This window comes from Chionomys nivalis, chromosome 3 (assembly GCF_950005125.1).
Source record: "Chionomys nivalis chromosome 3, mChiNiv1.1, whole genome shotgun sequence".
NCBI classification, from domain to species: Eukaryota; Metazoa; Chordata; class Mammalia; order Rodentia; family Cricetidae; genus Chionomys; species Chionomys nivalis.
In genome coordinates this window covers 107,514,496-107,586,584 of record NC_080088.1, presented here as the reverse complement: position 1 = coordinate 107,586,584, position 72,089 = coordinate 107,514,496, and positions in this window count along the sequence as shown.

Below are 72,089 nucleotides of genomic sequence, written 5' to 3'. Positions count from 1 at the left end.
ATTTGGGTCATGATTTTTTGTTGCAGCAATAGAAATCCTAACTAAGACAGATGTTATCATCTTCAGGAATCACCAATAAAGCACAGGTACTCTTTTGGGAATGGCATAAGCATATGCTTTCACTTTGGCTACATTTGCATGTAAGGAAGACAGTGCCAGGGAGAGCAGTGTAGATTGACAAGGTTCACTAGTCTGCATTTTTAAGACCAACAGAGAGGACTGAGCAAGCTCTGACATTCATTTGGGTCTGAAAGCAGTGGCGCGTTGTAGATAGAATGTTCTTAGAAAAATGAACACCGGGTAGAACTGAGAGGAATAAAGTAGGAGCTAAAGAAGGGCTGACACAAACTGAACTCCTGCAGCATTTTATCCTGGCCAGACAGAATCACATCCATTTCTTCCTTCAGAGAACATTTACTAAGAATGTGTTGTTTGGGAGACAGACACTGTGAGAAGAGTGGAATCTAGAGACATAGATGAAACGTGATTCCCCCAACCAACCCAGGCATTTTCCTAAGCCACTGCTGTGTCTTTTTGGTGGTCATTATTGTTAAATAACTAATGATATTTAACCCTCATCTTTAAGAGAAATCTGTGAGTAACATTCACTTTTGGCACAAATGAGAAGATGAATAAAGAAAATACTGGTCTCAAATTATCCTCACAAATTTTCTAGATGCATTGAAAGAAGGAGGGGAAGCACAAGTGCATTTGTGGTTAGGGCTGAATGAACTTAGCAGACATGGGGCAGCCAGGCATCGGATGGCCAGGAACACTCAACTCTGGTTGAGAGACGTTCAAAAGAAAAACATGTGTGTTGAAAGCTTAGCCTAATGTTCAAAATTATTTTCACAAAACTAAGGGATGTGAATAAAAGATGTTTATAGAAAAGAGGAGGGTGGACAGAGGGAGAGAGAGGTCCTTTGCATTTATGTTTGAAGTTCTCTAAGAACATATAATTAATAAAAAGTGGACTCCACCATCAGTCTTAGATATCAGGAGGTCTGTTTCTTTGACTGCACTCATCTTAACTGACCTATAGCCAGCACCAATCCTACAGATAAGAATGATGTTGAGTTATACCTTAAACCTGTTCCAGAGACTCCCAAAACATGCTGTAACACTCTTAGCTGAGGCCCTTGGCAATTTTTGTCTACAGTTAACTGATTTATGATTTTCTTATCTTCTAAGACTATAAAGGTTGAAGTCACCCTTACCAGGGTATAGATGTGTTATTGACAACAGCTTGAGCCTTGAACCACATGGTCATTTGTATTTGGCTCAGGATGAGCTGTTGGCTTGTTTCCTTCATAGAGGCATTGTGTTCTATCATCATTGCCTCATGCCAAATCTGTGCTTGACACTTCTCCCTCTATTTCACCCTTGTGAATCAATCTATGGGTTAGACACTAACATTATTCATATTTCACAAATCAAATCAATGACTGAACTAAGTAATCTTATGTAGCTCTGGAGGTCAGAGGTCTAAAATTAGTTATTGGGTTCAAATTAGGCTGTCTATAGCCATGTTTTTCTTCAGACTATTTGGGAGTCTTTTGTGAGGTCATCATGGCTGCCCACATTTCTTAGCTCAGAGCCTATTCATTCCCCTACCTCCAAATTCAACAAAATCAGGTTAAATTTCACTCATGCCTCTGTTTCTCTAAATCAGCTCCTTCTGCTTCTGTGATTCTCTTAGAAGAACTCTTTGACTGTATTGAGCCCGTCTAAAAAGTCATGGGCATATAACCTTCTCAACTTCTCATGAGTAACCTTAATTCAGACAACAGGGAAATTCATAAGTTCACAGTTATACAGCACATGGAGATTGGAATCTGAAACCTTTGCAGAGGTGTGTGTGTGTGTGTGTGTGTTCCTCATATTGGAAGCAGAGAGTAAACCTTAAGAGCTTTTGCAATGTCAAGGGGAAAGCATGCAGGAGAGGTCACAGTTAAAATTATAAAAATGTGCAAACGAGCCCACCTGAACTTCCAGGCTGATCACTTTGGAGGGGACAGCCAATTGCATCCTGGACTCAGGAAGCAGGCTTGCACTTTCCTAAGAATGGGTTGCTGCATCATCAATTGTCAGTTGAAGGATGGGGGATTCTTGAGTCTGGAAGGTGAGAGTGCCTGAATGTCCTGTAAGTGTGACCTGTTTTTGCTTCTGCAGAAGCACTGATTAAATGGAAATAATAGTTCCCTAAAACAAAGCCCAAAGAGTGGGAACCTTCAGCTCTTGTACACAGTTACCCTGAAGGTCAGTCTAGTTCATCTTCTGGTGAAATAAGTGCTGGCGAACCTCCCTCAGAATGTCTTTGTGTCATTTTATCACAACGAAATTGTCAGGAGTGGACATCCTGTACAAACATAAAAAAGAGCACCTCATGAAGCTTAGAAAAAGGTTTGTTGATGACTAAAAACTCCTAACTCATTGCTCGTGCAGGAATTGATGAGAAACAAATGCTTGCTGATGTCTTCCAGTACCTTAGAACTATTCTTCTGGGTTAGAGAACTGAACTTTGCGGATGACAGCTGAGCAGTCTGTACAGCTGCACTTCCTAGGAACAAAGAGGGAATTCATAGACTTAGATTTTATTCCATTTTGCACATTACAAATAACATTTTCATCCTCTGTCTTGCCTGCCTGTGGCGTCCTGGGTCAGTTCACACCACATTTATTGATCAACTCTGTAAATGCTGTAAATGAGTCTTTAACAGTCTCATGGGATTGGATAAGAAGTTGTTCTCCTCTATCCTAAAAGGGCCCTGTGGTTGAGTGACTGACTTGATGGATGTTCCAGAGTCGTTGGCTAGAGTCAGAGCTGTGGAGCTTGCACTAGGGGTATAAGCAGTGGTGGTACAGTTTTCACGCAGTGATGCATGGTCCAATAAAATTCTTTATCCACTGTGTCCAAGATTGAATCAGAGGATAAATTTATAAATCCAACTTTCTGCCGGTAGTCAGCTCCTCATTTCTGTTAAATGTTTTTTACTTGGTCCCTTAAAAAAATCACTCTTTGGGGCAAGCAAGATGTCTTAGCAGGTAAGGGTGCTTGCTTCAAGCCTGATGATATGTATCTGACTCTCGGCTCCCACATAGCAAAAGAAAAACATGATTCCTGCAAGTTGTCCTTTGGCCTCCACACAAAATGGCTTGCACACACACACGCACACACACACACACACACATGCTCATGCACACACACACACACTTATAATTTTTTTAATTTAAAGAACTCTTTTGGAAAACACAAATCCTAAAGGTCTTCTTGTTGACTGATTTCCCATGTAAATCCTGAAGACCTAAGCTTGTTGTCCCAACATATGAGCCAATGGTTCAGTGATTCTGAGCTGTACAAAGCTACATGGCACCATATGGCAGGCTTTAACAAGGCAAATAGGTCTTAATCCCTTTTGGGGCAATCATTTGATGAATCAGGAGTGCCTGGATTCTTTCCTAAGACAACATGTGTTGGTGCCATTTCTGTAATCTGCAAGAGGCAGGGGAAATGTTTAAAAGGAAAGAGCTTGCAAGATGAGATCTGTGTCTGTCTAAGCTGGAGTAACAGAACCCAAAGTCACTCCCAAGTGAAATGACTTAAAATGAGCTAAACATAGAAAATATTATTTTTTCCAACTCTGAGGGCAAACAGTGCAGTGTATCAGTCTCTAAAGTAGGGAAAGAAAATTAATTGGTGCTTCTTAGATTAATTGCCTGTGGTTTACTTCCTAGAGCACAGCCCAGGGCACAGCCCAGGAAGGAAAATCTGATCAGAATATAATAGCTTCCAGAGTTGAGAGTACACAGATAAAAATCTAAGCAGATTAAGGTAGTGAGTGTTCTTGAGGCAGAGTAGAGAAAATTTAATCGGTTCGTGGGTAGAGAATTTAGGAGATATACACAGGGTCCTCTCCCTCTGTAGCTGAATGCTGAAGTTATCACTTGAAACTGTAAGGAGAACCCCCAAAGTGGGAAATCCTCCATGTTGCAATAAGGGGTAGCTCTATGTCCATTAACCCGAGTGGAGAAACTATTTAATTCTCAGGACACCATATTGAAATTTAAAATAAGCTCATCTACAAAACTCCCTCAAAGGCTCTCACTGGTGAAGGGGATAGTTGTACATGTATTAAACAGGTAAAAAATTTTAATTAATAATAAAAATAACAGTATGTTATTAGTGGAGCTATTCGCCTGTGACAATTGCTTGAGTCTTTACTAAAAAAACTTAAATATGTGTGTTGGAAGAATAAAATAAATTCACAGTCATGCTTGACAACATTGTTTTTCAGTTTTCATTTTTATTTTGACCAATGAATAACATTTGTACAAATTTATGGGGTTACCATGTGATTTTTGTGACATGCATACCCCATGCAATGATTAATCGAATCAGAGGTCAAAAATCAATGTAAATGTCATCATTGGGGGCATCAAGAATATCTCAGATGATAAAATGAATGAACAAAGGCATTGAAACAATGTTAATACATGTGTATTTAAGAGGTAATATGAAGTTATTGACATGTTCAAGATATTTTACAAGACATGGTGTATTGTTTTAGAGATGAACGTAATAGCTGATAAAAAAAGGTCAGTGGTTATGCTTATCTACTAGATATATATTACAGAATTAATGATTAATAACCTTGAATGCAGAACAATACAAAGTATCCAAAATGAAGAACAAAGAAGAAAAGAAGGCTGGAAAAAAATGAAGTAGAGAAGAAAATTTACAACTTTAGTTTCATTATCAACTTCATGGTGGAAGGTTCCAGAAACAATCTAAAATGTTGTGTGTATGTATGTATATGCACACACACACATATATACATAGATGCACATATATATGCATGTATATGGAGTATGTATATATACATACATAAATATGTATGTATGTACACACATACACACACAAACACACACACCCTTCTGGAGAGATATCTTTAGAACTGCAAGTGGACTGAAAATAGCTTTGTTGAGTTAGAAACCCTGCAAAAACAGCTCAAACACAATACCTTGATATTTTGCAAGACCTTATTCTAACACATTGGTGAGGAGGGGGAGTAGCAATGGGGTGAGTATCTAGCATGGAGCAGTTTCTGAGACATCTTTAAGCACTGTTTCCTAACCTTGACTGGTGTATGGGAGCCTTTGCTCATATTCTTCGAAACCTCTCCTGTCACTTGCCCACTGATGTCTGTAGCGGACAGCACACATTTTATGACACGAAAGAAATCCTCTCACTCTGCCCCAGTCCTCAGACTTGAACTTGTCATGACTATTCCTTTTCCTAGAGTCAAATGATAGCCACATGATCCATTTAGCAAATGAGATGTGGGGAAAGTTCTAGAAATCACTGAGATACTTTTATTTCTGGGTAATATGAGCTTTGAGAGACATGTCTCTAAGACATCTAGCTAGAAAAGTACCTTAGAAGTGTGGTAGGAGCTAACAGACACCAGATAACAAGCTCAGTATCACAGGTCAGGAGCTCTGAAGTTCTGGTCCTTTCTTCCCTGGCAGCTGGAGGTACAACAACCAGCGCAAATAGTAAAATAACTATCTAAGCCAGTATGTTGATGAGCAACCATATACTTCAGAAGAAATGAGGGTCATTGTTGTCCTTCATCCTGGGAAAGTAACAGTGGCAAAACCAGAAATTTGGAGAATGCTGCCAAAATGTACAAGAGCATACAAGATGCCATTATCACATTTGGATGCAGAACTCATTTTGATGGTGGCTTTGGCATAATTTATGTTTCCTTGAATTGTACAAAGAAGCCCAGACACAGATTTTTGCCATAAGAAAAGGAACTTAAGAAAGCAGAGAACTGTAAAAGCTTTAAAAAAAATGTATGTTCCAAAGATGGTTGAAATATAAAGACAGGAAGTGACATCAACTAACTACTCAACCAATTAGGAGCTGTCCATGGTTTTGCTCTATGAGTCAATCAGATACTATTAGTGAGTATTCCACAGTTGCTACATGAAAGAGAAACAGAAACTAATCTCAGTAGAGAAACAACAGAAATCTTGATGATTCCTATTGATCAAGAATAGACATATATGAACCAAGAGTAGACGACTTATATAAGATGAGAGAAATCAAAAACAAAAGAATTTAGGGTTCAAATACCAAGGCTTGGATGCGGGACAAGACAACCTGCAATAAAGAATCCACGATTAAGGTCCAGATGAGGAGAGTGGTTATGCTGAGTTGTTGCTTGGGGACAGGCACACAGCACACCCAGAACCTTCCATAAAACAGTCTTCAAACTGCAAATATGCCCACCTAAGCTTAGTGTCTGGTGCTGCTTATCCATGATTTGACAGCCGATGCCCTTCAAGACAACCCAGTGACTCGAATGGAGAAAAGAGGATGCTCCTTGCTTTGGAGATGTGACTTTCACCTCCTCACTTGGTCAAAAATTCTTTTCAGCATCATCAATTTAGTTTTCAACAGAGATTTTATTATTTGACAGTTTCATGCATTTGCACCATGAATTGTAGTTCTCTTCACCCCTAGTCCCTCTCATCTCCTCTTCCTACTAAACCAGCTTTCTTCTTCTCAGTAACTTCCTTCCCTCGTTCATGTCTTCTCTCTATGTGGGACCCGTGGAGTATAATTAGAGTTTCTTACCCAAGTAAGGAGGGAAATTCTTTGCTCAGACAGGAACAAATATCAATACCTAGTGAAGGAAATCCCTACCCCCAACAATTATTAACTGCCAAAAATGCTTTATGGGGCACTCCCCTAACCATAATGAAGTATTTATAAGACCAATCATGTACAGGTTTGTGCAATGACCATGGAGACAGTGTCTTCATGAATGCAACAGCCATGTAACTTCTAGAAGACATCCTTCATCTCCCCCCCCTTTCCCATGCATTATCCTTTGCATTGGTTCTTGCATGATCTCTCCCTTTCTATGATGCTCCTTGATTCTTGGAGGAAATGTGACTTTTGCTTTTGCATTTGGGGCTGAATACCCCATGGTCACTTATTCTCAGCACTTGGTCCAGTTATGAAAATGTAGACTGCTCTGTGAGTTTCTGCCATCCCTGCACAGGGACCTTGCTGTTCTCCTCTGTATTTTCCCCATTTTGGTACATTTGCTGTGGCTGTGAGCACCAATTTGCCTTTTATGGTAGTATAATAGCATAGCTATTATTTCACTGAGATTATTAAAGAGAGATATGTTATAAACACACTGGGAGAAGGGGAAAAGATGATTAAAAACTTTCCTCAAATAGTATAAAGAGGTAAGTGATGTGTGACTTTTCTTTTCCTTTGACTTTAGAAATAACTATTAGTCCCAAATATAGAATATTTTAAGTCAGTTCATTCTTAAGCATGTGTGCATAATGACAGTGATGGAAACAATCACTGCCTGAGGGTTGAATATCTGAGCTTTCAAGATACAAGCTCATAGGAAGGTATGGGACAATATCTATTCTGTTGTGGGAACAGAGAGAATGAGAAACTAGAGTTCATGTCATATAAAGTCATTAGCACCCGAGGACACAGCACAGTCTAAGAACACATGGCTTGAAGTTGATGGTTGACATGCTCTTCCCATTGGGAAACTTGTTAGAGTTTTGTTTTGTTTTGTTTTGCTTTTTTTCTTTTTTTAAAAAAAAGGAGCAACAGGATCTCTTTATGTGCACCATATGTGTGCCTGGTACTTGTGGATATCAGAAAAGGGCACTGAATCTCCCAGAACTGAAGTTACCAATGATTGTAACCCAACTTGTGGGTTCTGGGAGTCAAACATGGGACCTCTGGTAGAGCAGCAAGTGCTCTTAACCACTGAACCAACTCCTTAGCCCTGCCTACTTTAATATTATGACTCTTCACTTTGGATCTCCAACACCCGAATGCATAATGATTTTTTTTTTTTTTTTTTTTTTTTTTTTTTTTTTTTGGTTTCTCAAGACAGGGTTTCTCTGTAGCTTTGGTGCCTGTCCCGGAAGTAGTTCTTGTAGACCAGGCTGGCCTCGAACTCCCAGACATCCGCCTGCCTCTGCCTCCCGAATGCTGGGATTAAAGGCGTGCGCCACCACCGCCCGGCATTTATTTATTATGTATACAATATTCTGTTTGTGTGTCTGCCTGCAGGCCAGAAGAGGGCACCAGATCTCATTACAGATGGTTGTGAGCCACCATGTGGTTGCTGGGAATTGAACTCAGGACCTTTGGAAGAGCAGGCAATGCTCTTAACCTGCATAATGATTTTGAAAAAATTAATTATCTCCACTAAATTAATGCCAATCTCTTTTAAACAGTACACAATTGTTATAACCTGAATCAAAGACAGAAAACACAGTAAGCTGTTCTTCTCTTAAATCCCTCAGTTGGCAGGTGAAATCTCACGCCTATGAAATGCTTTGAAATCCCTCCTGAGTTGGCAGGCGAAAACTCGTAATTATGAAATGCTTTAATAAACCTTGTCACCCTCTGCCTTCTTTTGTCAGCCAATTAGGAAAATATTTTGGTATCCACATCAATTGTGAAGTTTAAGTGGATTTGCTAGCATTGTGATGAAAAAAAAAAGTGCTTCTGATTTTTCTTGTGCCTCCCTTTCCCTTATCTGTTGTAACTTCCTGATTTTAGTCAGGGCCTCCTGAGGAGATTGGGGCTTTAGCTAGGACGCTTCTCAACTTTCCTTTAGCACTGTTTTGACTGAAAAGGCAGGGATTCTCTGAGGTGAGTAATTTTCTTCACTCAGCAGCTACATGGGTATTTGGGACTGGCTTCTCTCTCTCTCCCCTCTTGGGACTCCAATCTGGAGAAAAGACAAGCTTCTGGGATATCACCATGTTTCTCAGAATAAGTGATTATCAGAAACTTTTCAGGCCTTGGTAAATGGAGACATCTCATCCTCCACTTTTTATGTCCCAGGATGAGGATTGGCACAGGACACTGTACCCTAGCTGACAATTGTAGAAGTTTTACACTACTTCATATCACTCATTAATGGAGCATGGCCATAGTGCATGTAATGTGTGTTTTTTTTTTTAGGTGTTTTTCAAGTAGCTATCATGAGTCCCCGTACCATTGTTCTTTCTCACAGTTATCAGAGTGACTGACAATCTACTGGTAGACCTTGACAGGAGGATTATATTTTTCTATTTGTACAAACACAGACAGTTAGTGTAACTCAGGAATTCCATTTCAGATGCTCTTAAGTAGGCAGCAGATTGCTAAATACACTGCAATCATGATCAATTCTAAAACTTTCTCACATTTTTAGTAATTGATTCAATCATTAGAGGAACATTATGAGCACTGTATCATCCAAGCAGGATGGAACTAGAATGGTCCTTTCTTCCCCAATAGCACAGGCCAGCATCCGTTGGCCTTGTCTACATTGGCTTCCTAATGTGCAGTCATTCAAAGGGTGACAAACAGTCTTATTGGTTAGTTTGGGAATGATTTGGATGCTATCTTAGATACTTTTTCTGTGACTCAGAGAAGAGAAGGCTGATCTTAGCTCACACTTTGAGAGTCCAGTTGGACACAGTGGGGAAGGCATGGTGGCAGGATCATGAGGCAGCTTGTCACGTGGCATCCACAGTCAGGAAGCAGAGAGAAATGAATTCAGGTGCTCCACTCACTTCCTCCTTTTTATTTAGGACCCCAGCCTAGGAAATGGTGTGGGCCACATTTAGGGTGGATCTTCCCACCTCAGTTACCCTAATACAGAAATTCTCTCTTTGGCACAGCCAGAGATTTGACTCCCAAGTGATTTTTAGGTCCTGTCAAGTTGACATCACAGATGCACTTACGAAATTTCCAAAATATTTAAGAAGATCTAAAGGAAAATTTAACAGTAGAAATGTAATAAATTGATTTCACTCACTGAAATATTTTTCTTCATATGAATGGGGTATGCATTAATTACTATTGATAATAACTCAAGTAATGTTAACATTTTGAGGTTGCAGAGCACTGAGATTTGTTGTTATCGACACTTAGATAGTTTTTACATAACTCTAAATTGGAAGGGTAGATGGATAACAATAAGAAATATTTAGGGTTTTTTTTTTTAAATTTTGTTCAGCTAAGTGATAAAATTTAGACCTCTATGATCCCAAGAGTTTACTGGCGACTGACTTGAATCATCTTTGGATGGATGGATCAGTGATGCCCATCCCGATAAAACTTCAGTCCAAGTGACTGGCTGTGGTTAAAGAGTGTGAAGGACAAGTGGGAAAATGCTTGCCTGGCACCAGTGACATCCTGGGACCAGTCACTTTTCTCCTCCCTCCTCTCTTACTCTCCTCTCCTTCCTTTTCCCATCCCCTCCCTCCTTTCCACTCCCATTTCTCTCCCTGTCTCTCTCTCCCTCCCTTGCCTTTGTCTTTATCTCCCGTCTTCTATCTCCTCTTTCCTCAATCTCTTTCCCTCTCCATGTTTCTATCCTCCTCAATCTTCCATTCTCTCCCTTCTGCTTTCTCTTCTCTTTTTCTCTCTGATTCTCTATTTCCATTTCTGAAAATTAGAAAACAGTTTCTAAACAGTAGATCTCAGTGTGTGCATTCTACAAAGCTTAGAGATTTTGGCTCTCTCTACTTCTACCTGGGATCCATTCAGTTTAAACAAATTGAAACAAGCAGAACTTTGGTTGGTGTCCTTTTTAAAGAGAAGGACATGCCTCCCTACTAGCCTTTCCACATTGGGCTTCAGGACTTTTGAGTGTTGGGTATTTTTGTGGATTACTCCTCAGAGGGATTGCTGGTGTTTCTTTAGTAACTTTAGACGGGGGGTTCTGTGCCTCCTGTACAGCTGGGCTATATGTCCAGGATTGAGCCAATTGAGTGGGAGGACCAGGGATGATAACTAAAGACCATAAAGAAGACCAATGCAACAGTTGGGACCAGGAGGTCTTGGACAAGCTGATGACTTATGCTGAGCAAGTTAGTTGAAGAGTACAGCATCCTACATACTATTAGCAGGGTGACAATCGCCAAGGTCAGCAGAGAGCTAAATCAGACAATGTTAGCAAGAAATCCTGACCCTAGGCCTGCTACACTGGCCCCTGAGCAGACAGTTCTGTTGACAATGCAGCCTTGTTAGCACTCTTGGCAATGCTAAGGAATGGGCATTTCATCTCCCGTTGTTGTGCCAGCTTAACAACATGATAAACATCTGTTGCTTATCATGGCACTGTTGATGCAGCTGAAATTGATAGGTTTCTATTAATTCCATTCAAAATCCTAAAATTTGGCTTCTCCAGAAGAAGAGGAAACCTGCATGAGAATGTTGCTCTCAGATTTAACAAAAAGAAGACAAGTTGCCTGAACAACATAACAACAATGATTTTTGAGAGGGGAGCGAGATCTCAGTGGGAAGAGAGGAGCTTAAGTTCAGAGTGATAAGTCTGGTTTAAGGGAAGCAAAGCACAACCTTTAGCAGAGCTCAACAGGACAAGAAAGCAGTCACAAATTTGTTAAGAAGAAACGAAGGGATTGGAGAGTTTGCTCAGTGGTTATGAGCACACACTACTCTTGCAAAAGACCTGAGCTCACTTCCCTGTACCAACACTGGGCTATGACTTTGAACTTCTGATTCCTATGCCCCTCAGTTACTGGGATTGCAAGCATAAGCCCCCATGCCCAGCTAAAATGACTGCTTTGCAATCCAAGGTTGAATGCTCAGTCTGATCAAACTGACCTGTCCTTGGGGAGAGGTCTTATGTCCTACTTGTTCTTCGTAAATGATATCAGTCATGAAAAATGCCCTGGTCTTGTAGGATAAAATAGAACTGATTGTACCAGGTCATTGCCTGACATGCAGCCTCCTCATCCTGGACACATTCTCTTCCAGGACATGCCATTTTACAGAGTCACTATTAAACCTGACATCCAATTACAGTTGCTATTAGTTACAAACACAATTTTCTGATAATTAACTGCCAAATTGCCACTAACCAGTCTAGTTAAATAACATAAATTCCATCTTGTTATGCATAACCATGACCTATGAAGGACAATGAGGGTATTTTAAATAAGTATTTATATTTTTTCCTGTGGGGCAAGCAACAAGCTCTTCCAGTAGATGATAACTTTTGGACTGATAAGGAAGAAGCTGTTGATTTATCATACTTACCTAAAAGGTTAATTTAAGTTCATTTTTTTCTTATTACAAACTATTAAGGATCCCATTTAAGCTTCTATAAAATTATGACTGCTTTATGAAAGTTTGAGTGGTTTGAATAGTCTCAAATACAGAGATGCTAGGGGGATGTTTTTGTTCGCTTGTTTCGTTTGATATTTTGACAAGTTACTTTTAGAGCAGACATATATTTATTTGGACAGATCTGAGGGTGTGATCCTGAAGGTTTCATCAGGATGATAATCTGATAATAAGCAAGGTTTTAGATATATCTATGGCTGGTGCGCTAGTTTTACACCAGCTGACACAAACTAGAGTCATCTGAGAGGAGGGAGCCTCAGTTAAGAAAATGCCTCCAAAAGATTGCCTATAGATAAGCCTGTGGATCATTTTCTTAACTAGTGATTGATGTGGGTGATACCAGCATATTGTGGATGGGGACACCCCTGGTCTGGTAGTTCTGGGTTCTCTAGGAGAACAGACTGAATAAGCCATAAGAAGAAAGCCATTAAACAGCACCTCACCATTGCCTCTGCATCAGCTCCTGCCTCTAGCTTCCTGTTCTGCTTTGGTTCCTGTTTTGACTTCTCTCAACACGTAGGGATAAGTCCCGCCCCTTAGGGGGCCTGTTCGCCTCGGGCTAATGTTTACCTATAAATCTGGCCAGCTGGCTTGCAGCACTTGCTTCTGCTTTCCTGGGCTCCGTGGAACGGTGGTTCTGTAAGTCTATTTCCCCATTAAAGCTATATATATTTTTACAATCTGTCTGCATTTGTTTACACCGTTACATCAACAGACTGTGATCAAGAATATATATGTCAAATAAACCCTTTCCGCCCCCAAATTTCTTTTGGTCATGGTGTTTCATCAATAATGACTCTAAGAGATCTGGGAATCTGCTTCAGATGTCTCGTTTTCTTTTTTTCTTTTTTTTTCTTTTCTTTTCTTTTTTTTTTTTTTGGTTTTTTGAGACAGGGTTTCTCTGTGGTTTTGGAGCCTGTCCTGAAACTAGGTCTTGTAGACCAGGCTGGTCTCAAACTCACAGAGATCCGCCTGCCTCTGCCTCCTGAGTGCTGGGATTAAAGGCGTGCGCCACCTACCGCCCGCCCTGCTCGTCATTTTCTGATAAAAGTACACTGTGTTTTGTTTTAGGTTAAGGGAGCACATTTTTAAGATCTTTAAAAAGCATATGTATGTCTGTATGTCCGTGTGTGCTCATTAGTGCAGTGACTGCAGAAGTGAGCAGAGGGCGTCAGATCCCCTGTAACTGAAGCCAGAGGTGGCTGTGAGTATTTGGAATGGAACCCATGACCCTTGAGAGTGTTTTTCTTTTTTCTTTTTTGGTTTTTTGTTTGTTTTTTTGAGACAGGGTTTCTCTGTGGCTTTGGAGCCTGTCCTGGAACTAGCTCTTGTAGACCAGGCTGGTCTCGAACTCACAGAGATTCACCTGCCTCTGCCTCCCAAGTGCTGGGATTAAAGGTGTGCGCCACCACCGCCCGGCTCCTTGAGAGTGTTTTTAACCACAGAGCCATTATTCCACTCCATAAACAGAAGGTATTTTAAAAGTAAAAACTGAGCCAGGTATGATGGTACATGCCATGGATTCCAGCACTCGGGAGGCAGAGGCAGCTGGATCTCGGTGCGTTAAAGGACAATCTGGTCTACAAAGGGAGTTCCAGGACAGTAAGAGCTATTAAACAAAGAGACCCTGTCTTAAACCACACACACACATACAAAAGAAAAACAAAGAAGAAGTAAAATGCCAGCCATTGGGAAGGATGCAAAGAATCTGCCTTCCAGAGTACACCCAGGAGACGTGCACACATGCTCTGATCTACTTACTAATGCTGGCTTTTACCTCTATAGACACAGACTATTATCTGTTAAGGAGCTTTATCTGCTTCATTGGTCTCATGTACTTGATTAAAGTCCACATTGGAATGAATACATAGGGGTAGATGGGAATGGTCAAATTGAGGTTTTTGACAAGGTTCATTCAAAGACATTTCCTCAGATGATTTCCTGGAAGCCAGAGGAATATCCTCAGCATAAAAATATTTAGGCAATAACATTACCTGGATTCAATAAGAAACAGGGAGACATGTGGCTCTCCTTCCCACTCAGGCAGGAGCAAATCACTTGCAAAGAATAATTCTTCTTGAGAAAGACGTGGAACATTTAATCATGGGACGCCCACAGGTAGTTCTGACCTGCTCAGTGACTCATGTGGTTCATCAGAAAAATGCACTCGGGGAGTAAGGGAGGGGTGGGGTTTGGCCCTCAGACCTGTCATGCACTGAAAATGGCTACATAGTCTTCCTGCTCCTTTCCACAGAAGTGACATCTAGGCTGCCTTTCTCCTTTGTCCATACAAAAACACAGCTCTCAGATCAGAGGGAAAAATAAGAGTTTATTCTGGAGCCAAAGATGAGTAACTATGACTTGGGATCACAGACTCGGGTTGCCTCAAATTCCGTGTTTTGATCTAGTAACAGTTTGGTGAAGTTTTTTTTATAGGGAACAGAACCAAGGAAAGTCATAAACTAAGGTGTTTTTCAAATACATTGGTGGAAACATTTAGTTTGGCTATCTCCAGTAAATCAGGAACTTCTCAGCCCTAGGCTTGGCCTTCTGGTTGGTAGACACTGGGCTTTGTTAATACATTCTGAAAGGTCCATTCAGTTAGTCACAGGGTATTCAGTCAGACTCGGAGGTGCATGAAGAATTTGGGGGCATAAAAATGCCAGCAGGCTCTGGACAGTCAGCATTCCAACCTCTGCTAATCAGCAACGTTCTATTCGGAGAATTAGTCTTTCAGAGGCTCAGTGGGAAGTGCAGCTTCTATCTGGGAGCTTAAGTGAAGGTCTTTGAAAAAATTTTATTGTATGTATTTTATTTTATTTGCCTGCATGTACATACATGTGCCAGGTGTGTGCTTGGTACCCACAAAGCCAGAAGACAGTATGTGATCCCCTGGAACTGGAGTTAAAGGTTGCTGTGAGCTTTCATGTGATGCTGAGAACTGAACCTGGGTCCTCAGCAAGAGCAGGAAGTGTACTTAACTACCGAGCCTTCCCTCCAGTCTCTGAATGTAGGTCACGTCTAATGATTAATTTTTCCACATAAAATGCTCACAGGTAAGTTTGTTGAAGGCATAAACCACACCTAGACCAACTCCATGAAGACTTTGGTTATTCAATATGGGGTCATGATTGTCAAACCCTAGCATCCACTGCTGTAGTTCCAAAGCCCTATCTTGGATGTTCTTTGCCATTAATAGAAAAGAATTAGAAGGTCAATGTTTAGGGCTAAGGAGATTTAGCACTTGCTATATTGCAGAGACTACCATTCCAAAGCCTGTTATCTGCTTGCTTGATGACATTTAACAGTTTTGCCTCTTGCAGTGGCATTTCCCTGTGAGTGTGAAAAGCAGTGGGCGGGTTATTAGTATCCAGAGAACAATTGGACAAGTGGACTGGAAATGCCAATCTCAGGAAAAGGTCAGTCATTAAACTAGCCTGAAAATCTGTGCAGGACCTAGAGGAGAGGGGCATGTGGAGCTCACACTTCCTACTCTAATTAGACAAACTATTTGTTGTGCTTTTTTTTTTATCAGCGGCATTAGGGTGAATGACACTTTAGGCATTTGTTTTGAATTTTGTTAGTTTAACATGGTAAAATAAATGGCCCACAATGAAGAATATATACATATACATATATATGTATATATATATATATATGTATATATATATAAGTTTATAACATGCAAGCAATACAGTATCTATTATAGCATTATTCCACTTGATTTAGGAAACAGTCAAAATTTGATTACCTTCAATTGTGTAGCTGGGTTTCTGATCAAAACGTGAGGGGCACAGCAAAGAACAAACCCCATAGACTCTGACATTGTCTAGATAATGGGTTCTTTTCCTCCATCAATTAAAGAATTAAAAGGGAGAAAAACAGCCCAGAGTCAAACGAAGCAAAGTTTATTGGAAACATCATAGATCGCTCTGGCAGAGCAGGCAGACTTGGTGCTGGGCAACCCCAAGAGGGTCTGGATTTTACCAGGGCTCAAATGACCCCGTTCTTTTCTTCTCTTGGTCCTCAAACGTTCATACACCTTTTATGGAATGGGGATTGGATCTCTGTTTCTGTACACGCCCACCTGCCCTTGTGTGTGGAAACAGTAGCAGATGCAGTGGAGTCCTAAGCCTTGAAGCAAGGGTGCAGAAACAGTTGTGTTGTTTGGAGAAGAGTGGACCCCAAACCTTCCTTCCCTTTGTGTTACAACTTGAAAGGGAAATGCACTGCAGGTGAGGGGAATCGCCTACTTTTTGGGGAAATGAAAACTTACATCTGGAGCCAGAAATATCAGACAGAGGGTCATTATGTTCCCTTTTTCACGTCCTAGGAGCTCATGGGCACAACGCCACCAGGCCTGAATGATCAAGCATGAAGTCATCCTTGAAATGGTATGAAACTGTTTTGTGCCTCTTTGGTGGTTATAGCTTTAATTTCACATGATTATTTTGAGCACCATATCTTATATTCATTAAAGCAAATTTAGGAGCCATAACATATAAACTCACGGTATCCATTAACATCCAGAGAGGAAGCTTGCTTGCTCTGTTCTACATGGTTTCACATTCTTTATTGACAACATGTCTGAGCCCCCGAAAGTGTTATCTGGCTTCCATGCTGGAGACCAGCAGATAAAAAAAAAAAAAGGAGGAGTTTTAGGAAGGTTACACGGGTTACTAGAGAAATACACATGGCTGTGTCACATGGGGACTTGGTCTTGGTCTATATCTCACTAATGAGAACTAATTCAGTAAGTCATCTGCTATGATAGAAGCTGGGGTCTAGCTGGCTGCATGCCTGGATGAAAAAGAATAGGAAGAAAGCAGTCTGGTCTGTTTGGCATTTTTGCTATGTGTTGGTTCTTTGAATTTAAAGTTTGTATGTGTCTAGTTAGGTTGTGTTATCAACACTGCACTTGGGGCTGCAGGGTTGAAGCTCGTCATGCTGACTCCACGTTACTGTCATGTTTCTTGACGAACCCATTACCAGTGCACTTCAGCTCCCTGTTCTAATAAAATACACAAGAATTCAGCCCTTACAGTTCATGCCCCTATGAAGGCATCTGGCTTTAATGCATAGGGAAAGCAAAAAAGGTGGGGAAGGATGGAAAAAAATTGTGTGCCAGGCATGATGGTGCATGCCTGCAACTCAGGAGGTTGAGGCAGGAGGACCATCATGAGTTTGAGGTGAGCCTGCTTTACATAGTGAGGGACTTTCTGAAAAACAAATAATGCAAAAAAGTATTAAACTTACTGTCTGGTTGTCTAGAGTTACCCAGTTCCCCTGATCCTGGAGTCCTCAGTGCTCTGGATCCCTCCCTGCAGTCTATCCTGAATCCGTATCATATATAATGTTCCTCCTGAAGTACCACAGGTCACAGGAAAAGGACCCACATACGTTCTCTGGGAGCACTTTGCCTTCTAAAAATCACGTTTCTGAAATGGATTATATGCCTAGCGGTGTTAACAGGCCTAATCCACGGGTCTGCATGTGTTACCCCACATCATGATTGATGGTTCCTAGAAAACATTAGTAATGTTTGCATTCTGTATATACTGTCAACCCAGCAGGGAAACTGGAGGGAGCTCATGTTGCTTTGCTTACCCAGTGAATGAAAGATCTTTTGCACTCTCTAAATTGAAATAATTACTATATATCTTGCCCCCTTTTGTGTCTATCTTATTACTGTTGTCATCTTCACTATATAGAAAACAATGCATTCTCTACAATATGAAAATGTTATAATTTTCAAGACTCAGATTTAATGATCAGAGTAGTGCATGAGTTTTTGAGAATACTGAAATCATTCTGAACAAAATCTTGCTCCTCCACACTCTTTACCTCCATTCTCTCTCCATTATTTTCCTTTTCTCTTAGTTCATTTATGCCTTAGTGTTCTTTGAGTGGGAAGGGGAGAAGAAAGAAATAACGAAAAGGAGGAAATACTCAATTAGCTGTAGTCGGTTCACTTTCAGATAGTATAAACCAGGCTTCTGTTTTAACTTTTCTATCTAGTTCTTGGAATTCATAATCCCAATTTATTTAACCCATCTGCCTTGCCTCTCTTTCATAGCTTTCATTTCTTTGCTAAGAATCACCCTTTATAATACAGCGGGAAATTAGACTTCAGTTTTTTTCTTCAATTTTTTATTTTAAGTTATGTAGGGGTGAAGCTTTGTGTAATGTGAGTGCAGTGTCTTCAGAGGCCAGAAGAGGGCACCAGATCCCCTGGTGCTGGTGCCTGATGTGGGTACTAGAAACCAAACTCAGGTCTGATGGAAGAGCACTACACATCCTTAATGGCTGAGCCAAGCATCCTCAGACATTAATTTTACAGTTATCAGGTCAGGGTCCTCTAGAGGAACAGAACAGATAAACGGAGTATATATTAGAGGGCCATACATTAGAGTGGCTTACCAGATAAGAACTGGATAGCTTAACACTGGCTCTTGATCCTAGAGATACTAAGAATCCAACAGTCAGTCTGTCTAGAAAGCTGGATTGTTTGGTAGTCCCAACATGGCACTGGAGACCTGGAGAATTCATCAGGAGCCATTGACCTTTGGCTACATTGGAAGGCTGAAGAACCTGAATCCTATGTCAGCAAACACATAGTAGCCATAGCGACCAAGTCAGTGAATTCAGAAACATGGTATGTAAATTTGACAAGACACAAAGGCAAAAGACAAAGCTTTTCGTCCAAGATTTTTTTTTAATCAATTTGTTTTGTGTGTGTATGAATATTCCTGGGTAAATGCATGTGTTCCATGTACATGCAGTGCCCATGGAGGCCAGAATAGGGCATTGGATCCCCTGGAAATGGAGATCTAGATGGTTGTAATTCACCATACGGGTGCTGGGACTCAAACCTTGGTCCTCTGCAAGAGGAACAAGTCATCTTACCTGCTGAGTCATCTCTCCAGCTCCCCTCAGATCTCTTCTACTCTGGCTGCCCCTGGAAGGTACCTCCCATGCTTAGAGTGAGCCTTCTCACTTCAAACTCCCTGGTGAGGAAAATCTCTCAAGCACACTTAATGACTAATCCCTTAGTTGATTTCAAATCCAGTCAAGTTGACGTCTGAGAAGAACCGTCACAAACATGACTGGTGTCTTCCTCCCTGATAACAAAGAGTGGGAAAAGCTGGTCCAAATCCTCCCACAGGAGACTGACTGATTCCACCTTCCTGGAGCCAGGATTGGAGAGCAATCCTCAACAGAAGTCAAAGACGATGCAAGCATTTGGGCATCTGTTTGCACGCTGCCTGACATAGGATGAGTTTATGCCTCATGCTGATTCTTTAAGTTTCAGAAAAAGAACGGCCATCCCTGCTCACTTCTGCACATTTTAGAAGCAAGAAATGACACAGAAAATTGAAGACATTTTATAATTTCCACTGGGGCAAACGGGACTCTTTTCTGCTCATTAACTACTCTGTGCGTGTAATTCCACAGTATCTTTCTGAATGTCAACTTTGATATTTTACTCAACCAAGCATAAGAGTTTGCTCTAAACCACTCACTTAGTAAAAATAACAGTTCTGAATGTATAACTGCCCTGTGAGGTATATGATTCGGGATAGTTTCCTGGCTGCCACAAACTCTAAGTGTCTAATGCCTCCACTCTTGAGAATCCATTTCTGGTAATGAGTCTGACCAAATTAGTATCCTTTTCAAAATTATGCTCTGAGAGTCACCAGCTCTGCACAGCTCCTTTCTCGATGCATCTGCTCTGGTCGCAGGAGACCTTGGGGAACATTGAGGAAGATTTTATGGAGAAGGAAGTCTCTATGGATGGAAGCAGAGACTTCCATCTCCATATGTGGTTTTTAATCTTTGAACTTGTGTTTCCAACAACATACCCTAAAAGTCAACCTTAGTTTGTGAATTACTTAGCTGCTCATGATAACTCTGTATCTAAATTCTTTTTCTTTTGTATTTTATGTATTTAGTTTTATGTCTATGGTATGTTGCCTGCCTGTGTGTCTATGCACCTCAGGAATCCCTGATGACTCTGGAAGCCAGAGATTCCCATAACAGGAGTTACACGTGGTTGTGAGCTGCCGTGTAGGGGATGGGAATCAAAACTAGGTTCTCTAGAAGAGAAACCAGTGCTCTTAACCACTGAGTCATCTCTCTAGATCTCTGTCTAAAGGCTTAATTGCTTATTCAGATTCAATTAGAGGAATTACAGGGCTCCTTTTTGTCCTGCGTTACTGATGACAGTTTAGATAATGAATGTCTCCAAAGAAGGTGTGCCTAACTTGTCTTACTATAACTACAGATGTGGCCTAAACCATTTGTAGATGCTGTCGTATTTCAATGTCAAACAGTTGGACACTCAGATATAGAATTTTGCAGAAAATTAAACAAAAAAGTTGCCAGATAAACTTAAGAAAATTCATGTTGTCTATGTTATCAGCAATGCTTGATCCTTGTGCTCTTTAAGTTTATTTAAAATTCAAATTAATTAAAACACAAACTTATAATTAAATTGCCTTGCTGTCCACCTGCCTTCCAAGTATTTCCATTTATCATAGATTGGTTTTCCTCTCGAGCTTGGAAAGCAAAGCTTATTTCTGCAGTGGGTGGTGGATAATGCAGACACTCAGAGTTGGCTGAAGTGTTGAGTATAAGTAGCATTGAGTGTGCAGCTGAAGATGAGTCCTGTATATTATTGACCTTTCTCTATCCAAGGCTCATGGGACATCACACAAGAGTGCGCAGAAAGAGTGTAAGACCCAGAGGGGATGGAGATGCTGTCTTCCAACATGACATGACTGATGCACACATCAAATATGTTATAAATTAAAAAATAAATGAAAAAATAAACACGTATCTACACATATGTATATGTAGTTATACAAATTCACATTCTCAGTAACAAAAGTTGACTTAAGCTGGTTTAAAGATCACTCTGAAATGACAGAGGTACAACACAGTGTTTGCAGGCCCGTGCGATAGAGAATGTCTATGTGTGAACGGTGACCACAAACTCTGCCTGTCCTGTAGGTAGCACTTGCAGATGATGCTTTCTGGAGCTATCCATCACATCCTGAGTCCCTTTATTAAATAGTCTCAGACAGCAAGCTTCCCAGGTCTTTTGCTTGAATTTATGTATTTTCACTTCCCCATCTGTCACTTTTCATTTTTGTCACCATGCTTTCTCCTAACAAGCTGCATACATGCAAATTTGATTTTTCTTAACAGCTTTTGCCTATGAAAATGTTATTTTCTGCACTACAAATTTCACAATGGAAGAACCTCATTTCTCACTTGACTCATACCTGGTCCAACCTAGCCTCTGTCACACCCGTTACACACTGAGAGAATTTAAATAATTCTACTCATTTTTATATTTTGTAAGAATTGATGGCTCTGAGAATCCAAACAGCTGAAGTATATGTGCTATTTCTGGCTCCAGTACAGAGACTTTGGAGGTCTCTCACAGTTTCTAAGGGGCTTTTGGACAGTCTCCCTGCAGCTGCTGTGTGTTGGCAGCTGTATTTTCTTGTTATTATTTCTACTCACTATCCCACTTTCTTTGCCTACCTCTGGGGAATTATTTTTTTTTTCTCTGCCTATGTGGTCCTGAATCTATCTTTAATGGATAATCTCTGCCAGCTCCTTACTCAAGGGTTCATGTGAGCTTTTCTGTGTAGCCAGTTTGAAGGAGAGAGCCTCCAAATATCCTGGCCACTCATACCTTTGCATATTTTTTTCTATTACCCTTGACTTTAATTACTTCACCCTTCTACAAATCCCCTGAGAGTCGGCTGACTTATGTACAGCTGTTCGCACCCACTCAAGTCCCTTCCCATCAGCAAAGCCACTTGTTATCTTCTGGTAATTTATTGACCCAGATGTTACCTTACTGACTCAAAAGTTCTTGCCGGTTAATTCAGGGTGTAGTGTGCACACGCGTCTGCCTACCAGATGTATCTCTTCTTCTAAGACACAAAGCGATGTTCCTCACATTTTGATAGAAAAGTTCACAAGGGTGTTTTGTGTCAACCCTGTCTATTTTATTAGAGCAACTATATTTTATGTTACTGATGCCATGACAGAGAATGAACAGAAACTTCAACATGACTATACTATGTCACATGACAGAAATTCCCATCATTAAAAATATCAGTCATCTTACTCCAAGCAGGACTCCGTGTATCACATTACCAACAGAGATGTGCACACTAGAGTAATAATGTTCACAGAGCAACCAACCAGTCTCTTGACTAGGCTTGAGGTCTGATCCAATGGAGGAATTCACACCTGTTGCCGCAAACATGATTAAAACCCACAACTAGGAAGATCTACCAGAGGACCAGTTATTAGTGATTTGCTAAATGAGCATTCCAAACTGCTTTCTACATATTTATGTTTGTATCTATACATTTGTGTTTCTCCCAACCTTGGTCAGAGACGTTCCTATTGCAGTGGATCATGGTTAATGTGGAAACTCAGAGTGCTGAGAACCAATGACTGTGTGTGCTCAGCTGTAGATAGGATATTCATATCAAATTCCAATTTCCAAGGCTCAGAGATCATCTATAAACAGGGGCTAGAAAGAATGTAAGGGCCAGAGGTTGGGAAGGAGAGCTTTCAAATGTCCTCTAAATAAGAAATGGCTCCTGGGCATGTCAACTTTCAGCTGCTGTGGTTACCTGCATAAGGCCTGTGCAGGATCAACCTAAAGGTCTCACTCCTAGCTAAAGAGTTAGTGATAGTTTGGGGGAAGAGTCCCTTTTCTTTGGAGGCTGAGGACACTGGTAGGTTGTCCATGATTCGGTGGTTGTCCCCATACCCATGAGCATATGAGCAGCACTAATTGGGCTCAATGGGAGATTTCAAAACAAGAAGATATGAAATTGGAAGGGAGAAGCATTAGGGGGTGAAGGGAGTTGGAGGGAGGAAGAAAGGAATGACATGATTAAGATACACTGAGTTTTCAAAGACTAACTTTAAAGGAGAATGTGGGCTTCGGGAAAGCTAGGCTAATAAATCACTTGTCATGAAAGCACAAAGACCGTTATTTGATCCCCAGAACCTATGTCTAAACCTATGTGTGGTGGTGTGTGTCTATAACTATAGAGCTGGGAAGGTCAGAGGGAGAAGGATCCTAAAGGTTTGCTAGTCAGCTCATCTAGCAGAATCAAAGAATCAATGAACTCTAGATTCAGTGAGAGGCACTAACTCAATAAAGCTAAGTAGAGAAAGATCAGGGAAGATGCCCAACACTGACTTCTGCTCTACGAATGCCCATGCCCAACACACACACTCACATGAAAACTTAGGCTTAACACACACACACACACACACACACACACATGCACTTACACATATTTACAAACACACATACACACACACATATGGTGTGGGACAGTTCTGTATTCTGCCTATTATGTTTTAAATAAAAGCTGATTGGCCAGTAGCCAAGCAGGACATATAGGTGGGACAACCAGACAGGAAGTAGAGATGGGGCAATGAGAGCAGGATTATTCTGGGAAGAAGGAAGCTCTCCCCACAGTCCTGTACAGACACTAAAGAAGCACAACGTACCTGCTCCACTGACAAAGGTACTGAGCCATATGGCTAACATAGATAAGAATAATGGGTTAATATAAGTTATAAAAGCTAACAAGAAGCCTGAGCTAATGGGCCAATCAGTTTATCATTAATACAGACTTCTGTGTATTTTCTGTGGGATTTACTGACTGTGGGAACTAGGTGGGACAGAAACGCCAACAAACGGGTTCTTGTGTTACACACATACACACCAGGGGTATTTTTAGTAAAGCGTATCTCCATCTTATTTTTCTTTATCTAAAAACATAGAGTAAGCATATCACAAATTTTATTTGACAGGCACCTCTATGAATCATTGCTGATAAAAGTATTATTCTAGGGGCTGGAGAAATGCCACAGCATTTTAAAGCAAGAAGGGTAACTAACGAGTCTGTGAGATCAAAATCTTTTGTGCGATAATGTTGAAGTACATTGGTGAGTTCCTGCTCACGTTCTTGGGTAACGACCTGGAAATGGTTTGAATGTCATTGGGTATATGATGATTCTCCTACAGTGGAGATGCACAGTGTGTGTCTAGCTCTTTCTATACACCCGAGGCAGAACAATCATATGCACATTCTCAGGTTCTAATTTTTTCTGTACTTCTATTAATCTGTAGCTATGTGGATTCAGCTCTGCCCACAATATTTCTGTACTCAGGTTATCCATTCAACAAAATGTTACATTTTTAAAAAAATACAAAGGTTTATTTGAAACTGTGGAAACAAACAAGCTGTCTTACACTGAAATATTTTCTTTCGTCAAAGGTTTGTTGTTGCTGCTGTTAATCTTTCCGAGTGTCGTGATGAATGGCGTGGTTTCCACAGCAAGATGTGAAAGCTTGAAGCCATCCTATTTTCTTATAAATGTTGATAAACATATGTTAGCAGTGTGTATGTGTGTGTGTATGAGACAGACACAGAGAGAGAGAGAGACAGAGAGAGACAAAAACAGAGCACAGAGAGAGACACAGAGAGAGAGACAGAGAGACAGAGAGAGAGATTCATGAAATACTCTGGAAGAGTTACAGATGGTTCTAAGCCGTTAGGTGGGTGCTGGGAATTGAGCCTGGGTTCTCTTAAACAGAAGTCAATGCTCTTAAACTCTAAGTCATTACTCCAGCCCCAAATACAACAAAATATAATTTCTCCTTAGTTTAGTATAGGTTAGGTTCTTATCTCATCTTTATAGAGCAATTAAAAATATAATGCATTCTCTGTTGGATTTCGGCATTGCTTTGATACTTTGAGGGTGGGAAAAAGCAGCTTCAGTATTTTAATGCAGATATCTCAGTCAAATAAAAGTCAAAGCTTTTTGGTTTGCATTTTGCAAATTAATGGGGAGAAAGGCATTTGTGCTTCTCATAAATAAATTATCATATTGTGTTTTATTAGGGACAAAGAAAACAGGAGCTTTGCATAGCTGGTGTCACTAGATTTCTGCTATAGGAAAAAAACCTGAAAAATTACAAAACTTCCACTTTCCCATAATGCAATCTGTCTTTAAAGAGGCAGCTGCCAGCATGGAACTGAGTTACCATATCATATGCAGAATCATACGTTTACATTAATAATGAATGTTGAATCTGTGCATTTGGCTGAGTTTGCTGCTTTGCTTGAATTTCTTTGGATGAACGCCAAGGAAACAAAAGTTAGGACTAATTGGAAGGCTAACAATGAGTTATGTGGCTGTAGAAAAAGGCCCCAAGGCCTCGTTGCATACAATTGTTCGACAGAAAATACAGATGGTCTTGGCACACAATGGAGTGGTCAGCTCTAAGTGAGACATCCATGTCACTTTCTGGAGGACATCCGTGTCACTTTCTGTCCTGGTGTTACAAAGTGGTAGAGAGCTGAATAGGCCAACAGCATTGGAGACCTGTTAGGATGGGATCACACTTCTGAGCTCACCTGACCTAGTTTGATGACTGTTGCTGTGGTCAAACACTAAACAAAGCAACTTGGGGGAGGCGCATTCTTTTGTAGTCCATCACTGATGGAAGTCAGGGTAGGAACTGGAGGCAGGAACTGGAGGCAGGAGCTGAAGCATAGTCCACGGAGGATTGATGCTTACTGACTTGTTTCTCAGTTTGTTTACCTGCTTTCTTATACACCCCGGGACCACCTGCCCAGGGGTGGCACCAACCACAGTGGTCTGACCCCTCCCACATCAGTCATCAACCAGGAAGATGCACTTCATACATCCCTACAGGGCAAGCAGATGGAGGCATTGTCTCAACTGAGGTTCTTCTTCCCAGGTGACTAGCTTTTGTCAAGTTGGTAAAAACAAAAACAAAACAAAAAACAAACAAAAAACTGACCAGCCCAACAGCCAATATTCAATATTCACTGGAGTAAACGCATGTGCTGCTAAAGCTTCAGGTATGATTTCCAGGACCCACAGGGTGGAAGGAAAGAACTGACACCCATAAGTTGTCCTCTGACCTCTCTCTATATATGAACACACATACACACACATGCAATAATAAATACATAAATAAATGTAATTATGTCTTTAAAAGACAAAGTGGCATATTGGCTTTGCATGTGATCTCAAATTTTGACACTTACATAAAAAGACTGTTGATCCTTTTTTTCAACTATAGCATATTTGAATCAGTCTGGATATTTTTTAATACACCTCAATAGAAGCAACACATTATCATGTAATGAATGCAGAAGCATATCTGAGAATCCAGCTGTTTTCTACAAAGCTAGACATTGATATTATTTGCCAAATAAATAAATAAATATCACCGACTCTTGTAATAAGGTCTGGTTTTGAAAAAATATAACTATTTTCATAAATATTTATAGTCACCTGTTATGAATTGAAATAGCTATTTTAAATGATTTTAATTTTTGATATAGCAACTGTAACTCTAAGGCTAAAAACACCTCCTTAGAGGTATCGATCATTTTTTAATTTGTCAAGTGATCTAGCTATAGAGACCTAAAAACAGTTTATCATTATGTCAGAGACCAAGTTTTGTCTAGGGTCCTTGGTAGTACACCAAGCACACAGTAGGATTTCAATAACCAATTGCTGAATAAGTGAAGTAAATATGTATTCCATGCTAGGAAGTTATACAAACACAGAAACTTCTACCCCTCTCTCTGCCCACCCCAGTATATAAGACCCTAAACTTGCTAGAAATTCATTTCCATATTTTCTAATACCATTTATGATCAAGCCTAATCACACACAATCTCATATAGGTGACATTCATTAGCTCAACCTTCCCCCACTTTGATTCTGTCATCGCTAGCTTGTACCTTCCCCACAGTTTTACTTGCCTGAGTCAAGACGAGAAGAGGATGATCAGGAGCCAGAGATAAGTCACTGTGACCTCTCTGTCCCAGCATGGTATTTATCACTCCTGCTCACACAAGGCTGGAAGGACCCAAGTCACAATCTCACCAAATCATAACCAGACCCAGTAGGCCGTGTTTCATAGGTGACTCAATGCCTAGGAAGAGAGGAGTTCCCTTAGTGGACAGCCCAATTTCTCTGTCAGTGTTGAGAAATAAATTCGGGAATTGGGGTTCAGATATAGAAGCCCTCCATTTGATGTTATGAGATTTGTGTAATGGATTGCAGTCAAGAATCTTTTCTTCTGTAATTTTAAAGATACATATGTTCTTGAAGCTAAAGAACACTTGGCAACAACATAACTAATTATGTGAGGTTAGATAACTTTTACCGAAATCATTTATACAACAGACACTTGGAGAGAACATTCATTAGAGCACGTTAGCACAATGGTTTCTACATATTTAAAACACCCAGGGAGACTCTAGTATTTGACATACACATACATATGTAAACATTTTATGAGACTGGGTCTCAAACTTACTGTGTAAGCTGAGGATGGTCTTGAACTCATGATTCTCTGCCTCCAGGTTTTGAGTGTTGGGATTACAGGCTCTCACCTTCATGCTTTGCCTAAAGATTTAACTTCCATTAAATGCAATTCTTGATTGACTCAAAAATAAAACAGCATCTTCTAATCAAGAGGTAATGTATCAACTTCCAGAATCAACAGGAAATTGAATAGAGTGACCTAGAAGTGAACAGCCTGAGACCTACAAAAGGGCAGTAATCAGGAGACACAACTGTGATTTTCCATCAAGAGCAATCTGGGAAAAAGTATGCTATTTGGAGAGAGTGAAGAAACAAAACAAATATATTTTCAGTGTGTGTGCCTGTGTGCTTAGAAAGCACTGTTGGAATAATGTGAGGTTTTGACCACTTTTCAGATTTCCACACTGGGTACATTTAGAAAGGGGAAAGGGCTGCTTAAAAAAAAAGTCAGAGGTGTGTCAAAAATGTCAGGGATAGTCACAATGTCTCATAACCCACTTTGATTTATTTTTAATTATTTGTGTGTGTGTGTGCGCGCACACGCACACACATGCCATGTACATTCATATGCAGTGTCCTGTCCACAGAAGTCAGAAAAGGACATCAGATAGCACGGAACTAGAGTTAAGGTGTTTGTGAGCAACTATGTGGGTTTAGGAAATTGAACCCAGGTCCTCAGAAAGTGCCTTAACCACTGCGCCATCTCTCCAGTCCCATCTCCATCCTCAAGTCAAAGCATATGGTTCTTTTACCCATCCATGTAGCACAACCTGATTTATTTTGGTCCCTCTGCTAAATCACCGATAGTCAGTGTTGATTATTAAACATATTTGCATATTTCAATGGTTCTTAATCACAACAGTGATTATTTTATCAGTACTATTGCCTTACAAACAATTGTTCTGCTTTTGGGTTTTTTTTTCCCAAGGAATAAATTGAACCAAATAGATTTAGTCACTTCTTGGAAGGATCTGAGAGCTTCCGCTGCTGGTTTTATTAGTGATATATCTGAACTTACGAAATGCCCATGAATCCAAATTAAACATAGTTTAGTTTTTCAGTATTCTCATATTTCCAATATTAATACCTCTTGTTAAAAATCAGAGCATAGAAAAAGAGAGTCACAAGAATAAACATTGTCAGTAAATCAACTAGGTGAATTTTTTTAATCTTCCCCCATCTGCATACATTTAGTTGAAAGACTGGCCTAGAAAACATGAGTGGTAAGATTCCATAGGTTTGATCTCATAATAAAAGGAACAGTGGTGTCATAGGTTCTCTTGCTGTGATCAAACACTTTGACCAAAGCAACTTGGGTAGGAGAGGGTTTATTTGATTTATATGCCAGGTCACCGTGGCATATAAGTCGCAATAGGAGCTCAAGCAAGAGCTTGAAGCCAGGATGACACTAGGTGAGAAAAAAATAAAATTCCCATGATGGGCTGTGTTGTGTGATGGCCAAATCCTCTCTGTCCACACAGGTGTCAGGAACACTACTGAGTCATATATCAGTCACAAAGGCTAAAAAGTCAAACTGTCCAAAGCCATGGCCTAGCATTGAGGATGCCACCAATACATGCCACACAGCATGGGACAAATTAAGTCTCACCTGCATGCTCTCACGGCTCACAAATTCAAAAGCACCAGCCAGGAGACTGCCCATGGAGCACAGCTTATGGTCTGAGACCATGTTACAGTTGCCTTATACCTGTTCCACTGAAATACTTATGGGACAATAAAATATATCCATAAACCCGTGAGTGAGTTCCCCTTTACTAGAGAGAGGTTGATGCCTCCTGAGGTAAGCTCTGCTCTTTCCAAACACACACACACACACACACACACACACACACACACACACTTGAAAATGTAGTCTTCAATGCTAGGCAGGTTTTTTTTTTTATTTTGAGGATGGTTTTAAACATTGACTATTAAATTGTGGCATTACTTTTATGTCCATAGAGATGATATGATTTCTGGGGTCTAAGGAATTAATTGAGTAGAATAGCTAATGGCTTCTGATCATGAAAAGTTTTTATATAAAAGATGGTTGTTATTTGGTTCCATTTGCATGTGAATGTACATTCTGATTTTCTCTGCAGTCTCAATGACTAAATAGTAACAGCCCTAAAACATAATACTCCAACAGTCAGCATTCTGAGTTGTAAAGAGAAATTGTTGGTTTTAATGTCAATTTTTCCCAAAGAAAGCAGTGTAGCATTTGCTGAGGCTTAAATAAATGTGTTCCTTTCAGTCAATAAAAAAGAGAAATAAATACTTTCATTTTAAGATACATTTGTACACCACCATGGAAGCTCAATCCTCCTTCATGAACGCCATATGCACCCAGCCTTCAAGTTAAAATAATTCTGGATATTGCTCATAATACTGAAAGATGGTTTGAGTGCTCCTTGATATTAAGAGACCTAGGAATCAAATACCCCATTTATGTAGATGTCACACCCTGTAATAACATTAAATAAATCACAGTTTCCACCTTCCTTCCACCCCTCTTCCCAGTTTTCACCTTTCTACAGGAAAGCTGAATATACACTTAATTTTTAAATTTTATTTTTGAATTTTACACATGAATCAATATATTTAGATCATATCCACTCCCTGCATTCCCCCTTGTACTCCTCTCTATCCCATCCTCCTCCCACAATCATTTTTTTCTTTTTTTCACCGAGTCCAATAGCTGTTGCCCATATGTATGTAAGACCACCCCTGAAACATGGGCAACCAACCAGGAACCAACCACTGAAGAAAACTTACTCTCTCACCTTCCCTTGGCAGCTATCACCTGCCAACAGCTTCTCATCTAGGGGTGGGGCTTCCTGTGCCCTCCTGCCTCCATCGTGAGGTGTTTACTGGCTCCATCTTGTACGGGCAACCCCAGCTGCTGTGTCTTCATGAGTGCAATGATAAGACCAAATTCTGAAGACTCTGGCTGTGGTCCCTGTCAACCTCTTCCTCTTTCACTCTTTTCAACCCCTCTTCATCAATGTTCATCAAGCCTTGGAGGGGAGAAGGAACCCATATAGATGTCTAGTTAAGGCTGAGCAGTCCACATTCACTTTTTTCTTAAACTCTGGCCAGCCATGAGTCTTTGTTTTGAACATCATGCACTGTACAATGAAGTTTGTCTGATGAGGGGTGAGAGATACACTAATCAATGGGCATAGAAATACTCATTCAGGAGGTGGTTTGATTATTATGCTCTTTTAGCTAAACAATAGTAGTAAACTCTCTCCTAGGTCTATAACCCCCGCAAAGCACTATTGAGCTAAGGGATGCACAACCAACAATCACAAAATTTACACAAAAACTTTGTGTTGCTTTCAGTTTGGTAATGTCTTCACACATCTTTCTGCAACTTTAATGCACATTCTTCTGTGGTAGTACCAAAGAGCTCCACAATAGCCTGGAATAGAGTATAACAGTGGTTTATTTATTTGGGGATAACTCACAGGAAGGGTAGTGATCCACAGTCCTCTTCATGCACTGGGAACTGGAACCAAATCCAGCAACAAAGAGAGTCAAACACACTTTTTGTCAGCACTTACAGTCAATGGGACCAGGCCCAACATGGGCCAGTATGTTAAAAGCTATTGATGGAAGGAGTTCCCACAACACCACCCCCTATGAGATAGAGAGAGAGTAGGCGGAGTCAAGGAGATGCTATGTAGCTGCCAAAGGAGAAAAACACCAGGATGCCAGAACCTACCAGTAGGTCACACCCTCATGGTAAAATATAAATTAATAGAAATGGGTTAAGATGTAAGAGCTATGCTTGAGTCATTGGTCAAACAGTGTTGTAACTTATATAGTTTCTATGTGATTATTCTGGTCTGGGTAGCTGGGAAATGAAAAAGAAGTCTCCTACTACATTCTTTTTTGTTATTGTTTCTGTATTTGGATTTTCCCCACCTGGTGGATATCTTTGGTTAAAAGTCCTCTTAGCACTTTCTTGGCATTAGGTTAAAACTGAGTAAAGTTAGCGATCTCAGTATGTATAATTACAGGAAATTAAACTTGTTTTGTATCCATGCAGAATTTGTCATTTAACACAATCAACTACCTGTCACGATTTCTGTCTGCATTAATTGTGAATTATGTGCCGGTTATAATACTGCAACAGAAAAGTAGCTCCCTGGCCTCTTTCCAAAGCTGGAGTCAATTTATGGCACATTTGATATTGACCAATTATTTATAAAGTCTATTAAATCCAACAGTACTGCTGGTAGGAATAGATTTATTAGAACAACTAATATAAAATGTAATGAAATAGATTAAGTCTCCTTATGAAATATTAATATCCCCTAAATCTGGTCATTGTAAGTCTATAATTGCAATTTTTCATTTGTGGGTATTTCTAATGCAAACTATAGGTGGAGCTGACCAGGAGCATCCAATGTGAGAATGACAGATAGCAAATTCAGGGTTGCCGCTCCCCTGTGAGAGATAATTTGGGACTGAAGGTTGGATAATCTGGAAGTCAACTTATAATACATGTGTATAAGCACACATTCCTGAAGGTGATGTTGGGTATCAGGATGTTTCTGTGTTTGACTTACTCCCAGAAGAGGCTGTGAGAAAGGCTAGGATGAGGATGATGTTCCTCTTCCAAAGTGAGTTGATAATAAAGACTGTTCAAGGAAACCATGAGCACATCAAAAGTAGAGAGAGGATGGGCTCAAGTTTAGACACCGAGGAAGGATTGCTTTAGACACTGAAGTGTGGTCCAGCCACACTATGTGGGCTTGCGTGGATGCCCCCTTCTTGTTATTCATCAAGCAGATGGTCCAGGTTTTTCTTTAGTCACCATGCACTAGGGGCAGGCACTGGAGCAGAGTCAACTGCATTTAGAGACTTTGGAGAGATCCACTCAGAAGGTACTATTGATGGGGGAGGTAGAGAGATAGCTCAGATAGTACTGGCTGCTCTTGCAGAGAACCAGGGTTTAATTTCCAATACCTATCTGGTGGCTCACAAAGCCCTCTTCTCACTTGTGTGGGTATTGCACACATGTGGTGCACAGACATGCAAAGGCAAAACAACCTATGTACATAAAATAAAAATAAATTAATCTTTTTAAAATTTTAAGAAAGAGAATACTGTATGAAGAGTGGAGGGGAGAGTTAGAGGAGGGAGGACACATGTAAAACATTAATATCCCTCAAATATGGCTACCAATGGGTGGCTGCTGATTGTGACTCACATCCTTCCAGAGATAAGTGCCTTGCTTGTTACTTACTACTGTTCCTAACACATCACCATTAATCATCGTGCTTTTTTCTTTATCTAGCATTAAACCACTGCTGTTAACTTCCCTTGTGATCACTGGTTCCACTCCACGTCATTTCCTCTCATTTTCTAAAAACTAGAACTCTTGGCTGACTATCTGTTCCTAGAGCCCTCTCTGTCATCATTCCGAGGTCTTTCATTTTTCACGGAACAATCCTCCAAAATTCAGGTTCTCTCAGATCACTCATTTTTCCTTCAACTCACATCACATATAGACTCTCAGACTCATATTCCAGATTTCAGTATTGCCAGGCTTCATGTCAGATGGAATGAGAAATCAGTTCCAATATTCTTCCATTGATGTTTGGGGTAGCAGAGATCCTTCCCAGGTGTCACTCAATCCTATTGCTGGGGTAACATCTGCAAATGAAACTCCATGCCCTGAACCACAGCCAATATTCTGCTTCATAGCAAAGCACCATAATACGTTTTATTTGAGGAGAGGGGCTGGAGAGATGAATCAGTGGTTGAAAGCACTGACTGCTTGTCCAAAAGACCCAAGTTTGGTTCCCAGTACCCACATCAGGTGACTCACAACCTCTATAATTCCAGCTCCAAGAATCAGATGTCCTCTTCCAACTTCTGAGGACACCTGCAATCACATGCACACATATACACACATAGACATACATACAAATAAAAATAAACATGTTTAACTTATATTTTGATAAATATGGAAATCACATTCTCTACCAACTGTTTTTTCTGGCCCCAAGCACTGACATATTTTCTAAAAATAGTTATCAAAATATCAGCATCTAGCACTGTTCCTGAAAAAATAACAGATGGGGTTAAAATTATGAAATTCAAATTCCCAAATCCTACAATATAAAGAAAATTGGTCTTATATATGATTACATCATACTGTAGCACTTTGTAATTTATTAACAATATCTGAAATGAGGGGAATAAATCTGTTGTAACAATATGCTTGGCTTGTTTTGTGAGAACAGGAAACTGGGTGGAAGCTGAACATGCGGCTTTGTGTGAGATGGATGATTTACAGTTTACCTAATGCCACAAAAGAGAAACGCTGAACCTTGCATATAATTAGTAAATGGAATTAAAGTCCATCTCTTCTCCTATTGATGATTTAACAGGATTATGTAGCCTAAGATTAATACACAAATTGATTTTCAGACAAGGTAACCTAGATATGAATGTGATTGAAATGGGTTTTGCATAAGGTGTCTTTTCCATCATAAGACATATTGTACCCTAGTCAGAGTTGACACAGATATTTGGCAGTCTATGATCCTCATACTCTGGTAATTTCATTGGTTCTGTGTGTTAAATGGCCATGCCATAATTGATCACATGTGTTTGTCTGAAACACAAATCATCAGTATCATAAACAAACATGAGTTGGAAGAATGTGATACTCTCTAGATTATTTTCCCCAGACTTATGTCACCAACAGTTTGTAACAGTGATCTGTGTTGGATTGTTTAAATCAGTAGACTTTTGCTCCTAGGATTAAAATATCTTCTCTTTGTGTCTCTCTGTGCCTCTCTCTCTGTCTGTCTGTCTGTCTGTCTGTCTGTCTCTCTCTCTCTCTCTCTCTCACACACACACACACATACAGATACATAAACACACATGCATCCTTTTGTATTGCATTGCAGAGACTCGGGGCAACCATTTACACATAGGGAATTCTCAATTGTGGCTTTCACATTAGCACCCACCCACCCCTCTCATTCTCTCAGTTCACTCTGTTCCCTTGGTCCCACCATGTCTAGAATTCTTATGAGAAACAGAAATGTCAGGTTTTATCACCTAGGAATTCAGACTTTATGATTTCAAGTTTCTACAGTTTTAAATTACAGATATCTATGACCCCTGCCTGCTATATCTATTGATAATAAAATCCTACTGAGTTGAGAGTCCAGAAACTTTAAGCATTAATGAAACCATGAAAATTAGGGGTACTTTAAAAAAATGAAAATTGTTCCATGGGTGTTTCAGGTTTTCACCCCGGAGAGCATTCCATGGTTTCCATGTCTAAGAAGAGGTAATTTTACAGCAGAGACAGACAACAATCAGTAACAGTCATGGCCCAATCAATCATAACATTCTTCCTTCACTGCCAATCTGGGAACATACATGGCCTAAGAAACATTCTTAACACAGGGCTCTGGAGAGCTTCCATTAGAATTGATTAGTCCATTGGAATGAATTATAGCATCTAACTTCATTTTTGTAGACCAAGAAGTTCAACAAGAAGATGATGTTGAATTGCTGAGTTTGATATTGTGCTCTCTGCAAGTTAGTGGCGTCAGTCATAACTAGAAATGAAGAATTATAGTAACTACCCCAAAGGGAACATTAGCGAGTTAAATAAACTTGTTAGTCAGAACTGAACAACTCAGTAAACAGACACCACTTGGGCTTTTTAGCTTTTGCCAACTTGAACTAACTAGAGTCATCTGGGAAGAGGGAATTTTGATTGAGGAACTGCCTCCATCAGATTGACCTGTGAGGCATTTTGTTGGCTGATGATTGATGTGGGAAGGCCAGCACCGACACTAGGAGCAGTGTCATTCCTGGGCAGATGTACTAGGAGGTATATAGTGCAGACAAAGGAAATTATGAGGAGCAAGCATGTAAGCAGCTTTCTCCATTGTCATTGCCTCAGTTCCAGTCTCCAGGTCACTGCCTTGAGGTCTTTCTCTGGCTTCCTTTGATGATTAATTATGACTTGTAAGTCAAATGAACCCCTTTCTTCCAGTTTGTTTTTGGCTAATGACTTACTACAGAAACAAAGAACCTAACCTGGGACACTCTTGCACATTAAACTGCTGTGGACTAATCCTTTTGTATACTGTGAAATTTTTTTTGCTATGATTGGCTTAATAAAGAAGCTGACTCACCAATAGCTGAATAGAATAAAGTTAGGCAGAAGAGACAGACTTGAAGAATGCTGGGAGGAAGAAGGACAGAGTTAGGAGTCACCAGCTAGATGTCGAGGAAGCAGGAGATGAATGTGCCATGCTTATAAAGGTACCACCACATGGCCAAGCATAAGTAAAGAATATGGGTTAATTTAAAATGCAAGAAATAGTAATAAACCTGAGCTATTGGCTGAACATTTACAATTAATATAATTTATAATTAATATAAGCCTCTGTGTGGTGATTTGGAAGTAGGTCCTGGGATGGGAAAACACCACCTGCACTAAACTCCACCAAAACAGACAGGTTGTGTCTTACTGCTTGCCCTTTATCTCCCCATTGTAAAACAAGATACTCAATGGCCTATTTATTTATAAGATAGAATTTATCTTCTCCCTGAGTATCCAGTCTAGTACAGTGATTGTCCTCTGCCCAGTTCCTAGGGTTCAGGTATTTGTGCTTTGTTATTCATATACTGCTTGGGCATTGCCACTATTAACATGGTTCAAAGGGGCGACTCGCTCATGAAGACACAGGTGGCAGGTGGAGTAGTGGAGGGAGGCATTTTCCTTCATATTGAATTCAAGTCTTAGAAAAAAACAAAATTACATTTTTCCATCTCATTCTCCACCGAAACCCATAATCACATCTAACTCTGATGGAGTTTCCAAATTACCTTTTTGTAAAGGAAGCTGGGTAAAAGGAAGCTGGGTAAAAATGAGGTACTTACAGGGTGGGGATCATTTATCCCTTGATACAAGGATGATGAGATAAAACATATAATAAGCTTAATGATCACTATTTGAATGGTTCACTTCCAATACTGGCAGGTAATAGTTTAAAACTTAAATACATTATAGTATCAGCTATCAGTGCTTACTCAGGATAGATTTATTTTACTAAAACAAATCATACAGCATAGGGTTTGCTTTGTACAGCATTGGGAATCTATCACCTCATCATCAATGCTTAATCTATGACCTCATCAGCACTGCCCTAATCTATGACCTCATAAGCACTGTTGTAATCTATGACTTCATCACCACTGCTCTAATTTATTACCTTAGTGCCACTGCTCTTATCTATGATCTCATCACCATTGCTCTAATGTCTGATCCCTGGTGAAGGGTTGGTGCTAAGATGTATGCCTCCAAATTGTTTCTCAGAATAGCTCAAGACATTCAGAAACTGGCTATATTGTAATCCTTCTGGAATTATTTTACCACTTCCCATTTCCTCGTGCCATTAAAATGGGTACTGCCATGCTTTATTCTTTTATTTAAAGAATTAGAGGCTGGAGAGATGGCTCAGCCAGGGGTTAAGAACTGCTCTAGCAGAGAACCAGGGTACAATTCCCAGCACACACAGCAGCTCGCAAACATCTGTAACTCCAGCTCTTGCAAATCCAGTGTCCTCTTCTGGCCTTCTCAGGCACTGTGTGCATGTAGTGAGCATACAGAAAAGCAGGTGCACACATATATCTTCAATAAAACAGATAATATTTTAAAGAAATTATAGTGCCTAATTATTAAGGAAACAGCTGAGAATAGCTCAGCCAATAGTGAGAGAATTTACACATTAAGTTCAGAAACACAGTACACACCTACCCTGTTATCTGGCTGGCTCTTAAAGGCAAATGCCACATGAAATGTTATGTTGGAAGAGAAGCAAAGGTGTTACATGGTGAGCAGACATTATGCTCTGTGATTGTAGCAGCCCCCTCACATCCCGCATCCCCATTTGGAAATGTTGATTGCTAATGTCAAATCTAATCTGTCTTCTAAATCTATGTTGGTTATTTCTTTGAATTGAGGAAGGCATTGTGAAAATTTAATGGTGATTTTTGAAGACAATAAAGATGGAAATAAAGCATTGTTTAAAGTAATGCACTTTTTACACAAATAACTAGAGAATTGCATTGTCTCTCTGGACTCCACACTGAACCACGTTTTTCAGACTAAGAACAGAAGCAGACTTATTCCCAGAAGTCACATGGTAGTTTCCAGGAAAGTGGTTTTGTGAGGCTGTGTCTTGCTTCAAACAAAAGCAAAGTAAGCTGTGTGTATGTGTACATGCGTGTGCGTGTGTAATATTTGGATTAAAACCAAGCTTCAAAGTATAATATCCTAATTTATTACCCAGGAAACACAATTAACAAATATGAATAAATAATGTGGTGTTCGGCTAATATTGCCTGAAAATGATCAGTTGATGAATAAGAGTGTATTAGTTCACTTCTTTAAAATGCGTGTCATTAAACATTTCAACTCTAGTATCTGGTGACATCTACTGTTAAAAGTTCTTCATGATCTGGCAACATACTTCTCGGTGGTTATCCCTCAAAAAAAGTACTGAATGAAGATCTGGAAGAGTCTTCTATTGCACAGGGTTGACCCACCATTCATAATCATCAAGATTTGGGAACAACTTAGGCGGCTGTCATCATAGAAGTGACACGAAGTAATGGGATGTGAGATGGATGATTGATAGATGATAGATAGATAGGTAGATCCACAGATAGACAGATACACAGACAGATTGGCAGACTGGTAGATAGATGATAGTTGATAGCTAGGAGATAGATACATACATAGATAGTGTGCTGGTTAGAGTTTTGTTGATTTGATACAAGCTAGGATCATCCAGGAAGAAGGATCTTCAGCAAACAAATGTGCCCATCAACTTGGCTTGTGAGCAAGTTTTTGGGGGCATTTCCATTATTAATGCTGGATATAAGAAGACACAGAACACTGTGGGCAGTGCTACCCCTGGGCTGGTGATCCTAGATGATATAAGAAGGTAGGCTGAGCAAGCCATGATGAACAAGTCAATAAACAGCATTCTTCTATGGCCTCTGCTTCAGTTCCTGCCCCTGGCTTCCTGCCTTGAGTTCCTGCCCTGACTTCCCTCAGTGATGAACTGTGATATATGGAAGCATAATCCAAATAAACTCTTTCCTCCCCACTTCACTTTTGTATAATAATTTTCATTATAGCAATAGAAACCTAGGGAAGTAGGTTTATCTATTAACATGTATTAACCCTTTTCATCATTCTTTAACGAACTCTGTAACTTTCAGTTTTATGAGATGATCCTATTTTGAAAATATGGATCAAATGTAGATCTACAGTTTTGAATATATGGCTTTTTTAATGCTCAGGGTTACCTATTTGGCCCAATTATTGTTGTCCATAGCCAATGTGGTCTCAGTGTTCTTTAGGTCCGCAATTTCTGTCATAGTAAAATAATTGTTAAAGACTGGGTTGAAGTTGCAGCTTGGTGGTAGAGCAATTGGTTAGGGTTCACAAGGCTTTGTATTTGATTCCTGGAACCACAGCAAAACCAAACAAAACCCCAAACTGTCATGATGTGCTATACTGCCATTGACACACTTTCAATCGTCATGCTCTCAGCAACGGTTTAAGGTCTGGTGGGTTGCAAGACTCTGCTACAGAACAAAAGGGCCATGGACACAAGAGTTCCTTTTCCTTCTTCACTACCATATCTTGTACATGGGAAGCAGCCTGTAAAAAGTAAATATTTGTGATTGATTAACCTGCCTTTCTGGTTAATAATCTCTAATAAATTAAACTCCACAGCCATGTAAGAAATGCTGTATCGTTAATAAAACTTTGCTGAGACGCTGAGATGTTAGAAGAAGGGCTTGCGCAGATTCTAGGCTGCATTCCTTGTGTGGACAGACAAGGACAGATTGAGAAAAGCAGCCCCTGAGCAATCTGCATTGCTGCCTTCTGCCGGCATAAATGTGACAAACACGGAGCCGCTCACAAGGGCTTAATGAAGTGAGTAACAAGTTGCCCACAGCAGCCACATCCCAGGTTTCTGCTGAAGCGCAGATGGTGCCAGGCATCCGAGAGACCCTCCTGCCGCTCTGCTGAGGCAGAGTCACTGAACATGGTCACCATTACTGTGATGTAATGCCATCGATAGTAAGGATTTCCTTCCTTCTGTATGAACATCCCTCCTTGTCTGCCTCTTTCCCAGCCCTCTCATCCTCAGACAACTTCATTAAGTCATTAGTGATGACCAGGGACAGTAAACTGGGGCTTTTATCTAACATATCCTGTTACTCAGCTGACTGATAGCGCCTGGGTCTATCTATGGGTGAGGGTGCTTCTTAGAATTTCCAAAGAAATACATTAAATGCACTTACGTGTATTTACTGAGTATGTGTGTGTCCCACACATCTACTCATCGTAAATATTTATTTACAAATAAATAAGCTTATGATGTTATAGATTAATAGTGTAAATACACAGAGGTGTGTATATGTATGTATATTGAAAACCAAAATGATTCAGGGGTGTGATAAGAATGGGAGGGAGATAGAGAAGCATATGGAAGGGACAGTAATAACAATACATTGTATGTATGTGAAACTGTCAAGTAGCAAAATTAATCAATAAAGTGACGAATAAAATATCCACATGAAACTGTTCAATATGAAATGAAGTGCTACACGCCTAAGGAGATACATGAACGACAGCTACGGTATTGCTGATAAAACTTTTCATTGACTCTTTATGTGAATTCAACAAAAATTTAAAACCATTTCTTGTCAACGAGAAAAAAGACTAAGAACAAATGATGGAGAAGTAGTTTTACACACACACACACACACACACACACAATTTGAAATCAGACTGGAAACCAGAACAGATAAAATAAACAGAAGGGTAACTTTCTGCATCATAAAGCAACATCGAAATGCAAAATAAAACAATGAACTCCTCAGAACGGTCCAAATCCAGAACACTGCAACATCAACCGTGAGCAAGGAGCTGCGGCCCCAGGGCTCCTGTTTGCTGTTGCTGGGTATAGAGTGATACAACCAATTTAAAACAGCTTGATCATAAACGCAGTCTTGCTATATGATCTAGCAGCCTTACCGTCTGGTATTTTCTCAAAGAAGCCGAAAATCTTACATGCACAAAAACCTGCATCTGAACACTCGGGTCAAGTTCATTTAAAACTGACCATAATTAGTAGCAATCAGAAGACCTCCAGTGAATTATTGCATAAATAAATGGGGCTGTATCCCTATGTTTGACTATTAGTGCTGCAAAGAAATTAGTTTTCAAGCCCTGGATGATGTTTGGAAGAGCTGTAGGAGTGTTACTATTACAGGAAAGGAGCTACCTGAAAGGTTACTTGTGTGCTTTTAATGAATGATATTCCAGAGAAGGAAAATGAGAAAAGGCATTAAGAAGGTGGGCGGTTGTCAGGAGTTTGGGGCTGAATGGAAAATGAGCCAGTACAAGGGGTGGTGGGGGCTGGTAGTTCAGGGCAATAAATCTCCTCTGCTTGACACCATGTGGGTGGACATATGTCATCATAAATCTGCACCAACTTATGAAATGCTAACTCCAAGGATAACATTCTCATCATTACTTGTGAATATACCTCTCAGTTTTGCATCAACCTCTTTCCTTAGCTTCCACCCAACTACCCTTTCCTCAGTGATTAGCTGGGAAGATAACTCAGGACCTGACAGATAGAAATTGTACAAGATTGAATTACAGAGTCGGGGTGTCCATCTTCATAATCTCCACAGGATTCCACTTGGCTGTAACTTTTTCTTTTTCAAGTAAAATGAGACGTATTCATTCTTTGTTCTTTAAAGTCCAATAGACGATGCTTGCATTTCTTACTAAAAGTTTCCAAATTAGTGCAAAAAAGATGACAGACATAGAAAAAAAAAGAAGTCATAAAAATCCTATCCATCAGCAGTTTTGTTAAAAAGCTACCATTAAGGAAGAAAAAATGTAAATTACAGAAATGAGGTCACCATTTAATTGATACAAATTGCAGCCACCTGCTTATCCCATCTCCGGGAGAAAGGATTTTATGGGCGCAATACACTAATTTCTTTTGGAAAAGGAAACGTTACAATCCAAACTCATTGCTTAAGCTTTGATTCGAGTCTGCCTGCCACGCACAGTCCACCCACCAAGCAGACATCTGTGCCTGACTTGGGAGTCAACAGAATACAGAAAGTTCATTTGAAATGACTTCACGTTTCTGAGCTTTGGAGGGTATGAAAATCCTTGAGATTGACTGGTTAGAGCATCCCTGAAGAAAGGCGAACCCAAAGACCTTGGTATGGAGATATATGTATGTATACACACACACACACACACACACACACACACACACACATATATATGGTATGAAAAGCTGTGTGACTAACTGTCAGGTAAAGGCGCTATCCATATAACCTGGACAACCTAGGTTTGGTACACAAGATGGAAGGAATCTACAAGATGGAAGGAGAAAAGTAACCTTCACAAATTGTTACCTGACCTCCACATGTGTGCTGTGGGACAAATAAATACACTTCTTTAAAACAAAACAAAACAAAAAAACAAACAAAAAACAATGGGACTAGAGAGATGGCTGAGCAGTTAAGAGCACTGCCCCCACCCCCGAGAGGAACTGGGTTCAGCTCACATCCATCTGTAAATCCAGTTCCAGGAGATCCAACACCCTTTTATGGCCTCTGCACACACTAGGCACACATATGACAGACATCCATGGAGGAAAAGCACCCACACACATGAAAACATTACTGAGTTGCAAGTAGGCAAATGTAATGTTAAAGAACCACTAACTGCCTCCAGATAAGGAGACTTTGTAGTAACAAAAGCTTTTCTATGGGCTTGCTATGTCATACTCATGAAAACGATGAAAGATGAGAATGAGAATGGGCAAAGCATCCTTTAGGCACACAGGAGGGATCCCAGCTGATGCTAAAGGAAAGGCCTGAGGTCTTGTTTCCATCTAACATCTTGTCATGGAAGATTAGTTCCGTATGACAAAAACACCATCTAGCCTGAGAATGAAAGGCAGAAAATCCTGTTACTCCAGGGCAAATACCTCTTGTTAGCTCAAAGAAAAATAGATCATTTTTAATGGAGTCAGGCTGATCATAGTATCTACAGCCGACTCTAGTCCTGCCGTAAGACTTGCACCCATGAAGGAGGGATGACAAATCTCTCCACGAAGCTCACAGATCAAAGCCAGATGTGGATCCTAGATGCAGAAAACCCACTGGCTCCCCATACCCGTGAATATAAAAGCTGCCCTGGAACAATAGCATGTCCAATGTGTTCTGCCCAAGTACACGCATGCTACCACCCCTAACAGCTCATCAAAATTTAAGGATCAAACCACCATCGAAGCTGGAGCTGGGCACAAGGGCTGAGGACCTCCTTTGGATGCTATAAGCATTAGACACCTCTGACAGATGATGCTGTGGCTTTTAGGAGGTAACCATGGCAACAGCACAACCCAAGTTCAGCTCAGTTTCTCACTAGAGTGACCCGTATCCCCCTGCGATCACTCCCAAGAGAAAAGGTCCGCTGTATCCAGCCTTATGTCTGTTGTTTTTTTCTCACTCTCTTGCCAGTCGTATTTATTGGGCAGATTCGGGAACAAATTGGAAAACATGAATAAAAAATAACCAATCAGAGACAAGTTGGTCCAGAATCAAGCAGTCAACAAGACTGACTTGGAAATGCAGCCATGGAATATCAGTTTGACCAGTGTCTCCTGTGCACATCCCAGGCTCTCCTCACTCGGGTAATGTTTTCAGTGACTTCATTTGTTCATTGTCTTTCTTGCCAACCATCCAGTTTCCCCAGAGAGGCAGCTGTACAGAGGTGGGAACATTACCTCTGCCTTGAGTGTCACCCAGCACAGTTGTGACTATTTTCTTTTCAAGCTCCAAGAGTGAGGAGGGAATGTTAACCCGAAGCAGGAGGGCAGAAGTGGTTTTGATTGCACGTCCCCATCTTAAGCATCATGAGAGCTGAGAACTAAGTTCTCGTTTCTGCTCACCCTGATTCCCCACTCCTTGTGTTTTCCCTCTGGGCTCACCTTCCTGACTCTTCAGTCCTCCTTTCTGGTTCTATCTGACACGTGGAATAAAAAGAAAAAGTGCCCCAGGTCTGCCAACTTCTCCTTATTGTTTTCTAATGCAATTTTCCCGCTGGTTCTCAAGGAAAACCCAAGTCATGCCTTCAGCTTCTCTGATCCTAGAAATGGCCATAAAAAAAGACTTTCACCATCTTGTTCTTTTTTTAATCAGTTTTTAACTATTATTCTTTGCTTCTTCCTTAAGTTGTCACAAGAGAATGAAAATAAAACATTAAGATATTCATCATTTGGTATTTAAATGGGGTGTGCTGAATGTTTTTAATTGTAAAATTAAATTAGTCACATCCATTATATTTCTGTAGGAATATAACTGAAATTAATTTAATTTCTACTTGGGAAGCTTATGATTTTCCCTTCGTGTATACAAGATGGAGAAAGACTTTTCTACAGTTTATCACCTCTTATTCTTGCAAAAAGATTTCATTTACAATTAACCATAAACTAAATGAGCTGTTGATAAGAATTATGTATTGTCTCTGTTTGGGTTGAGCTGGGGCATCTCGAACGAACCTTTTATTATCTGATGAGACCTGACAAGTTCGGCCTCTGGAATCCTCCAGACACCCACCAGAAGCCCACCAATGCTTTGTTAACATTCGATCAATATAGTTTAGCTCCATTAAAGCACATTCAGAGAGCATGCCACTTTCCCAATATGGCTTTCATTAGCAAAGTTTGTCACCACACAACGTACACATTGCTTAAGTTATCCACCAGAAACTCTAGACACTGACTAGCATCAGACACAATTATTGATGAATAGTAAAACAATATTTTAAAGATGGCTTCAATACCACAGATGGATTATATATAGCCTTTTTCTTGTTAAAGAGAAATGTTCTCAGAATCAAAGTGATTCAGAGTCTTCGGTCTAGTTCATTTTATCTCCGTGCTCTCTAAAACTGATGTCTGTCTTCCCTTTTGGGTAACTTTTAACACACCGGAAAGCTGAACAATAAGGCATAAGATTCTTGGCTGATTAACCATCCAGAAAACTACAAAGGAATCAGTGTGGTATAGGCTCTTGGTGGCAGTACAACAGCGTCAGTGGCTCAACAGATTAGCTCTGGGCTAAGAGGTCACAGTGTTCCACAAGTCACGAGGGAACTTGAACAGAGCTCCTTCCACATGGTGGCATGAGAGAACCAAATCATTCGCGTTGTCCTCTGCCCTTCACACGTGTGCTCCCCCAATAAAATAAAATCAAAGTAAGCAAATTTAATAAAAATGTAGAGAAACCCTCAGACTTATTTCTGAAGTGGCTGCAGCAGTTTACATTCCCACAGCAGTAGAAGTGAGGGGTGAAGAAGCCAGCAGTTCTCCGCCTAGGGGATGCTTCTCACTCCACCCCTCCATGCTGCATCTCTAACTTAGACTTCCAACCTCCAGATCTGCACACAAAATAAACTCCTGTAATTTCTGAGATTTCTTTTTCTTACCTCCTCAGCTATTTCAGACAATGGCCCTGGTGAACCCTCTCCCCTCAAATATTGAACCAAAATAAACCTTATTTATTCTGGGCAGGTATTTAGTGAAGACAATTAGAGAAGTAACGATTGGGGCATCACATCTAGTTTTCTGGAATCTCAGCTGAGAATATCTGTTTATTTCACTCCACGTTCCTCCATGGTGACTATGGATCAGGCTTAATGAACATTCATGGAGGTGTATAGTTTGACTGCACTGTATTTAACTATGGATGATACTGTTGGGCAATGGGATGGATACAGGTAGATAGATAGATAGATGATAGATAGATAGATGATAGATAGATAGATAGATAGATAGATAGATAGACAGATAGATACATACATAAATACATAGATACACAGATAGATAGAGGAAATAAATCAGGGTGCAAGCTGTTAACAGAATGTGCCTGCTCAAAAGCTTTAAGATCCCTTAGTAGGACTCTTAAAACATTCATTTATTTATTTTGCGTGGCCGTGTGAGTGCGGAGGTCAGAGGACAACTCAGGACTTGATGAAGTTGGTTCTGTCCTTATACTACATGGGACCTGGGAATTAAATCAGACCACTTTGCTCAGAGGCAATGCCTTTACCTGCTGGGCCATCTCTCTAGCCCTTTCTTAGGACTCATGATTGAATTAGGAGCCAGGTGATGGTCCCTGCAAACAGTTGGTCCGGGTCTGTCTGTGACTGACCTTGGCACTCTGTTCCACCCCTAGGTTCCGCACCACAGTAACTCCAAGGAGCAGCTTGTGCCAGAGCTCACACAATATTCTTCCTCAGAACTGTAATCACTTATCTCCGCTGGTATTACCACAAACGCTCTACCTAACCAAGTGTGAAAGAGAAAATCATTATGGTGCCTCCTGATTGTTGTCAGATACTATTTTATTTAACAGTAACATATTTTCCATGAATGATTTAATACAAGGAGACATTTAAAATATGCATGTGTTTAGAAATCCAATTATTCAGATGAAAAACTCTAACTTATCATGACTTCATTTTCTCATTGACTACATGTTTTGCATTTGTACGTCCCCAAAGGCAATTTCTGTATTAGATGCAGAAAGAATGCTTTTAAAAAACTCACATATGTTAAAAACGTCATTCTGGGGAAATGTGGGCAATTTGTTAAGCCCCAGTGGGAGATTTAACCAAGTCTTGTCATCAAATTAAGCTTAAGTTTATTTTGAAGATATGGTTAGGCTCTGTTTACAATACATCAGCATTTTACTGAAAAGCTGCAGTATGACTGGCATTGTAGGACACGGTGGTTAACAGCCTAGGTGAGAACCCGGCTTTCATTCAGATTGTGCCGAGTGGGCAACACAGCCAGACAGCAGACAAGCCCTCAAGAGAGCACGGTGCACTAGGGGAGATTTCATTACAAGATTTGGCCAAGGCTGAAACATCAGATGAGGTACAGTAATGCCAAGCGGGCTGAGCAGAGGGCACAGCAGGATCTTCAGGCAGAACAGTAGATGCAATTGACAACGCAGTGCCACCACCAAACATCTTTCGCTGCCCCAACAGACATCCACCTTGCATCCCCAATCTTGAAGATGTCCCTGTATGATAACTTCTTTTCCACCAGCACTGCATCCAAGGGTAATTGCTATCTTTTTGTTCCTTGGAGTGTGTATATTCCCATGGCTTGCTCCAGATGACGTGATGGTGGGCTAAGCTGCTTACTGAGGCTGTGCCTTGACCTCCACACAGTTGATGCCGGCTAAGGAGGACTCTATGGAAATTATTTTTTTTAAAAAAAACAGTTTAATAAATGATTGATGGATTCATTGACAGGTAGATCTGTAGGTTTGCTATATGCTGGCGTCTCTGCAACCAGACCACCAAGGCCAGCAGATTAATGATCCAAAGGAGGTAAGAAGGCAGTTCAGTTCAACATGTCTCAGTAGCTGGTGTTGATTCAGACTTTGAGAGTCTGACCTTGACTGGTTTATTTTAGGCATATTTAATACAGCACAATTTGGTAAAAAACATTCCTGGTGATAATAAACTCAGTTCCCATGTACACAGCAAAGCTTAATACATGGCTACAGCAAACCCTTTGTAAAGTATAAATGACATCTTTCATAAAGGAAAGTTCTGTAGATTAGCTGATAAAACACGCTGAAGATAAGCAAGTTCATGATAAGGGCCTGGGGGAAGACAGCCTTATAGCTTGACCAAGACAAACATGCTCAACATAAAGTTCTGGGGGAGGATCTTATGTGACTTGGCCACACAGCATTTAGGTCACCAGGACACTGGGCACACCCATTCCCAGCGTTCTTCCCTTTGAAGAGACGAACCTGTGTGTTTAATAGTCCTGGTTTTCCTGGTGCTTATCTGTGGGCATGAGGATCTACATGGCTCCTATAGTAAAGGATTCATGTGCTTAGGGGGACTGGCTAGGGAAGTTCAAACTTCATAAAGCAGATAGGGGCAGGGTGGACCAGAACTTTTGGGGTAGAATATGAGGTTATCACTTCAAGACTGAATTCTTCCTCCTCAGGAAACTCTAAGCTTGCATTTCTTAATCTCACTTCCCAAGATCATTCATGATTCCATTTTCTTTTTTAAGGTAGTGACCCTAGCATGGGGATGATCCTTGACTAATTTGCTGAGGTAGAGTGATCAACTGAAGTGAAGGTGTATTTGACCAGTACGCTTAAATAAACAGACCAGCTCAAAACAACAGATATAATCTAATAATTGAAAAACGGGAAAACTCATGCGACCAGAGTAAAAGTTTCGATGTCCAGACAGGTCAGGCGAACGCCGCGTGCAGAGAGTGAGTGTACTTGGATCTCCAGGTTTTCTTCCCTGGGGACCAGGTCGCCAAACCCAAGCAAAATGTGACTGGCTGAGCTTCCCCATCACTGAAGAACAGTAATATCACCAGTACACACACCTGACCTGATTCAGGGCTGAATGGTGGCAGGGCATGCAAAGAAACCTCAAGCGATGGAGGGGGTGTGTTAAGGTGGTGTTTCTGAGTCTGTCTTCATATTTCTGTTTGCTTTCTTAAACATCTTAAGCTAGACAATTAAAAATGACAACGAAAGCCTAAACTAACCAGGCATGATCAGCACAGTGTTCAGATGACCTTGTGACAGTCAGTTCTGGTAATCATGCTTGTGCGTGTGGCAACCACTGCACCAATTGTCTTGTCTCCCCAGGTGATTTATAGCCCTTTAAGTATAAGTATATCATAACTGATGGCCGTAAAGATGTCACTATGGCTATAGGTGGCGATGAGCAGACATACATAAATATATGCTCATAGAGAGATGCGTCCATCATCCCCACATTCTCACATCCCATGCAGAAGCCTTACACCCACAGACCTTCAGGAAATTCTTCTTGAATTTAGAATAGGATGGAGAAGTTTATATGTATTCATGGGAATGAACTTGCCTCAAGGAGGGGAAAGCCCCCCATGTTCTCCCTTCCTGGACTGTGGCCTCCCGACCCTGCAGACTTATTTGCGATTGATGAATATTTATGAAAACTGCCACTTGAATTAAAATATAAATGTTCCAAGCTAAATTAATTGAGTGAGAAAAAGAGAAGACTCATCTCCCTTGCCGAAGATAATAAATGAGGGGCAGAGGTTGTCTTTGTTCAGGGTGCAGAAAATAATTCGCATTACAGACAAGGAGACACAACTCGAAAGAATTTCAAAAACCGTCGGCCTCCGAAAACACATTTGTCAGCCTGACTTCCCACCCCGAATCACGAGAGAGTATGACTAGGTTTGAGCTTGCCGTCCGTCAGAGAGCCAAAGGGCTACAAGTGGGGCACGGGGCTGTGAAACCCGAGGGACATAGAAAGCTCTGTCCCTTGACTCCCAGTATGGAATGGTGGCAGTCTCAGCAGGCTAACCCTACTGTAAATGGTTTCTGAAAGAAGCAATGCTGTTAGTGTCAGGGATGGAAAACAGGAAGCATGTCCACACTGGAGTGTGCAGAGGAGGTAAGGTGATGGCAAACAAGAGAAAAATCGCTCTGTTTACCCACGATGGCAAAGTCTATTTTTAAAACTGAGAAACACAGACTGGGGAACTAGCTTGGTGCATAGATGTTTGCTATACACAAGGACCTGAATTTGATCTCTAGAAGCCACATAAAGGAAGCCAGACAGGGTAGCACGTTTTTGTAACCCCAGCTTTAAAAGACAGTGATGCGGGGACCCCTGAGGCTCACTAGCCCAAAAAACTAACCTACTTGGTCAGTTCCAGGCCAGTGAGAGACCCTGTCTCCAAAAGGGAAGTGGACAGCGCCTGAGGAATGACACCTGAGGTTGGCCTCTGACCTCCACACACACACAGGGGTCTGAGCACACACACAAAATGAAAAACACCATTGGTTAACAGGGCTGGGGAGATGGCCCAGTGGTTAACTACACTGGCTATTCTTGCAGATGACCTGGGTTCAATTCCAACCACCTACATGATAGTTCACAACTTTTTGTTACACAAGTTCCAGAGGCTCTGGCGCCCTTTTGGTGTCTACGGCCATCACCATGCATGTGTGTGCATGTGTACACACATAAATTAAAAATAAAATAATTTGGAGAGTTCATTAAACATATTAACATGCAAGTTTTACCACTGCCCCTCAACAAGGGACCCAAACTTCAGATAGCTGTTGATAGTGTAGCTGAGGTTGATCTGTAAGCCTGGAATGTTATCAGCAAGGAACAGTTGGCTATTTTAGTCCATTTCATGCAAATATTAATGAGCAGTATGTGGTCGCTCCTAATCTACATCAGTACACACCTTTAACTTCCTGTGAGATGGAGCACAAAAAGAAATTGTGACATTAATTCCCAAAGGATGGAGAGACACTCAGCATCCCAGCCCCTACCTTTCCCCTTACCTCTGTTCCTATCTCTATCAACTTCTGGGCTTTACAGTAGAAAGATGAAGGCACCAATCAGGAAACCATGCATAGAGCGGCACACAGTCTACCCCACCACGATTCACCAAATGGCTGATTCTTGGCACACGCTGAGAAAAGTTGCAGCAGGTAAATGGGCAAAGAGTAGCCAACTATCCTTAGCACTGAGGACAGGGGCCCAGTGGCAGTGTTTGTTGACCCTACACTTATTTTTGAAATGTCTGGCTCCTTACTAAAGGACAGACCCATGTGTTTTTAATCACTCCTGTGGAACATGCACAGCAGGGAGGGGCGGGAATTTTAGATCTTCTTTGTGACCGGCAGACCCAGAAGATGCCCATAGAGGCCGTGGCAGTTTGCAAATGTTGCTGATGTCAGCAGAGCCAAGAGCTCATGCAGCAGATTTCCCAGAATGCATTCCTCCATGGGTCTCAAGGCAGCACACATTCAACCTTGCTGACTCTAATTATCACCTACTAATGATGTGGTTAGTGTTTTCCCACAGAATAGACACTAGATCTATTCCCAAAGATGAGTGAGTCTCTACAGTGAGAGAAAGGAGTGTTTCTTTTTATTCAGAGTGGAAGCAAGCTTTATTAAGATGAGTTACAGAAAAAAGAGAAATTAAGGAAAATTGGGAAGCTTCTAAAAGTGGGAGAGGGATCCAGGAGAGAACAGTACTAAAAGGAGAACTTGTGGTTTGCGTATTTTGTTTTCAAGACAGGATCTCACTAGTTAGTCCAGGATAGCCTGAAACCGGGCTGTCTAGTGTCGTAGTTCATTTTCTGTTGCTGTGATCATACAGTCCAACCAAAATCAGCTTGGGGAGGAAAGGGTTCATTTCAGCTCGCAGCTCACAGTTCCTCCCCCAAGGAAGTCAGGGAAGGAACCTGGGGGCAGGAACTGAAGTAAAGACCACAGTAGAATGCTGCCTCCTGGCTTGTTCCTCAGGGCTTACTCAGCCTGCCTTCTTACAACAACCATCTAGGATAACCAGCCCAGAAGTGGCACCTCCCACAGTGGGCTGGCCCCTCACACATCAATCACAAACCAAGAAAATGCCATACAGACTTGTCCACAGGCCAATTGGATGGAATTTTTGTTTTCAGTTTCTCTTCCCAGACGACTGTGGTTTTTGTCAGATTGGCAAAGCAAAACTAGTCAGTGCATCTAGGCTGGACTTGAACTTGGATCCGTGCTGTGATTCTAAGTGTGCAGCAGTGCCCTCCTGGGCAGAAGGAGCCTTGTTCACCTGTTTTATCGCTGTATCTAGACATAGGGCAGAAGACAGCTTCACAGCTTCCGTGCTTTTTCCACTCTGTGAGGCAGATGACAGCTCTGAGCCGGCCTGGCTCCTGACTGTGGGGAGCATGCCCTGCATGGCTGCCTTCTGCAGCAGAGACACACCAGGGGCATGGGAGAGTGTGGACAATCCAAGGTTCTTTACACATGTGCACCCGGCTCATGTCAAAGTAAAACACATTTTTAACTGAAGTACTTGAATTTTTTTTTAATGTAAGCAAAACTTGGCTAGCCAGGGTAGCTTCAGGAAACAGCCTATTCAAAGTGATGAATGCAGAAATGTTAATGGCAAGGTCATTGATGTTGCTGTTGCCAGGGTAACAAAAATCAAGAGGAAAGCTGAGGGGTGGAAACTCAGTCAGTAAAGAGCCTGCCATGTGAGCGTGACCTCAGAATTCACGTGAAAAAGTCAAGTATAGTTAGTGTTTTTATCCTTCCAGTCCTGGGAGCCAGACACAGGAGAAACCCTGAGACTTGCTGGCTGTCCAGCCTAGTCGACTCAATTAGATCCTGCCTCAAAAAACCAAGGTGGAGGTCTCCTGTAGCAGGCTTTCTTGAACCATCAGCTCCGAAACCACTACACAGAGACTTACTATTAATTATGAATGTTTGGCCTTAGCTTAGGCTTGTTCCAAACTAGTTTTTTTTTAACTTAAATTAACCCTTTTCTATTAATTTATGTGCTGCCCTGTGCCTACTTTACCTCAACTACATACTGTCCATCCTCCTTCCCTGCTTCCTCCGTGTCTAGATGGCTGACCCTCAGCTGGCTGACTGGCTCCCTTTTCTCATGGCCCACCAATCCCGCCTATTCCTACTCTTCCTAGCTATTGGCAGTTCAACTTTTTATTAGACCAATCAGGTGCCTTAGGCAGGCAAGGTAAAACAGCAACACATCCTTACATAGTCAAACAAATATTCCATGCCACAACCAACACCCGAGATTGGCTCTGAATACACACACACATGTGCACACACACACACGTGCACACACACACACTTGCACTTGTGCCCACACATGTATGTGTATATGTGAGCATGTACATACAAGGACAAAGAAGAGGCTATGAAGCACCAAAGAACAGCAAGAACTGAAATCCCTTACTGTGCCTGACCCTGGAGGAAAATGGGAAACAGAATTCTTCTAGAAGCTGGAGAGACTGAACAAAGTAGTCATGTTGAACTACAGCAGTGGTTCTCAACCTGTTGATCAAAATCCCTTTGAGGGTCTAAGGACTCCTTAATAGGGGTCTCTCAAGACCATCAGAAAATGCAGTTATTTATACTACAACTCATAACATTAGCAAAATTACAGTTATAAAGTAACAACAAAAGCAATTTCACAGTTGGTGGATCACCACAGCATAAGGAACTGTATGGAAGAGTCACAGCATTAGGAAGGTTGAGAACACTGTGCTAGGAATCATGGACAATGCCAGGAGGGTATGTCATGGGGAAAGAACCAGGAGAATAGAAACCTGTGCCTCCCTGCTCTCCTGCTCTCAGATGCCCTGAGAGGCACCCTACACATGATGGACAAGAGGGTCCTAGCTGAGTGTTTGTGGCTCACAGGTACAGGACCAGAGGTAGGGGTGACAGGATATGTCTGGAAGGGCTGACAGAAACACGTCAGTCAAAACTCCAACAAATGTGCTTTAAAATGCACCTGCATTCCTAAGACAAACGACATAGCCTCCTTTCTTGTGTAATGCCTGGAGAATCTTCTCAGCTCTTCCCAGGCCATAAGAAGAAAATGAAAATGGGAATAAGAACATCAAAAAAGAAGACAAGCAGGACAGGCTAAACAGGCATGACAGAATTCATATTAAACATGGCATGAGCTCAGCTCCTTAGAAATTCGGAGGTTTTATTTCGCAGGTGGATTAGCACGAAGAATACTGTTGGATCTGAGGTTTCTGTGAGTTCAGTCATTCGCAGGCAGAATTATCTTATCCCTGTGGGGCCTTATTTCAAAGCAGATGGTGTCTTAGCAAGCAGGACTGATGACTTAGGGAGCATTGGTGACACCCAAAGTCACAGCTGTGTTCCATTGCTCAGAGTAAGTTATCATGAGACAAAGTGAGGAGAACCCTTGCGTGGTAAGATCTCCAGCTTCCCTTTCTCTCTTCTCTATATGGATTCTGCCCCACCTGGGCTTGACCTCGTGGAACTGAGAAGGCACCCCAGACACTCCCATTGCACGCACTGTCCACTAAGCAGATCTCCAAGTAAAGTAGCCCTGAGCAGAGAGCATGCATTTATGTGTGTCTAAGTTGCATCACATGATCCCTGAGCATCCATTGATAAGCTACCTTGCTCGAACTTAATTAAGTATGTCATCTGATGAATGGGTATAAAATTAGTACCTTACTATGAGGTCACTTTGGAGAACATAAGACAATATATGCAAAATGCCATTGTAAAAATTGTCTTTGCTCATGGGACTGGAGAGTTGGATCAGTGCTTAAGACCAATTGCTGCTCTTGCAAAGGAACTGGGTTCAATCCCCAGTACCCACATGGCAGCTCACAACCGTCTCACTCCAGCTCAGGGGCATATGACTGCCATGTCTGTCCTTCACAGGTGCTTCCCAAACCTGGTACATAGATGTGCATGTAGGAAAAACACACGTACACATGAAATAAAAATGAAGAAATCTTTTTTTGAAGTTCTTGCATAAACTGAGAGCAAATTTATCTGGAAGAAGAGACTGGCCCCAACATGTTGATGGGTCACCAGGCATTTCTCCCAGTGAATAGCACCCTGTATTGGTACTGGCCATCAAGTAAATACCCAAAAGGAGGAGAGAGTCACAGATGTCATGTTAACCCATGTGCTGCTTCCTTAATTTTTTTCCTCTCAACTGAACTGTTGGGTTCCCTGCACTCTGACAGGAGAGGGCAGCTGTTCCTGGCAGTTACACAGCTGTGCTGGGTTCCCTCCAGTCCCAATGTTGTAGCTATTACTTCTGTCCTAAACCTGGTACACGTTTTCATGACAAACACCAAGGTCACAATTTGTTAGGTTATATGTCAGTAATCATTGTTTTAAAATCATTTGGTTAACTCTCCAATTCATTTTTTCAATTCAATTCAGTTTTCTCCAATTCATTCAAATTTCGTTTTCATTTTTTATTTGTTTTTCCCTGTTTGCAAGCGCACACGCACATGTGCACACGCGCACACACACATACACACACACACCTCTCTCAATCAGCCCTGAGCTCCTTAATTTACACATCTACCTGTTCAGAAGGCATTGGCTAAGCCCCTTGAGGACACGCTTTTTTATTTTATGTCTCCAGGCTCACACGAGGACACAAGCGACAAACATTTGCATTTTCTTTTAATTATTTTCTTCAATCTGAGAATCTGGCAGGTTTTCAGTGACCACTATGTCTTTATCGACATACCTGTCCAGTGACCCAGAAGTACCTGCATCTGGGCCTCCACTGACCCGTAAGTACCTGCAGCTGTGCACTTCCAAAAGCGTGCCAAATCTCAGTTCCACCACAGACCTGCTTGATCAGCACCCATATTTTTAACAAGAATAGTTCAGGTGATTCGCATGGGATTCTACAGCGAGAAGCACCGGGCTGTGCTCAGCAGCTTGAAAATCCAGATGGAAACAGCTCCAGTTCCCTGATTTCACAGATAAAGGTGCTGCTTTTATCAAAGGTACAAATGTGCTACAAATATATACACAGTGCAAGAAGAGAAAGGCAAGATGGTGACATAGTTAAGCCCAGATCAAATTCTTGGTGTGTTTTGCATCTCACATAGTTCAGCTTCCAAGAATTGCAAGCTTTGGCTATTGGACAGGTAGGTTGGTCAAGACTCATGCTCTTCTCAGCCTGGAGACCCGCTGACTAGTTGTCTGAGGCCCTGGCATAACATGCAGGAGAAGGGAGAGGGCACCAATACTGACTGATAGATCTTTGTATTCCTTTCTTCCACAAGCAGGCACAAACTCTGCATTGGGTTTCAGTGGATATTAAAACACCTTATTCCTCATGGAAGATGTGAACCAAGTGGGTCCGGATGTAGAACAGTCAAGAAACACATCAGTTACCCGAAGTGCAGAAGCACCGTGCTCATGGCTGTACAGAACACTAGGGGGGATGGTTTTCAGCTTGTCTAATTGGGCCTGTATTCCAGTCATGTGCTGTTTCTTTCTATTAGGTTGTATTATACGTGTTTATTTGTGTGTTTGTATGTATGGGGGAATGTTTGTGCCCCAGTGGGAGTGTGGTGGTCAGGGGACAACCTAAAAGAGTCCTCCTTCTACTATATGGGGCCAGGGAGATCAAACACAAGTAGTCAGGCTTACCTCAAAGGCTGAGACATGTCATTCCTAAGATAAATAAATAAATGAATACATCATTAAGTATCAGGACTGTGGTCTCTCTGGAGTTGCTTTTGCTGGGACAGGTCTGAAGGTCTGAGAGCAATAGAAGTCTCACAGACGAACTTCTTTAAACCCTGTTGTAGGCTTCAATGGGCACAGGTTTGTATGGAGAAAATAAATGCATATCCCCCCCCCCCGATTCATCTCCCCCCTCCAACTGAGCAAGACAAGTCAATTGACTGTGACCTCTAAGAATTGACACACAACTAACCCAGGAGTTCTAGACCCACCTTGCCAAGCCTTGAGGGCACTAAATGCTGCCCCCTCTTTCCCAGATTCTCCTTCCTCTTGCACAAGGCTCCTGAGTTGAGCAGCTGTTCTCATCGTCAAGGCGCCATCCGTCATAACAGAATAAGGAGAGAAAGCCCCGCCACATCAGATCACTTCCTGTGAATATTTTAATGAGGAATTCTCCAGCATATGCATGTACTTAATTTGCAATTAAAGAGATGGGCATTGTAATTTATTACCAGTGGAGTGTTATAAAAAACACATGCAAGTTATTATGTGATTAATATGAAATTATTCTTAAAAAGATAAACACTGTGTCATTAATATCCTCACTGTTTCCTGAAGCCTTCATAATAAAGGCAATTAAGGCTCTGATTTAAATAGTTAACAGCTAACTTGCAAATGAAAGACCTGGTACCAATTACTTAACAGAGCTGATAGATTCTAAACCAAGGCATCATTCTCCTTGGAAGGATGATGGAAACATTTTTATTCTTTCTATTCGATGTATATTTGACTTTTCCTTCTTTTTGTTTTCAAAACATTATTGTAAGAACGGTGCCTTTGACATGAGCATGTAATCCTAGCACTTGGGAGGGAGAGACAGGAGTATGTGGAGTTTAAGGTCATCCTCAGGTACACAGGGAATGCATGGTCAACCTGAGAAACTGAGACCCTGCACTCACCCCAGAAGAAAGACAAAAAAGCAGGGGAGTGTTTTAGTTAGCAGAGAGAAGAGCTGAAGTGAAGCTTTGTCATCTAAGGAGAGAGAACTCAGGCTCCCTGCTTGTCCAGCAGAAGAACCTCTCAAAACAAAAAGTGAAGAAAGTTAGTCTAAGAAAACATTAAAGGTTCCATTTCTATTGCTATGGTGACTGGGTTCTTCGAAACTCTCAAGGTTCTTTGATTTGGGGGAGTTGTTTTGAGACAGAGTATCACTGTCCAACCTTAGTGGGCTGGGGGCTCCCAATGTAGACTAAACTGGCCTTGAACTCACAGAGATCCACCTGCCTCTGCCTCCTAAGTGCTGGGATTAAATGTGCGCACCACCATTTCTGGCAAATATTCTTTCTTTTTAATGAACTCAATCCGATAAATATCAACTCCTGGGAGATTCTGCACATTCTTAAGTTTACAGGGCATGCATGCTTACAGTTTATTTTCAAATGAAATCACTAACATGAGCATATCTGTAGGGCATTTATTGATTAATGATTGATGGGGGAGGGCAGGGCCCAGCCCACTGTGGGTGGCGCCATCCTTGAGCAAATGTGTTTGAACTTCATAAGTAAATTGAGGAGCTGGAGAGAGGCTCAGCATCTAAAAGCACTGGCTGCTCTTGCAGAGGTCTCAGGTTCATTTTCCAGCATTCACATGGAAGCTCCCAACCATCTGTAACTCCAGTGTCAGAGGATTGGACACCCTCTTTTAGTCTTATGGAAAGCAGACATGTAAGTAGTGTCCAGGTGGACATGTAAGCAAATACTCATACATATGAAATAAATTTTTAAATTAAAAAGAGCAAGTAGAAGCTGAGCTTGAGCCTGAGAGCAAACCAGTAAGCAGCATTCCTCCCTGTATCTGCTTCAGGTTCTTGCCCTGATTTTCCCCAGTGATGGACTATGACCTAGAAGCATAAGGTGAAACTAGCCATTTCCTTCCCAAGTCACTTTTGGTCTTAGTGTTTATTACGGCAATGGAAAGGCAAACGAGGGCACCTAGTGTGACTAAGAAGGTCACACACCATCAGCCTGTGGCCATATTGTGTTTGCCCTGCATGATATTAAACTTCCATCAGAAGAGTTAATAATATGATATGAATTCTGTTTGTGGATGCAAAAATTAGAATTCTGGCTACGCGGGTATTAGCCTTGCATCCCAACGTAGCAGCAATTGGCTAAGTCTGTCTGCCTTGCTTCGTAATTCTTACCAGCAGCTAAATAATAAATTGTAGCATAAATTTCAAGATCAGATTTGATGTCCTGCTTCTCAAGTGTTTGTGACCCATTTCTCTGTGGCAGTATAATGACAGGGAAGCGTTTATTTTATTTAAACCATTAAAAATAATTTCTCTATTGATTCTAGAGAGACTTTATGTAATTTTTTGTGTTTGACTAGGGGCTTATGCCTTAACAAGAGCGTGAGTTTGATTGCTGACTCTTGCTTGCGCTATCAGAATTGACAAATACGTTCAGCACAGTAGCAAGGCACAAAATCAACGTGCGAAAGTCAATAATTTCTTGCATTTGGAATATTCTCAGGTCTCTATAATGCTGGAGTACTATCAGCATTACTATCATTTATTCAATTCTATTTTGTCGTAACTCCTGAGTGTTTTATACAGATAGTATCATTTAATCCTCAGAATTGCATTATGAACTAAACACTCCTATATCCACATTTTATTTCTGAAGAAAATAGTCTCAGAAAGATTGTATGGTTTACCCAGAACCTCTTAACCAGTTAATCTTAGAATGAGAATCTCTTCCAGGTGATAACGGAAGCCCCTGTATCAATGATATGAATGTTTTCCTAGGAATTGCTCACTCTGAAAAACAAGACTGTGTGGTCAATAGTTAGCTACTGATTGTGTCTGAACACTCCACAGATCCTTTTATCCCGGCAATTAATTTGCTCACCTGAGTTAACAGTCCATTTGTCAGTCAGTGGTTTGGTAAACAACTCACTGACCTGGTTGTATTGACCTCTTTTGAATGTTTTGAAAACAAGAGCTCCCACAGGCAGGCGACCATAGCTGTTGACCTTGAATGCCTTCTGGTCCACCTGCCTCCACCTCCCCAGTACTGGGGTTGTAGGTATTTACCAACATGCCTGAATTTGTGCCAAGCTATGAAGCTAGAAATTATTCCAGATTTAATTAGTCCTAGCTTTAACATCTCTACCTTTACCAAATGGATTCCAGATACCAGAAATGTACAATACCTTATATTGCCTCCCTTCCCCTTTGAAATATTACTAAGATTCTCTCAAGGATTCCTGGATACAGCAGGTTAAATGCTTCATCTCTGCCTGACACATGCTGTTTTCATGTGGTCTCTGTAGACTTGCTAGTGTAGGACATAGCAATGCCATTGTCTAACCTGGGTGTCACAAATGCAGCCATGCGGTGTCCTGAAACCATGAACAGACCATAACCTCAAGGGTGACACTTCAGTCTTCACTGCTGACCGTGTCGGAACTAGGTAGTGTTCTCCATCTCTACCATTTTTGAGCTAATGAGAGTAAAATCTGGAGAGAGAGAAAGAGAGAGAGAGAGAGAGAGAGAGAGAGAGAGAGAGAGAGAGAGAGAGAATGAAAATTCAGTACCTAGAAAGACCAGAAGAGGGTGTCGTGAAGTTACAGGAGGTTGTGACTTGGGTGCTGGGAACAGAACTCAGGTCTTCTGCAAGAGCAGTAAGCACTCCTAACCACTGTGCCGTCTCTTCAGCCCCAGTCTGGAGTCAATGGCAAGACCATTGCCTTGTAAGTTTATAAACTTGATAAGAAAGAGCAGCCTGGACTGGTTATCTGGATGCAAACTTTCCACTGACTTATAAAAACAATGAGTGTTTGCCTTACATCATTTCCTTGAAAAAGATTCGACTCTCGGCACACCTTAACCCAGAAAGGGATTGGTAAGAATTTTGAAAAGAATGAGAAGACAGGCAATATGAGCAAGTAATGAAAGCATTACTTATGACATTGCCTTCAGGAAATGTGGATAGATGAGAAAAGCTCCTTATGACCCTCTGCTCTCTGGAAATCACACATTGAAGTCCAGTTAGCAAGTGCTGACCTGGGAGTTTGCTTGCTTCAGGGATGTCGCTAAAAGATGGATAGCAGTTTATAAATGGTACTAGAAGTTGGTGGTTGCTGGGTAGTGGACTTGCCTTCACCCTCCTCCATCACTGGACTTATTTATCTTCTGATTCTTGAGTTCCCTGCCGATTTTTCTTTGGGGATCAGGTGATGTGTTCTCCCACGAGTGTGTATATCTGTAACACAGATAAGGACACATATATGAACACTTACAAACACTTGTATATTAGACAGCTAAAGATTTTATATTCACAATAAACACATAAATGTAATTTTAAGAGACAAATACAAGCACTAGCTATCCATGAACAGTCAGAAGATCTGTGGGCATGCCCAGAGACATCCAGTAGAACTAATGTTTTATATGTCGTCTTGGGAAACACGGCGGAGTGTTTGTCCGTGGCACACCCTTTTCCAGCCTCTCTGGATATCCAGGTAGAGCTCTTACCATGTGGAGCCTGTGGGTCAGTGCACCAAAGGCCTGGCACCAAAGTTCCTATGGCTTTCTGCCTTGGTGAGAACAAGCCACCATGCTGGTGAAGGAAGCCTGAGGTGATCTAGGGGTTAGAGCTTAGGAGACAGTAATCGTTTAGGGCTTTAGCACTGTGAGATTCTAGCTAGGCTAGAAGGAGGATGCTTGGTGAGGATGGGGGCTGGGTCTTGTTAATGACCGCCATTTCAGACTCATGTTTTCCTTTAAAACAAAAAATGGATGAAATGCTTTTTTATTGCTTATCGTCCACGTAGGAAATCCTGCCTCAGTATAAAGACAGACACATTCTGAGAAGTATGTATTCATAAAAACATCATCTGGATGCTCACGCTAAGAGGACTATGGTGTTGCTAGGCAATATGATCTTAGGGAACCACCATAGTGAGGTCTACGGAATATAAGGCATTGCAAGCTAAACTCTCTCTGCCAGTCAACTCTAGAATTTTCACGCCAGTTATTCTAATAATCAGAACAACTTTACCCTTTAACTTAGCTGACTTAATCGAAAGGCTTGCATGTGATAACCGTAGATGTACCACCAGCAAGGCTCCAAGAGTTGCGATAGACTAAATTGCTGCATAGATTAAGGACTATTCAAACTGTCAGCCCAACTAGAGCACTGGAGATTAGCAGCATTTTTACAAGTCAGTACTGATTCCACGTCTGATCCATGCCCAGCTTTGAGGAGGAAAAGCAAAAGCAAGGGAAGGGTTTCACCAGCGGCGAGGGTGCCACTCGGGACTCGGATGCACTTCACATGTGTGAAACAAAGGATATCTTTAAAGTAAGCTAAAGCATGATCCAAAGGCCTGTTAACTGTATTTATTAATTCAAAAGATAGTCTCCGAATGCCTGATCTTTGTTCAAGTCTGTCACAGGTTTCACTTAGTTAAAAGAGGGAAAACAAAAATCTTTTAAAAACATTTTAAAAATATTTAAAGGATGGTTGGAGGGATTGTCAGTGGTTAAGAGCACTGGTCACTCTTGCAGAGGGCCTGTTTGATTCCCAGCACTCAATGGAAGCTCACAACTCTCTGTAGCTCCAGTTCCAGGGGATCAGATACCCTTTTCTAGTCTCCGTGCAACTGCATGCATGTGGTGCACATACTACCACATAGACACATGCATAAACAAAAAATAAAAATAAATCTCTTCCACTTGGCTCTTCTTTATGTTTCCCATTTCTCTGAGAGTTTATATTACTCTCTTGAGGTACAACATCAATACAGGGATAGTTGGTAGGGATAGTGTGTGTATGTGTGTGTGTGTGTGTGTGTGTGTGTGTGTGGTCTCTATGTGTGGTGTATGCACAGGTACGTGTGTATGCATAGAGGCCAGAGAAGGACATCTCCTGGAGGTTCTGCTCTATCATTTCCTGCCTCGTTCCCTTGAGACAAAGTCTTCCACTGAAACTGAAGTTTGTCTGGCAGCCAACAATCCTCAGAAATCCTTCTGTCTCCACCCGGCTAGCACTTGAGTTACAAACCTATGTGGGAAAGCTAGAGATTTGAACTCACATCTTTATGCTTTTGCAACAAGTACTCGGACCCAGCGAGCCTTCTGCCCAGCCCTACACAGAATTTGAAGTGTGGTGGTTATTGCACATTTGGTTGAGGGTAACTTTAAAAATCTGCCCTCTGATACCAGTGTCTGCCCTCCCCACCTGACCCCCACTTTAGAAACTATTGTTTTCATTCTTCCATTTGCGTTTAAATCTTCTGCTTAGTTCCATAGCAAATAATGTACCTTTAAGTCTGTATTTTTGATTTTATAATTGAGAAACTCTGGGTCCCATTGGTGTGCTTCTGTTTTATATAGCTGTCTTTTCCTATGCTCTTCAAGGAAAGAGATAAATAGAAAGTCTGGAGTCACTGCTAGGCCTCCATTGACATCAAAGGGTGTTCATTTCAGCCATTTGGGGGTATTAGAATTCGGGTTCCCCACCTGTCCTTTTCTAACACATTGATAAGGTGGCCTCATCATGACTTCATTTTGCACTAGATGTCCACTGACACCAGCCAGCAGAGGAGGGGACAGTCATCATATTCATGTTGATAGAAGCAGCAGTCACATCTTGCCACATGGCTTCCACTGAGGTTGGAGGAATGGATAGAAAGAGGTGGCTCATACCAGTCAGCAGGAATGAAAGTTTCAGCAATACACTTGACATGCTCTGACACCCACTCTGTGGGGTGTCCACATGCCTCATTATGGCTTAGTGAGGCTAGAACTCTGAACTTTCCATCTCCCACTGTGACTCTGGAATGGGCAGTTCTGTCTTCTGTTGCTTGATTAGAACAAGTGCTTGTTATCTAAGTGTCTACCTTCCAGGCTGATCCTGTCCTGTCTATAAGAGATTGCCTTCTATTTGTTATTATGATGATGACATAATTATATCCTTGTCCACTGGAGTTCTTCCTCACTTACTGTATCAGTTACTTTTTGTTGCTGTGCTAATATTTTTAAAAAGTGTTATGAAAAGCAACTTATTGAAGAGTTTGTTTGCATTGTGACTCCAGAGAGGGAGTTCATGATGACAGGAAGACAGGGTAGCATGTGACCAGAGGAGGTAGCTAAAAGATTATACTTTCAACTATAAAAACAAAGTGGAGTGAATGGGAAGTGGGGTGGGGCTGTAAACCCACAAACTCCACCTCCAATGATGTACTTCCTCCACCAAGGTTCCACCTCCTAAAGGTTTCATTTCCTCCACAAACAGTGCCTTGTTGGGGACCAAATGTTCAAACACTGAGCCTATGGGGGAACAACCTTTCAAACCACCATACTTGACATCTCCTTCAACTTGTGAATCCTGAATATACTCATGGATCAAACTACCATTACTATTATTTTTTGCCTGACTCTCTGGGGCCCCATCGACTGTACTTTTAGTCTGTCAGAGCCTGCTTTTTGCTTGAGATTTAATGTCTAGGCTCTACTCTTACAGTGAGCAATAGAGTGTGTCTATTCCATCTGTTCAAATGTGGAAGTTTCCTGATATATTTTATTCATTTGAGTATATTTACAAATATTTCTGAGCCATCTGGAGAATGTGCTGGCCCGCGGGATAAATACACAGCTGTATTTGGGGACATGAAATTGCTTAGTGGTGTCATGGTCACACAGCAGCACTTCTCCTTGAGGGGTCCTGGAGGCACTAAGTAGCTTACAAGGCTGGGTTTCCTGTTAACTAGTCAGAAAGTTCTTCTCTTCTTGCCTATGCACCAACACTTGATACTCCCCCACTAGAAACATAAGACCTCCTGTCTTCCTTTGGATCTTGCATCAGGCTATATTGGGACCAAGGGATTTGACTAATTGTTCATCTTCTATAATTGACCAGCATTACCATGACATTATTTTTTATGGCACCAATTACAAAGCACTTCCCAATTAAACTTGCAGTGAATGCCTGCGGGGCCCTGCTCCAGGCCGCCTGATCACATGGAAGAAAATGGGTCAGGGAAGTCAGTTGCATTTTTACTGCATGTGGTACTGCCACGCTTTATCCCGGACACCAGCCACTGGCAGACCTCACCTCAGCCTACATCTATTTTTCAGTAGAACTAGGAAGGTGTGTAGTTAGGGAACTAAGTTCTTCTCCATGCAGAGAGTTATACACACAGTAGAGACTCATTGAGGCAGCATGGACCCCTCAGATATGAAGTTACCTGAGGGTTCTGTGACATTGCTGGCATCATGGATACCAGATCCAGTTCATCCTTGCCATTTGTGGTAGTTTGGATGAGAACGACCTCCTGAGGCTCCTATATGTAAATACTGGATCCCCATTTGGTGGAACTTTTTGGAAATGTTAGGAATCATAGTCTCGTTGGAGAAGGTATGACTTTGAGGTTTCGAAAACCCAATGCCTGCCATTTCTAGTTTGTTCTTCTCTGTCTCTTTCTGTGCTATGTTCATGGGTCACATGTTAGCTCTCAATCATTGCTCTATGCTTCCTGACATGGCCGTGGATTCACCGTCTGAAACTGTAAGCCCCCAATAAACACTAGAAGTTGCCTTCATCATAGTGTCTCACCGCAGTGATAAAAACAATAACTAAGACATCATTCATTTCAAAGAGGGTGGAGAATCAATCCCAGAGATGGATAAGAACTGACCCAAGGTGATGAAGTAGATGTTATGCAAAGAATTCGGGGTAAATTTAGTGAAAGCTCCATGAGGGCCTTCACTGCTCAACTTTTCCAACGGTTTTCTGGCTCTATCATAAGAGCGCACGAACACCTACAGGGCACACAGGAGCTGTCCTGCACCTGACCGCATCCTTCTCTAGGCCTCCCTTATACCGTGCTGGGGTCCGTCTGCCCAAGTATAGCCAGGCTTCACTCTTCTGCAGGACTGTATCCCTACCCTGTTTTGTATTAGAAGGAAGGTCTGCCCATATTTTCTTTCGGTTGGCACTCTTGTAATTTTGTATTTAATTCGAACATCATGACTCATGGGACATTTCCCTGACTCAGAGCTGAGCCAACAGCTTTCATAAAAGCCTAATCATCTTCCTATGCTTAGTTCTTTTAAAAATTTATTATTATTATTTATGTGTGTGTGCCTACATGAGAAACTGGCTATGTTAAACACAGTTTGGGGTCACACCAGAAAGTGGATTTTCTACTGAGACTTACTAGTCAAGTTCAGCACAAGGAGATTGTTTGTGATCTGGGAAAAATATATCAACTCTTATTAGAATGGCACCAGGAGCTTAGATAATTTTAAAAGGTATATAATTTGTTGAAACCAGTAATAAATGTTTTCTGAGGGTTAAGGTTAGGATATCCAGAGTCAGATATCAGGGTAAATGCTGAAAGATCAGAGAGATAAAGGAACAAGCCACAGCTAACTCTTACCTCTCCAACTTTTTAAAATTGTTTTTATTGACCTATATATTTTTCTCCACTCCTCTCCCTTCATTCCCCCTCATCATGCTCCCAACTTACTCAGGAGATCTTATCTTTTTCTAATTCCAATTAGATTAGATCCATATAAGTCTCTCTTAGAGTCCTCTCTGTTGCCTAGATTCTCTGGGATTGTGGGCTGGTTTTTCTTTTTTAGGTCTAAAAACCACTTATGAGTGAATACATATAATATTTGTCTTTCTGGGTCTGGGTCACCTCACTCAATATGATGTTTTCTAGATCTATCCATTTGCATGTGAATTTCAAGATATCATCCTTTTCCACTGTGTAGTACTCCATTGTGTAAATGTACCACATATTCCTTATCCATTCCTCGGCTGAGGGGCATTTAAGTTGTTTCCAGGTTCTGCTATGACAAATAATGCTGCTATGAACATAGCTGAGCACATGTCCTTGTGGTATGATCGAACATTCTGTGAGTATATACCCAAAGTGGTATTGCTGGGACTTGAAGTAGGTTGTATCCTAATTTTCTGAAAAATCTGTATACTGATATCCAAAGTGACTGTAACAGTTGGCACTCCCACCAGCAGTGGAGGAGTGTTCCCTTTACCCGACATCCTCTCCAGCATAAGTTGTCATCTGTGTTTTTGATCTTGGCCATTCTTACAGGTGTGAGATGAAATCTCATAGTTGTTTTGATTTGCCTTTCTCTAAGGATGTTGATTTCCTTAAGTGTCTTTCAGCCATTTTCAATTCATCTGTTGAGAGTTCTCTGTTAAGGTCTGTACCCCATTTTAATTGTATTCTTTGTTCTTTTGATGACCAATTTTTTGAGTTCTTTGTATATTTGGGAGATCAGCCCTCTCCAACTTCAAAGCTGAAAAGGGGCCAGTCTCCTGTCTCCACTCTGCCTTATCACTTCCTCCCTTTTACCAGCCATATCATTTTCTGTTTCTGCATCCCAGGTGCTGGGATTAAAGGTGTGTGTCACCACTGCCTGGCCTCTGTAGTTAACTAGTGACTAGCTCTGTGCTCTGATGGCCAGACAAATTTTATTTGTTAGAGCACAAATAAAATCTCACCACATTCCTTTTTTGTCTAAAATAAAAAATATTATAATTATAAGAAAAACTATATATAATAAGTATACACTATATATATATATGCAATAAACACATCAGCAGTGTCTAGTCCATTTACATTTGACAAATTCAGAGAGAATACCCCATTATCTATCTATCTTGGTGAGTACAAAGGATTGTAGCTAATTCATCTTCTATCCTAATTTCCCAGCTGCCATTTCTGCTTTATTTTTATTTTTGTCACTATAGTTTATTGAAAGTGAAAATGATGTGTATTTATAATGTAAATTACTTGCTTATATTATGTTCACTAGCCCCCATTTTTTTACTCCTTTAGCTGAAGTTCGTCCTTACAGCAGGGTATGAATTCTTCGAAGATGATGTGGAAGGGAAAACTCTCTTGTCTTGTGGATATTTTATTCTAATACTTCTTGGGCTTCTTTGTATAAACATTCTCCTTTTCCCATGAAGAGAAAATGATTTTTTTTTGTCTTAGTGCAAAAGGGCTGAGGATGCTCCATGGTGTTCCAGGGTAATGAGACACATATGTCAATGTGTGATGGGGAGTGTGGTCGGGACTCAGCTTGAAGACACAGCTCTTGCTAGTTGAGGTACAATGTGTAAATACCAGAAATGGGTTGTCTAACTAGGTAGAACAAAGGAGACAGACTTATTCTTTTTCATTTTCTTTGGGGATTTGGTACATGCAACCTACCTAGTGGGAGTCCAAACCTGTGCAGGTGCTGTTTGCTCCACCTGTGGCATCTCAAGACACTGGTGAACCAACTCAACCCTCACCATGAACGAGGTCCCCAACAACTGCCACACACGCGGAGACAAAAGTGAAACCCCATCGGCTCATCCTTGGATGCACGTTCAGGAGGAACTGGGGACAGCAGCATGTACCGACAGCTACCCTCTCCCCAAGGCTCCCAGTGAGCACAAGCAGCCTAAGAATGCACTGGGATAGCACGCAAGTGTCACTAGCGGGGGTGAGTGACAGCAAGAGAAGAGTGAATAGAACAGAGAACACTGCGGGGGCTCTGACACTAAGTAGCCATTGGAATCACATATTGGGGAACTGGAAAGATGACTCAGAGCATGAGAACAGTTGGTGCTCTTGCAGAGGATCTGAGTTCAATCCCCAGCATCCACCTGGCTGTTTAGATCACATGTAATTCTACCTCTAAGGGATCTAATGCCCTCTGCTGTTCTCTGTGGGCACTGCACTAAGGTAGCACACACACACACACACACACACACACACACACTCAATACATACATTCACACACATATACACATTCAATTATCCGTTAAATACAGATTATGTTTAATGTATATTTTAAATTTAATCTATGTATTTAATCTAATAAAATATATATTTAAATTATATATTTAAACTGGGCAGTGGTGGTGCGTGCCTTTAAGTCCAGCACTCAAGAGGCAGAGGCAGGTGGATCTCTGTGAGTTTGAGGCCAGGTGATCTACAAGAGCTAGTTCCAGGACAGCCAGGATGGTTACACAGAGAAACCCTGTCTTGAAAAACCACAAAAAAGTATTTAATATGTTATACTAATATATCAAATATGTATATATTTAAAATGTGTGATAAACCTACATGTTGACCTAAGCAGAAATACTGTGTGCCAGGAGAAAAACATTCAAATAAGATGATTGTAAAATTATCACCATTTCCGTTGTTCACTTAAAACCCAGCCTATTACTGGGAACCAAGAAAACAACAATTTGAAGATAAAAACAGCAATGGTAAAGCAGTAACAATATAAACTCTGAGGTGATCAGATGTTAGAATAATTTTATAAGCATTTCAAACAGGGATCATAAAAGAATATTTTAACAAGAAAAAAAAATAGCCTGAGAAAAATGGAAAGAAAAAAAGTAGATTTGTGAAAGTTGGAGAAAAAAGTAACAGTAAATTTATAAAACTAAAAGAATACAGCAAGAAAAAGAGGAATGTGGAAGACCGATGTGACTCAAGGAAAAAAAGAAAAAAATACACATGAAAGGGAAGACAGAAATCAAATTTGCTCCACCAAAATGCCAGAAAATATATTGGGGAAAAAAAACTGAACAGAGAGTCAGGGACCTGTGGGTCAATAAGAAAGATTTCAGTTTTGCATTATTAGAATCAGAAAGACAACAGAGGGTGTGTGGGCATTAGAAGAAGCAAGGGCTGAAATTCTCAAATGTGACAGAGAAAAACACCTAGATACTGAAGACAGACAGACATTATGCATGTGGTCAGACCAAAGAAACTTTTGTGAGGCCTGCACAGGAAATACCCGTGACAAAAAATTAAAGGCAGAGCCAAAGAGGGGATAAGAAGATGGGGGGGGACGTATTTGATGAAGATTATATGGCCTGAATTAAGAAATAGCAGCATGTACCTGACAAGACAGAATTAAATGAGAACAGAAGAAAATTTGACTTACTGAAGTCTCACGATCCAAAGGAGGAGCAGAAGGAGAGTGAGCACGAGCAAGGAACTCAGGACCGCGAGGGGTGCACCCACACACTGAGGCAAAGGGGATGTTCTATCGGGAACTCACCAAGGCCAGCTGGCCGGGGTCTGAAAAAGCATGGGACAAAACCGGTCTCGCTGAACATAACGGACAATGAGGACTACTGAGAACTGAAGAACAATGGCAATGGGTTCTTGTTCCTATTGCACGTAATGGCTTTGTGGGAGCCCAGGTAGTTTGGATGCTCACCTTAATAGACCTGGATGGAGGTGGGTGGTCCTTGGACCTCCCACAGGGCAGAGAAACCTGCTTGCTCTTTGGGCTGAGGAGGGAGGAAGACTTGATTGGGGGAGGGGGAGGGAATGGGAGGTGGTGGCGGGGAAGAGGCAGAAATCTTTAATAATTAAATAAATTAATTAATAAAAAAAAGAAAACATATGTGTGAAAAAATGCTTTTGTCTGAAGTATTTCATAATTTTAAAATGTGGTCATGAAACCTTAGGTGTAATTTGGTGGTTGAACGTGTATTTGAAATATCCAGGTCCCAGAACTGAGAAATAAAGCTGAAATCAGAAACTGTAACAGGATCACACACTCGGCCACAATCAATTGCACTTTGGGGGTCAGAGACTAGTTTCTAAATCTCCCCATAGCTCCTAAGGACCCTCAGGGGAGTCCCTTTGCACCTAATGACCTGGGTAGGTTCTTCCTGGGGTGGCCGGCATTGATTACTGGTTACCCAGCATCCTCAGGAAGAGGAAAAGATTCGGGTACACAGAGTCCAGGACCAGGCTGGGCCAGGAGGACTGGTACTGGGCTCCATAACTTTTCATATTGATTGGTTCTGATTTTTCTGTAGTGATTTCTTGTCTTTTTTTTTTTTTTTTTTAATTTTCGAGACAGGGTTTCTCCGTAGCTTTTGGTTCCTGTCCTGGAGCTAGCTCTTGTAGACCAGGCTGGCCTCGAACTCACAGAGATCCGCCTGCCTCTGCCTCCCGAGTGCTGGGATTAAAGGTGTGCACCACCACCGCCCGGCTTCTGTAGTGATTTCTGTCTGTTGATGAGGGGTGCGCTTACCAGGCTAGACACTTGAGAAAAATGTCTCCATCTGGGTTTTGTTGATCATCTATTTCTCTGCTGACCTGGAATCACATAGCTCCAAATCAATAAGGTAGTATTAGGAAACGATTGACTTGGGGATCATGGTCCCTGTAATTTGAGAATGTTTATAAAGGAACACCCGAAATGCTCTCCATAATGTCCTTAAATATTTAGTATTATCTGACTATCCAACCTCGGGGAGCTAAAAGTCATCCTATGCAGCTGTCAGATAAGCCATTTGAGCCTGCTTCAGTGTGGGCTTGGATAATGGCATTAAGGAAACATTGATCACCTCCTTGGACTCTGACCCAGATCATGGTCAGCTTGCTCCATCCGATGCTAATCTTTAATCCTTCTAATAGAAATTTCCTTAAACTCTCAGAGAGTAATTCTTGAAGGGGAAAGTAGCAGGCACAGCTGATGCTGTCCTGATAGAACAATGAGGATACTGAGCTGGGATACACCGTATCCTTCAACTTTCAGAGAAACGACTGCCTGTCTGAACTGCTACCTAGAGGAACAGTACATTTTTCCCATCTAGGAGTCTGCCTAAAGAATTCTCGATTACATCTGAAAGTGCCTTTACTGGGGAGTGATGATGGCAGGATCAGAGAGTTCATTTCTCTGCCCTCCTTATGGACCCTGGATCACCCCACCTTGATTGATTCAGGGTCTGAGAAGGGAGGTTACTATTCTGCTGATTTACCCTGTGTCTTTTATTCACCCCACCTTGGATGATTCAGGGTCTGAGAAGGGAGGTTACTATTCTGCTGACTTACCCTGTGTGTATTACTCCTGTTGCTCTCCCAGTACGTTTGTAAATAGGTGCACTGATTCCCGTCCCACATCCGAATGGCATTCTGACAGATTCATGTGTATGATTCTTCTTCCCAACTTACTTGAAGAGTGGGTTCTGTTGTTACACTCACTTTAGTGTTGAAGCCCACAGAAGTAGATCAGTCGCACTTTGTCTAACGGTCCGAGAGTTTAGGCCTATTCTTGCTCCTTCAAGGTTATGACAGGAGGTTTTGACCCAGGGTGTGACTGCCTAAAGGATACTTGGCCTGGGTTGTGGTCACTGCTTGTCTTGCCTAAACAACAGAATGCTTAACTCAGGATTCAGGATATAGTTACTTGGGTATCGAAGAGGTAATTACTCTGTTTGTTCTTTGTATCATGTTAAAGCAGTCCTTTACTTCTCCCCCCCCCCATTTTGGATTGGGGTACATAAAGGATATGAAAAATAAAACTGGGCAAATTCAGTATTAACTGGGTTGCCCTCCCTCCTCTACTCTGTGACTGTGTCATTTTCTTTTGTATCTCTGTTTTGTCTGCTGAACATTTCTAATCCACATGCCCCTGCCCTAAAACATATGAATCCATCGAGGCCATGCTTCTGCTACAGGACTTTAGAGATCAGGTGATTTAGGGTGAAGAGACAGCAAGACCACCATAACTCTTTAAAGGAAATCGTTTAATTGGGGCTTGCTTACAGTTTTAGAGGCTTAGTTCATGGTCACCATGGCAGGGAGAATTATGTCGTGCAGGCAGAGATGGTGCTGGGGAGGAGCTGAGAGTTCTGCAGCCTGCAGGAAACAGGAAAAGATGAACTCTGGGCATGGAACGGATTTCTGAAACCTCAAAGTCCCATTGGCACACTTCTTCCAACAAGGCCATCCCTCTTAATCCTCGCAAATAGTGCTACTCCCTGGTAATAAAGTATTCCATCCTATGATCCTATGGGAGCCATTCAAATCACCACATTAGACTTCCCCTTTATAGATTCTCTTTTAATTCTTATGGTATGGAGACTTTTGGACATACCTAAATGTTTACAAGGAATTTTCTAAACTAGTCAGAAACAAAACCCTAAGAACTCAAAGTACCAAAGGAGCTGCCACTTGTGTGTAGAGTATTTTTTTAAATTAATTAATTTATTTCTTTATTAAATATTTCTGCCTCCTCCCTGCCACCGCCACCCATTTCCCTCCCCCTCCCCCAATCAAGTCCCCCTCCCTCGTCAGCCCTAAGAGCAATCAGGGTTCCCTGCCCTGTGGGAAGTCAAGGACCATCCACCTCCATCCAGGTCTAGTAAGGTGAGCATCCAAACTGCCTAGGCTCCCA